The 72,089-nt window shown below is 34.9% G+C and overlaps 3 protein-coding genes, 2 long non-coding RNA genes and 1 pseudogene across 5 annotated transcripts; 2 read left to right on the top strand and 4 right to left on the bottom strand.

The window, feature by feature from the left end:
• Positions 1 to 4,867: 4,867 nt before the first annotated feature.
• LOC115227184 lies at positions 4,868 to 6,827 on the bottom strand (annotated as a pseudogene).
• Positions 6,828 to 21,477: 14,650 nt separating this feature from the next.
• LOC118760936 (centrosomal protein of 78 kDa-like) lies at positions 21,478 to 22,305 on the top strand. Its single transcript, XM_036498564.1, has 2 exons — positions 21,478 to 21,890; positions 21,929 to 22,305. The coding sequence occupies exons 1-2, from the start codon at positions 21,720 to 21,722 to the stop codon at positions 22,244 to 22,246; spliced, it is 489 nt and encodes a 162-aa protein (XP_036354457.1). The 5' UTR covers positions 21,478 to 21,719; the 3' UTR covers positions 22,247 to 22,305.
• A 5,998-nt stretch (positions 22,306 to 28,303) lies between these two features.
• LOC118760934 lies at positions 28,304 to 29,025 on the bottom strand. Its single transcript, XM_036498561.1, has 2 exons — positions 28,649 to 29,025; positions 28,304 to 28,617 (listed from the first exon to the last, which is right to left on the bottom strand). The coding sequence occupies exons 1-2, from the start codon at positions 28,988 to 28,990 to the stop codon at positions 28,327 to 28,329; spliced, it is 633 nt and encodes a 210-aa protein (XP_036354454.1). The 5' UTR covers positions 28,991 to 29,025; the 3' UTR covers positions 28,304 to 28,326.
• Positions 29,026 to 38,997: 9,972 nt separating this feature from the next.
• On the bottom strand, positions 38,998 to 39,437 carry LOC115227204. Its single transcript, XR_003883082.1, has 3 exons — positions 39,332 to 39,437; positions 39,164 to 39,301; positions 38,998 to 39,133 (listed from the first exon to the last, which is right to left on the bottom strand). It is a non-coding gene; the product is annotated as an uncharacterized LOC115227204 (long non-coding RNA).
• Positions 39,438 to 39,479: 42 nt separating this feature from the next.
• On the bottom strand, positions 39,480 to 40,082 carry LOC118760937. The gene is made up of 3 exons (XR_004997045.1): positions 39,948 to 40,082; positions 39,857 to 39,911; positions 39,480 to 39,823 (listed from the first exon to the last, which is right to left on the bottom strand). It is a non-coding gene; the product is annotated as an uncharacterized LOC118760937 (long non-coding RNA).
• A 30,272-nt stretch (positions 40,083 to 70,354) lies between these two features.
• On the top strand, positions 70,355 to 71,088 carry LOC115227185 (charged multivesicular body protein 2a-like). Its single transcript, XM_029798096.2, has 2 exons — positions 70,355 to 70,526; positions 70,585 to 71,088. The coding sequence occupies exons 1-2, from the start codon at positions 70,365 to 70,367 to the stop codon at positions 70,981 to 70,983; spliced, it is 561 nt and encodes a 186-aa protein (XP_029653956.1). The 5' UTR covers positions 70,355 to 70,364; the 3' UTR covers positions 70,984 to 71,088.
• The last annotated feature ends 1,001 nt before the right edge of the window (positions 71,089 to 72,089 follow it).

Raw genomic sequence — 72,089 nt, forward strand, 5'->3', positions numbered from 1 at the left:
TAGATTAAAATTATGATAATTAATTTTTAGCATCTTTTTTAAATAATTTCTATGAACAAAACTAATCAACCCAATTTATGCAGCTAATGTATACGTTTGAATATTGTTATTTCGTTTTAGGTTATCCTAATGAATTTTTTAGATAAAATTTATGGTTAATTTTTAATAAAAACTTATTTTTATTCTAGATTTTAAAGAATTGACTAATTTTAGTTAATCGAGAAATATGAATTCCATGCAACCCCTCCCAGTCCTTTTTATCGATAAAATAAAGATCATTTGTTCGTTCGACAATATACTTATTAACATCAAGTCCATCGTACAGTGGATACTGCCAAACATTGGCATCGTTGTACTGTTTATAAATTAATTTGACGTTGAGACATTAAAAGCACAACATTTACATTTTCTTCGTCGCATTTCCATTTTCTGTTTTAAACATTTTTTCCCCTGCAATAATTAAATTTTATAATCCAATATCTTAACCATCTTGTATCACAATGTAAAGATAGACATAGATTGCATCGACTTATTGAATTAATAATTTTCCCTCGCAGTGATGCAATTGTTGTAGATCTGGACGAATTGATGAAGTCTTTCAAAATTTTATGTTGTGACAAAAAATATCTTTTTAATTGTTCAACTTTCTCTTTTCGTATTAAGGAATTTAAGAAAAGTCTTGGTTGAACTCTGGATGTAATGAATTAAAATACCGACAAAGATTTCCTCTTTTAGGTAATGAAATAATTTTATTCCATATCATACGTGTGCATTTTTTCATGTTTATCGTAAAAATATAGTCTTCTTCCCATTTGGCATTAAATTTATATGATTTGGACGACTTTTTGTTACACCTCATTATCTTTTGCTCAAAATAAATTATCTTTTACGACCATAAAAAATTTATTCCGTCATGCTCAATGAATAAAATGTGAAACAGTCACAATCAATAGTGAATTTAAGAAGTACAAATATAATTATGAAGAAATAAATAAGAAATTTTTAAATTAACGATCTAATATCTTATAGTGAATTTGGTGATTAGGGATATACTGAAAATAAAGAACTATAGAATCATTGTATATAAAAGGAAAAGAAGATTATAAAAATATCAAATCACTAATTATTGTACATGTCAACTAAATTATCTAATAATTAGATTCTAATTAAAAGTCCTGATCGTCACTGATTTCCCTCTTTCGCTTGGAAAAAGAATTTGCCACAAAATTCATCTCTTTTTTCATTTCTACGGTAATTTTTTTTCAGCTGAGTGTCCTCTTCGATTTATATTTCAAGTTCATGTTTCAATTTTAAAATATTATTTTGACTGGTCTAAAAATTGGCGGATTAGAGAGGTTTTAATGCACTGGAATAACTAATGATTAAAAGATGAAAAATGCTTTTATAAATTAAAAATAAAATATTTCGTAGTCATAGTTCCCACAATGACAGAATTGATTTGTCCAGAGCAACTGGAGGACACAGACCTGCTTATCATTGAAAATCCTCATCTTTCAACCGATTCCGTGGACAATTCTATTTCTAAGAAAATAGAATGCAAGTACGATTACTTCGAAGCAACCACCGATCCTCTGGAAAACCAAAAGTATTTCCCAAACTAACAAATTTAGACTCTTAGAAGTCAAAAGATGGCCTACAAAACTTACAATTCAGAAGAACAAGAACTTTTGAATTTTGTCTCCAACCTTCAGTCTCAGTACGTCAACTTGTACCCTCAGGCGAGTCCACTCTTCCTTCTTCCCTTCAACGAATGCAATATAAAAGTAATTATGACTCTAAATAAAGAAATTTGTGTCACTGACAATCATCCCGACTCTTCTAAAATACTCCGACCTTTTTATGTGGGAAGACTGCAGTCGATTTGTGAGCGACTTTCTTAGTTTAGAACTCCTTCCATGTCCTTATAAGTTGGTAAGTGCAACCTACGATTGTAAGCCAAGGACTTTGTTCTCTCCAAACACAGTTTTAGCCCGACAATGTGGCAACTGTTTTGAGTACAGTTCTGTCCTCTGTTCCCTCCTCCTTGGGGCGGGATATGACGCATATGTCTTCAGTGGATATGCTTCCAGAGAAGTATGTCAAATGATTGAGAAACACGTGGAATATGACCACAATGATCCTTCAGAGGAGGTCGAGGTATATTTCGTGGATATCAAACCAAGGGGTCCAGCAAAGTGACAGCCAAATCTCCACGTACCTTAAGCAGTCAATATGTCAAGTCAGAGATTTAAAAGGCTAAAGCCAAGAGGGCCAAAGAGGCCGAGAAACTGAGAGAACATGAAAGAAACTGTCAAAAGGAGCGGGAAATGCCAGAATTTGATTCACTTTTTGGACGTCGAATTCATTCTTGGGTGTTGATTTTGCCTGGAAAACGGGAGGTGGTGGAACCCTTCTTTATCGAGCCTTTGACGGGGTCGGGAAAGTCAGTGAAGGACCCGGACTTTGTAGGGATCGAATCAATTTGGAATGACCAGAACTACTGGATGTGTACACACAAACGCCGAGGACAGGAATACTCCTTGTCCTGTCTAAATTATGATTTGGAGAACACGGAAGTGTGGGAGAAAATGTTCCCTTCTGAGGAGACCACTGAGGGTCCCCACTGTGAAGACTTGGGGGAAGACCTTGAAGACTTGATTGAGGAGGACAAACCTATATTTCGACCAGTCAAACTACCCAAATCGTGGTGTCTTCCAATTCGGGTCAATTTAAAAGGTGCAAATTCGAGTCGTAAAAATCAGATTATAAAACTCACAATAAAAACTCAAAACGAATTTTTTACTACAACCGACAGCCAATCGAGACCTTTACTCCATACTCAATGCCCGATGGGGTCATTCGGAGGGTCACAACCTTCTCAGACTACGACCGTTGACCGTAGTAATTCACGTGATAGAAAACTGCAAACTCTCGGTCGACGAATTCTACAAAAACAGAGTCGATAAACTTGAAAAAAGAACGATTAATCAACAAACCAACACTTTTTGTGAATTCTTCGAGTCTGGACGGCCTAGATATCTGAAGGGTGGTTTAAACACATGTCCCAAGTTGGTAGAACACGAATATGGTCCTGCAGAAACGAAAAGAATAATGCGATTCAACCACAGGGGACGTCTGGACTGTCTGACCTCCCGCGAAATGACCGCGAACAAAGTCGTGGAGTACTACGAAGGGAGGGATGACTTCATGCTTTCCAGAATCTATTTAAAATATTCAGTCTTCAGTCACATAATGGTGCAATCATGAATAAGATAGCTAAAATCAGAGTTGTCGCATTTATAAAAACAAAATTTTTTTGGAACATTATAGGCCTGGTTTGTTTATTTTCAACAAGATAAGGAATCAAATTTTTATCATGGAAGAGTGAAAATCGTATCCACTGTATTAACACGAGATGACTCAAAATTTCAAAAATATGCACAATCGGTAATAATCAATGAGACGACACGTATATTCTTATAAGAACAAAGTAGAACCAAGGACAGCAGTCTCGAATTGTACAAGAAAATAAAAGATATTTATAACAAATTAAAATTAACTACAATATTCCCATTGCCTTTCACCACTTTTCAAGAAGAAAGGCAGGTTTGCATACCTGAGAAACAATCATATTAGAGGAAATAATCGTCAGATATTAGTTAATAAAATACTTAATTAAACTTAAAAAATCGACTGATTTTATTAACAAAAATATTGCAAAAAAACTCAGACAGCCTCATCTATAGAGAATCACCTAAAAACCGCACAAACTCATTAACGAGGTGAAGAATACTTGGAATCTTCAAATCTATAACCCCTAACAGGATGATAACTTGGTCTATAAGGTAATATCAAAATAGAAAAACCCTCGATAACTACTTCTAGGACGAATACTAGCCCTAACGATTCTTTCCACTGCTGGATACGAATGACCTCGTTCCTGTGGCCTCAAATTCAACGTCGGTTTAGGAAAACTAAACAAATAATCAATCCTGTTCAAACCAAACTCCAGGAAGCAAACAAGTTGGAAAAATAGTAGAATCGGGATATTTCAAGCATTCGTATTTAGTACTAACATATAATTACAAAAATATATCAACCAAACAACTGAATTGGACACAATCCTCTCTGAAAATTCAGATTCCGAGATATCACTATACGTGGAACTAAAAGAAATACCGATCCAGAGAATGAGCGTAACGACTCAGCGAAACATATCCCGACATTCCATCAAAATAGGCAGGGTCAATAGTCAATTTCTTAAAAAGTACACTTCAGATAATTACTTGATCAGGATTGCTTTCCAAATTGGTATAAATGCTCTTAAGAAAAGAAAACGCCTTGTTTTCACAACCCACAAACATCTCTGCATATCCAAGCTCGTTACGTGACTCTATTTTAGAGTAAATCAGAAAATATACTCCACGTATCGTCGAGGTTTTTGCTGACAGTCTTTACAGTCTGGAGAAGTCTATTCTCGTCTATGAAAGGAAGTAGTGCGACTCCTTGCCACGCAAATCTCTTTCCGTTCAAATCAACTTCAAAATCTGAAGGATAGAAATCCAAAATGGGCGAATCCTAAGAATCCACATTATTCCACAACTCACCTCGTCTGTCATCAACGAGGACAATGATTGAGGTATCAACGAACCACTTCTTGGAGGTAAAACAGCCATGAGTTGTTCTAATGGTCGATACTTTAGAAAATTAGGCAGAAAACTCACCGGTTGACTATGTGCATCAAAATTGACTTTCAATTTCCCAAGACTCTTAAAATCAGACGCAAATGGGGAGTAGTGATAAGGATAGTACCATGACCAAGAAGGACAGCCCTATAAATGATATTGACATACATACAACCTGGTAGTAATATAACATTACCCAACATAACCCAATCGCATACTCATCCGCAACTTTATGACGGAAGTCACTATCTCCTTCGACATTAAACTTGGTTTGGTAGTATCGAGGCTTCCAACCATCCTCCCAGAGACGAACATTGTCATTCTCGGCCGATACTTCACCGGCTGAGGGTATTTTGGCAGACGGAGTTTGGATTGTGTTCTACTCTCAGCAATTTCATACAAACCTCAGAACGACGTTTATGTGGTTCTTCTTCCACAGACGAATCACCCGACTTGTGTCTCCAGTCTCTGTTCATCGCAGCAGAAAGATTTTCTTGCTTCCGGCGATAAAACAGCTTTAAACTGATGTTAACAAATGATACATCTTTGTTACGCCTGTTCTTAAAAATTTCGTCTTCGGCATGTCCAAGCGCTAAACTAATGAACAAATAAAGACCTGTAAGCATTTTTTGTACTCCTTCTAGATTGACGTAACCACTTTTTGTTAGATATCCCTACCGTTAAGTTTAATTTAATACCTTTATTTTATAGACCACATTTTTGTATATTTCAACAAGTCGAGGAATCGCCTCTTCTCTAAAAATTAATTATATTTTAATTGAACTAATAGTTCATTACACAATGTATAAACATAATATTTCTAGTTATTTGAATCAAAATAAATAATTAACACCAACCGGATATCAAGAGAAGGCAAATGTGGGAGGAAATCATTGCCAACAAAAAAGCAAATAAAAACCCAATCATCAAGCACTCTCTAAAAATAAGTAATGAATATACTTCAAAGTCATATTTAAAGGGAGGGTTGACAAGTCTTAATTGATTTGACAAATATTCTCGAAGAATGTTGAGAGGAATAAAAATGAAACGCACAATATTGGCGTACAGAGATAGTCCTGGATCGACATCAGACGCCGCAGTCCCACGACATTCCTCAGTCACATGTCCTTTAATAAATTAACCAAATCAAACCAAACTGCCCACAAATATCACACGGCTTTGGCTTATTTGGAATAAACTCTTCCCGAAGGATAGTGAAATGTGGCTCGTGAGTAGCCAAGCCCACAATGAGTCATAAAAGGGACATACCAAGCATAATGAGATCGGCTAAAAATAATAAAATCAGCAAAATACCGTCTGCTCCAAATATGCAGTGTTTTGTGTTCGGATCGTGTTGTGGTTGTCCTGTAAATAGCAAACACCAAAGATACCCCTCTGTTTGCGGATATAGTCCATAATTTTATGTTCCCCCTCTCCTGGAACTGACGATGTGGATAAAATGACTCGAATCCGCTGCCAGGCTGGGACCTGATTACACCGGGAATAAACATAGGCTCTTAAAGCACAAGACAGGATATCCATAAATTCAGTCCCCTTTAAATAAACATAAGAAATGACCGGAGTGATGCAATTGCTATCAAATTCAAGTTGTTTTGGAATATCATTGAGATCGAATCCTTGTTCTAGCAATTTGGCTTTGATTTCTGAAATGCTTTCAGCTTTGATGCTGAAATAAAGATTTTTTAACTGACTTTAATTCCTTGGCAGAACGGAACCGTCGAGATCTCTGTTGGTTCATTTTTGCTCGCGGAGCCTAAGAATATAAGAAAAGACATACCACTCCGTCCACAGCCATGTATATAAGCTTAGAAGGTCTGACCATACTGAATATTCTGTCTACGTATTCAAAGATGGCTAGCATCATTTCTACTATGTTGGAAGGGGGTTTTCTATCAGGTTAGTCTTCGGAATACTTGTCTTCTGGGTGACTACATGGGTGAATTATAGCATTCATGTCAAGGTAGAGGTTGTCGAACTCAATATTATTTGGGTTGGGTTTAGACAAGTCTGCGTCTGAGTCCTTTGAATTTTAATTATTAAAAATACATTTTTTTCAATTCCGTAAACTACTATACCCGGATAATTAATAGTCAGCCATTTGAACAACGAGGGGACACCCATAGTAGAAAATAATATTTAAATTATTATTTTGGTAATTGTGATAGAATATGTTATAATATTAATAAAAATAAAAAAACAAAGATAAGAACGTTAAAGAAAACATTACCAAAAGCAGACGATCTAACTTTCCTTCACAAAAATCACATTTTGATTAGATTAGATTTTTTTGGATATTTAGTTACGATTTTCATAAAAAATTTAATTTTTTTAAATAAATAAAAAATATTTTTTTAATTAATTATTAACGTGCTTATTTTAATTTTGTTGTTTGTGTATGCAGATAATTGTAAAAGGAGTTGAAAAATCATTTGTGGTTAATTTAGATCAACAAGGTACTATTCATGATCTAAAGGTCTGATTTAAAATTATACAATAATTTTAGAAATACCTTTCTTCCCATTATAAGCTCAATGGGTCTGATCAGGTGTTGTTCTCTAACAGTCATGTGTATCTTGATAATGACAAACTCGTGGATATTACTAACAAATCGGTTAACCTCCTCCTAAAATGCCCCGGAGGTCGTCAGCACGGATCACTCATGCACGTTGGGAAAGTGCGGAATCGAACTCCTAAGGTGGACGGAAATGTTTCTTAAGGTTTTAGATTCCGAAGACAGAGAAGAGACGCAAAAAAACTGGTCGTTGTCACAGGAGAGAACAGTACAATAAACGAGTTAAGTGCGTCAAGATTTCTACCATGAGAAGGGTGGGACCCAATTCTAATGCTAATAAGAAATAATTTGTCTCGTTGATTTTATTTCTTGATTCTTTTTTTTCTTTATTAATTTGATTTATTTACTTTGAACATATTCTTAAAGTTTAAATATACAGTGCAATTCCTTATTGGGGCGACCCCGGACGTGGGGCACCCTCGGGTTTTGGGGCAATTTGAATTTCTATTAGGAGTTTTTCTGTTTATTCTTTATAAGATAAACCCCGTTATGGGGCATTTAATATTATATATATTTTTTAGTTATAATTTTTGAATTTTATTTTATAATAACTAATAATAACGTGTTTCTGTTGTTATGCCGAAGAGAATTTCTGTCAAAGACAAATTAGAGATTGCAAAGGCTTTAAAAACGAAAAATATGTCTGAAAGACAAGTTTTAAACAAATTCAAGACAAGCAAATGGACTATTTCTAGAATCAAACGAGAAATATGTAATTTTGATGGATGTGAAGGTTCTGAGGGCTTCAGAGAGAACCCGATAATAGTGATAAACATTCATTTCTCGACAAGGTCGTTTTTACTTCATTTCAAAAATAATAATTAAGTATGCATAAATTTCTATAGATTAAGAAATGATAATTTAGTAGTTTCCGAACCATTATTACAATCTACTGCCAAGAAAGCAGCTCAAATTTTTAATTTATCAGAATTTAAAGCTTTCAATGGATGGCTTGATCGTTTTAAGAAACGGCATCAACTTTTTTTAAAACAATTTCTGGTGAAAAAAGTCATGCGACACATCCATGCTGAAAAGCTTCTTTAAAACTTATGATAATCACATGGAAGCATATTCCAGCAAGGATATCTTCAACTGCGATGAGTCTGGATTATTTGTCAAAAAATCCGACTGTAGATCCTTCGTAGAGTTAACGGACACTTGTAGTGGTGTCAAAAAAATAAAGAAAGAGTTACCGTTCTTTTATGTACAAATTCAATTGGTGAGAAAATGAAACCTTTGGTAATCGGAAAATACAAGTCTCCTCGTTGTTTGAAAAATTTTAATATTGAACAGCATAATGTATTATATATGTCTTCAAAAAATGCTTGGATGACAAGTTATATTTTTAATGCATGGTTATGTATGTGATAAATGAACAAATGAAGGAGAATAACAGACATATTTTATTAATTTTGGATAATGCAGGATGTCATAAAGCAGATGATTATTCCAATATAAATTTTTTATATTTGCCTAAAAATACTACTTCGCTGCTTCAACCGCTTGACATGGGAATAATTCGCTCATTCAAAACATGTTACTCACATGAACTGGTTAAATTCATATGTTTTTTTGAATGCAAAGAATTAATATTAAATGGTATTCACTGTATATAAATAAATCTTTTAGGCCTATCAAATATAAATATGAGAAATGTTTTGCTAGCAATTGAAGATGCTTGGATGAATGTTACTAAAGAAACGATTACAAATTGTTGGAATAAAATTAATGAGCAACGTACACATGATGTGAAAAAATCGAAGAAACTGTCAAGGAAGTTATATCAGTAGAAATCTCTGGTATAGAAAATGACAACGCATTATATGACGGAGTTATAAAATGTCAATCTATCAAGGAACTAATTTTTTCAATTAATGCAATGGAAGATAACATTTTTCAGCATGCTCCAGAGATATTAAATGAATTTTATAATTTTAAGAAGTTGACAATGGATCGATTAATTCAAAAGTACAAATTCGGAGCGAAAATAACGGATCATTTCCCGACAAGTAAAGACTAAAATTGTTAAATGAAATTAAGAATAAACATCTTTTGGTTTTAAATTAACAAAACGTTAGTTTTTTTCGTTAATATTAGAAAACCCCTCTATCTGGGGAAACCCAAAAAGAGGTTAGACTGTATTTACGAGGTTGTAACCAATGAATAAGTCCTCAATAACATATCCGTATTTGCATTGTTTGGGGAATATAGTCAGAGCCAAAGTCCGCCTCAAATCTCGTTATATAACATAAGGGACTAATTGACACCGAGCATAGAAAGAGACCCAAACGATCATCCCGACCTCTGTCGGCATAATGATTAAGTTCTTTCGAAGTAAAGACAGAAAAGCCCAGACTACTGGCTAAGTATTAAAGGGCAGCTCCATCCATGTTCGTTGTTTCACATCCATAGCTCACATTTCAAGATCTCCGGCTAGGATTGCCAAGGAATTTTCTTCAAAGAACGTCTCAATGACAATTGAATAACGCCTTAGAGACTGAGTACATTCCATCAATGGTCAGCCAACCAGTAGTCGTGTGCAATTCAAGCACAATAAGTTCACAGAGAGTCACCTCCACAAGTCTGATGTTCCTCATCTTCAGGTCGCTCTGTAATAGACTGAGGTTCCTGTTCCCGCCACTGAGTTTGTTTTCCATGGTATATTAATAGAAATGTAGTCTTTAAATTCCATTTTCATTCTTTCAGCTAAGTCTCATTAATGACCAAGATGTCAGACTTCTCTGAGGATAGGAGAATCCTTCCGTTGTCGGCGACTAACCTCCCGTGAAAGTGCCGCCACCTTGGCTAAAGGAAACGTATCAATAGTTGGCTTTTCAGACATTTCGAAGGCTTGCCCCTCTATCAAGTCCAGAATTTCACTTTGGCTTCCTTCTGGTTGTTAAGGGGCCCGTTTTAAATTGCTTACTTTCTGTGGAACACAGATCGGATCTTTTTGAATGCCAAATTCGACAGTCATCGCAATCCACTGTTTCGAGAGACTCAGCGTCCGTCTGTACACCAGCATCAGAGAACAGTCCGTTTCTTAACGATTTCTTTCGGAATTTTTCCTCCAAAAGTTTTTCATTCGAAACTTTTATATTAGGTGCATTCCTTTTGGGAAATTGTTTATTAGAGATGTCCTTAGAATCCTTCAAAGAGTTTTCAACTTTAACTTTCCAATTAAAAATCGTGCTCTAGCTGTCAGATGGTGTCACAGAGGTTCCCGAAGTAATTTTTGATTGTCGCATTACTCCGATTCTTCTCTCCAGTGACTGTTTAGCGACTGGGCAACTTCCCCAATTGGCTCTGTGCGTCGACAGGCCACAATTAATATAGAAAATACCCCCAAATAGAAAGCGGCGCAGAGACTCCTTGTAGAAAGATGCAATATGACCGAAATTTTTACAGCGAAAACATCGCACTTAAGGTCGTTTAAATGATTCAAATCTCAGTGGAGTGAAACCAATTTTCAATCCCAGAGTTATCAGAGACTGTGCTTCGACTTTGTCGGTTACGATGAGTTTCTCGAGAGTTAGAGGCTCCCCATTTTTATAGAATCTTTCTAATAAAAACCCCTTGGAGATTACTCTCGACAAAAGCTTTTCGAGATCACAGTCTCGAACCAAATATAAAATTTTTCATATTATGAGTTCGGACTTGATAAGAGTAGCCATCTCAATCGAATGGCCACGCATTCCTAAAGGATGATTCTGGTCCAAATCGATCTGAAAAGAGCGAAAGTCCTCTTTCCTTTTAAATAGTAGCTCATATGAGCTCATATTTCCATTGTTTTTACACAAATTGATTTGCTCAATCAAAGGTACAAGAACCAAGCACTTGTTTATGTATATCTTCTATAAAATAAATTAAAAAGTTTTTTTAAGTCAAAATGATATTTTCTTGGGTTATGATAAATTTCATTTAATGGAACGCAAACTTGTGGAGATTGAAAAGATCGCTAAGTGCTAAAGATTTATTTTAGTCTCTCTTGTTTTTAAAATAATCCTAAAAATGAGACACTTATAATTTTCTCTTAGTCCTAATCATGAACTATTTCTATTTTAAATGTCAATGTAAATAGGTCAATCAAATAATTTTATTGTCAGCTAGGTCATCATAATTTGAATTTTTATTGATTTAATTCAAAGAAAAACTGAATTTTAATAAAAACCAGTCCCAAAATTAGTGACAGATATGGATTTTAACTTCAGGGGTTAAATGGAGGATAGTAGATCTCATCACATGGATAATTCACGAGTTTAAAATCACTGTCATAATAAAAATAAACTTGGTTAATGACATTCTGATGGTTGGTAAAAACCTTCACAGTAACCCCATACGACTTAAAAATTGCTTCTTCAAAACGGATACGCTAAATCTTAAGGATTGCAATCAAACCGAATAACTTTCTTCTTTTGACGGAATAATTCCGAAATCAGAAAGTTTTCTAGAATATATTAGACGATAACTTAACTCGTCTAAATTAATTTCCTTGCGCAATTCCAACACTTTACTGAAATATTTCAGTTCTCCATCAAGAATTCCTTTAAAATGCCGTCCATGTTTATTCCATTCATGTTCCCTGAGTTTAATTTAACTTAATAATTACCAAAACATTTCATTCGAATGATTTTTTAGGTCGCTAGAAAAATATTTCTCTAGTTCTTTTTTTATTGGCTAAAAATTGATTTATTGAAACAGTACATTTAATTTAACAATAGAAAATGGACATGTCCCTTCAGTACTGAGATTTTTAAAGAACCAGAGGCCGTGAATAGTCCACGTTGATGATTCCGATTTTATGTAATCTTTATTCTTATTGATTATAACATATTAAGTAAACTTCAGCATAACCAGGCTGCCACTGTAAGGCATAGAGATATGCTACAGAATTCATTCTAAATTAAAATTATGATAATTAATTTTTAGCGTCTTTTATAAATAATTTCTATGAACAAAACTAACCAGACCCAATTTATCAGCTAATGTATACGTTTGAATATTTTTATTTCGTTTTAGGTTATCCTAATAAATTCTTTAGATAAAATTTATCGCTAATTTTTAATAAAAACTTATTTTTTATTCTAGATTTTAAAAAATTGACTAATTTTAGTCAATCGAAAAATATGAATTCCATGTTACCACTCCCAGCATTTGTTCACTCGACAACAATATACTTGGCCCCTTTGGCTGAAGACTAAGCTATGAATAATGAATCTGGACAGTCGTGAGTTCGATTCCGAAGGAAGCTCGTTTTCATCCAGGGGTCAATTCTCGTTATCGTTCCCCTGCCCGTGAGGCAACGAGTACTGCTGGCACGACACAGTTGGAAATGGGGATCTCTTACCTTCCTTCCGGTCTTAGCGTGGCGTTATGGGGTCCACCATGTCAGTTGGAACTTCCAATCGGATATGGCAACGCTCAGGAGGCACTTAATGCCTACCGAAAAAAGGACTCTTAGAACTCTGACCCTGGGACATCGTCGTCTCAGGCCGTTCATGTGGGCAGGATCGAACCTTTCAGTAGGATCTCCCTCGCTTGAATCGGGAATCACGGGGATTATAATAATTAACTGGCTTGCCCGTGTTTGGTCTTTAAATAAATAAAAAAAAATAAACAATATACTTATTAACATCAAGTCCATCGTACAGTGGATACTGCCGAACATTAGCATCGTTGTCCTGTTTATAAATTAATTTGACGTTGAGACTTTAAAAGCACAGTCGTTCCAACATTTAAATTTTCTTTGTCGCATCTCCATTTTCTGTTTTAAACATTTTTTCGCCTGCAATAATTAAATTTTATAATGCAATATCTTGTGCCTCTGATAATTCCGTCAAATCGAAAGCTAAAAGTTGCTTCATTCTGTCAAATGGGTCTGATCAGGTGAAGCATTTAATATTTGGCTCTAAATTTTGAATTTTATTTTGTGATAGAAGAGAATTTCTGTTAAAGGCAAATTTGAGATTGCGAAGGCTTTAAAAGCTAAAAGTATGGATCGATTAATTGGATCGATTAACTTTAAAAAGTTAACAATAAATCGATTAATTCATCGAGTATTTTAATATTTTATTTTCTGATTGGAATAAACGCCTTCAAAGTTAACTATAGTGGTCTTAATCAGTCGTGGTATAAATTTAATAATTTCTGTCCTATTTTTTACAAATATTTTGTATTGTCATTAATTTTATCATCTTGGTACAAAAATGAAAATCTTAAAATGAGTGGAACCGTTTTGTAGAAATTTTTATTCTAATTTGTTTAGAATAATACATTTTACTGTAAAATCGGAATGTTTAAATTTGATCCAAGTCTTTTATTATATGCGGTAAATTTTGTATTTAAATAATTTTATTGGGTGTGGGAATTGGATTGAAATGAACCTACCATCTTTTTTGGTGGAAAAAGCACGTGTTACAAATTTAATGATCATTAAAGACTATGTATCACTTCGGTTCTAAAAACGGAAAATAAACCTTAATTTTTAAAATTCATCTTCCGAAGCACGACCGACTGGATATATACCTTTGTTCCTTTTTGTATTCCAACGCAGTCTGAGTGGTTTTTGTAGTACTTAGAAAAAATGCCGTACGACAGGGATCATTTTAACTTTTGCTTTGTGAATAATTCCCAGTTCGCTTGCTAACAAGCCGTATTTCTACATTTTCTTCTCTTGAACTTATTTCAAGCGACATTAGAACTTTATTTCGACCTCGATTAGAGTAATCGATCTTGCCGTAGACAAAAGATCGGGTCTGTTGTTTCCCCAGCAGTATCGGTTCTGATTGTTGTATCTATCCTTATTTTGGCAAACTCATTAGCCATGCCATATTGAACTGAATAGGCCTTGAGCCTCTTGGTTTTCCCGAGTGAAATTTTTTTACAAATGAAGATGTAAACACTTCATGACTCCATTATGTCTTCTGAAGTAGGAGCTGTTGAGTATTTTTTCACATCTCGTAGCGAGGTGCTCAACTCTTTTTTTTGTAGAATCACAGTGGTTATAGCTATTTTTACCATACCAAAAAACAGGCTGCGGTATAACATCCCTTCATTTAGTGAAAAGTTGTTTCAGTTTATTAGCCACCCTGCTGATTCGACGAGTTGATTCGACGACTTATATAAAATTAAGTGCAAATATTTTTTCTAAATTTTCTCTAGGAGATCTACCAGTTAAATTTCTTTCAGTTCCTTAGGTTTCAATTCCTTTGCAGTGCCAATATTATAGTTTCGAAAACAAAACCACAATTGTGGCCGTATGCGTTTTTTGTATGACTTTTAGAATTTCGGGCCTTCTCAAACAGTGATTGGCTTTGTGCTCAAAATCTTCAAGAAACTTTTGAAGTATTCTTTCAGAATTAATTTTTATAGACTCGAAACCCCGCCTCAGTTTATCTTTTGATAAATATAGTTTTTCTTTGTCTGATTGTCGAAAATGTATCTAATTGTCCGTTAGGATTTGGCAAATTTTGTCGATGCATTCGAATTTTAGAGGCGCGATATCAATAAACCCAATATAATATTTTTACAAGGATACATAAAAGTACGTCTGTAAAGTGCTTTCATCCTGCCTATCTTACTGTAAAACTCAGGAACGCGGGGGAATGAATCAGAAATGTGTTGAAAATCTCATTGCTTTTCACAGGAAACAACTCAGGTCAAACCTTAAAATACACTATCCGATGAAGATCAAGAACTAAGACTTATACTACGTTTCCAAAGCAGAACACTTTCATTAATTTTTAATAGAATTGACTCCATAACTTTTTGTTTAAGCTCCAGTTGTGATCTTAATTAATTAACAATTTGGGGAATTTTGAATAAATATTCCAGTGAGAGGATCCGTGACAATAAAGAACAATTGTATGGATAATAAATCACTTTGTAGGATCTCACAATCATTTTTTTGATCAATTGGGAGGCTCACAGTCCATCTCTTAACAATACTTTTTAAAAAGTGGTTATTCACAAAGAAATTCCTAAGAACTTGACCACATGGAATAAAAAGTTACGGTCGAAATGGCTTTTTGACATCGATTCATAGTGAGTAGAAATTGTTTTGATACTCCTTATTGATAAACTGATTAATGAGGGCTTGTTATTTTGCACCTTGGCATTACTTTTTTGTCCAAACTGATTATCGGTAATTAAACAAAATAAATTTATAAAATCAGAGAGTTTTGAGTTTACGCATTTAGTTATATTTTGTATAGATATGCATTTGTAGTAATTTTTAGAACAAAAATATGTCTGAAAATTATGGACAAAATGTAAAATACTATGACAACTATGATCATATTTGTTAAATTACATCACTTTGACAGGCAGTATTGACAAAATATAACTTTTTGAAAGTTCTATGTAATTTTGATCGCTAATTTAGAAGAGTAGATTGATTAAAGTACTATTATATAACAAATTCTAGACATATTGTTAATCAATTGCCGTTCGTATGAGATGGTGATGGTTGGTAAACTTCCGAAAGAACGTCTAGAATGGAAAGGAGACCGTCATTTCCTCCAAAATTCTCAATTATTTGTCGCAATCTAAAAAAATGATAAACCCAAAAATCTTAACTGGCATTCCAAGTCAATAAGCGTCCTTCTAGTGTGCTCGTAGCTGCCAAGTTCATCAATTTTAGCAAGACATTCCAATTTCTCTTCATCGTTGTCCACCCGGCGTTTAAGGGTTCGTTTAAGTTAAGAAAAATAAACTAAAATTTAAAATTTGACAATTTTAAAGGATATTCATGACATCTCCTTCTGGCCCTTCTTCAAGAATAGCGTGGGTAATGACATACGAAAACTTTCCTTCAGTCAAATCACTAGCTAGTCCTTTCATTCGAAAATACTGCCAAAATAAAAATTATGAAAACATTTGAAGAATAAAGATCGGCAAAATCGTCCCTAATTTGGAAATAGACACCAAAAACATCACAAAACTCTGAATAATCTCTACAATCATCACAGTCAAACCTCTACCTTGTATCACAAAGGCTAAACAGCTGACACAAACTCACCACAAGACTAAAAAGTCCTCCAGTTTCTAAAATTTTAATGACATGTTTTACTATATTTTGCTATTTGATAATATTGTGCGATTGTAGGGCAAATGAAAGAATCCCTGAAATAAATTTCCATTCCTTGACCTTCGTGAAGTCGCATCATATGATCTAAAAAATATTGAGATGTCTATAAACCACAAAAGATGTGAGAGGCCTCAGGTTTTCCCAAAGCAAGAATTCGCGAAAATGCCAAAAAATATACATAATTCGCGGAATTTAGTGTCATTGGAATCCCGTAAATAATATGTGAGGCTAGAATAACAAAAATCAACAAACAACCTTTGACACCTCGGCGAAGTTTTGCGGAGTCTTCAATATCGTCAATTCTACAAAAAATGCCAAAATAGGAAATACAAAAGACTGGCGTTGTGAAGAAGACCGCAGATTTCAGTGATTGCGCAAAGTTTGTCTACCGGTATTTTTAGCCAGGTGTTGAATGCCTTAAAATTGAGATTTTTAGTTCTACTTGTGCAAACGATTTTCGAAAATTTTTTCCGGGGATTTTTTCAATGTATCTGAAAGGCGCAAGTACAAACTAAAAATTTTGGTAAAATTAGCTGACCTTTTCTCCACATAATTCGTCCATATTAATTAATCTTTTTAAAACATACACATTAATTTGAAATATAAAATTATAATATATTATTTCTTCATTGTGATGCTTCGATCATTACTCATTAATTTGTTAAAATTTGTATTTTTATTTTAGAACATTAGCTCGCCGTATAAGCTTGAATTCTCAATACATCATAAATGAAGGCTACAAAAGCTTTGTGATTCACAAAAGAAAACAAGACAGCCTACGATTTGAAAGTGGGCTTGTTTTTAGAAATACTTAGCTAATGAGGAATATCTTGACTATTGTGCACAGGAATGGGAAAAGATGCCTCAATATCGTAAAAATGTAAGATTTTTTTAATATTTCTGATATATATTGCAAATTCTGCCTATAACCAGACAAAAAATATCCCAATCAAACGAAACCAGTCCGCTAAGACTGCCATTTCTGAATTTTATAGTAATTAAAAGATCTTAATTCCAAGAAATGCAGGCAGTCAAGTTCGGGATGCCAGTTCCCCCCAAAAAGCTGAATCTCCATTTCATCGAATCATACAGAAAAGCAGAATTAGATAAAAAAGAATACAATTTTAAGCAATTAATGGCCAAAACATCAATGAGTCTCCGTCGTCGTGTCTGGACAACTCCTGAAGTACAAAAATATCAATTTTTGTTGTATCTTAGTGGAGAAATGCAACTTTTGATAGAAAAATATTCCGAAGCTTTTAATTTATGGGCTCAGAAGGCAATGAAACGTGGACAATATAACCTTGGTTTTTTCCCTTCATAATTCTTGACAGTTCCGGCGGAGTTTCTCCCAGAAAATGAAATGGACAAACAAAAATTAATTGATCGAGATTTACTTAACATTGTTTTGCCCAAAGTACTCAGAGCGACCTCGTTCTTGCTGTTTGTACACGAAAAAACTAATTTAACGACAGTTTCTGAGGTCGGTTTGATTGGATTGTAATGTTTTTAGGCTCTCCTGAAGGATATGGTGAGTGAGTGGAGAAAATTGCCAGGGCAAGTGAGAAAGGTGGTTTAACAAAGCTTATTTTTTAGGAGTACAAATCTAAATCTGAAAAACTTAGAGCACTTCCATTTGAAATTGAGATTGATTCGTGACTTTTTTTTATGTCTTTGGTTCTATTAGATTATTTGTAATACTTTTGAGCAGATTAGTCTTATTATTTCATAGCCAAGCAAAATTATCAAGAAATGATATTCAAGAGAATGATAGTTTTCACGAAATTGGACATATGAAACTTGCTGCTAAAGGTTGAGATAATTATTGGCCATTTTCTACGATGTTTGCTTTTAAACTTGATATAAGCAGTTCGAAATATTTCAGACGCCCACTGAACTTGGTCATTTTATTTTACTTGATCAAAGATTAATTTTAAGGAAAAAGATCCGCTCTGCTAAGTCGTTTTTAAAAAGAAAACTAATTCTTTAAATTGGCTTGTCTTGGATTAAACTCGATACAATTTAATCGTTTATTATTAAGAATTTTCTAATTGACATACCAATTACAGTAGACTATCCATTTAACGAAAAAAAATTTAACGAAAATATTTATTTTACGAAAGTAAAATATTTTTTTACGTTTTTCCTTAGATAAATTCAAAAATAAAATTTTTTTTTCTTTGTATTAGTGAATATTTAAATATATTTAACGAATATTTAAATAACGAAAATTAAAATTTTTGATAAAATTTTAAAATAATTTTTCCTCGCTATTTCTTTGTAGTAAACCATGTGTGCAAGGGTGAACAATATGAAGAAAAAAAGAAAAACTTATCAAATTCAACAAAAACTGGAAGTTATTGATTTTAGGAATAATCCTGCTGTTACTCAAGAAAATTTGGCTCAGTGGTTTAATATGCCTATTGGAGTGATCAATTCAACGTTGAAGAAATATTTTTTGCAAGAATCTGGTGAACATATTCACCTAATTACAAATTTGAGAAATATATTGGCAAAAATTAAAAAGAAGGAACCTAAAATTACCGATTACATGACACATTTTAATTAAACAATTTTTTTCGTTAAATTCATTAACGAATGCTCAATTTTCATTTTCGTTAAATGAATAGTCTACTGTAGTATGCCTGAAGAAAAAAATTGAGATCAGCAGAAAATTAAAAGAGATAAGAAAGTTTTTTTTAACAAGGGGTAGCAATTTACATACCTCCTTTCTCTCTTCTTTCTCTTCTCTAATGTCATCTAATGACTGAATCGCTAAACATCTACGGATCGACCTTCATGTGAAATTATGGTAACTCATGCTCTCGCACTCAATCACTTAAACTTGTGGAAACATTATATGTATAAAATGTATTTTTAAATGTCATTAGACAAATCAATCTACTATATAGGTTCTTATAAAATACAAGTAAATATGTCAAATTAATTAGAATATGTATGAATAAATCATCAAATCAATTTGATATCTCCTTCCATTCGCGGTTGAGACTTCCGGTTCCTTGGGCAGTAAGGCAATCAGCTTCGTTCAGGAGATCGGGTCCCGCATGTTTGCCATCACAGGCGACGCCCGCGAATCGAGATGGTTTTTCGAGCGGATATCCCTTGCGATAGTGCGCTCTAACTCTTTCTCGATCGCGTCGGCTTCCCGCCCAGGAAGCTTTTAATTAATTAACTTATTGTTAAATTAATGCAGAAATGTTTTTTAAAAAAAAAAAAATTTGATATCTCTAATCAGCATAGAGGCAAATACATGATGTTTTGGATTTCCTGTCATTAATAAAGAAATGCAAGTCTTTAGTGGAATTGAGAATCTGCATCTAGGACCTTTTGATATCATTTTCTCGATGATACGATTCGTGATTCCAAAGTAATAACGACTACATAAATGCTTTTTTATGACGCAGAGATACAATCAACCTCATTTCTGGCTCATTTGCCTGAACAATGACGAGTTTGTCATGTTCATTTTCAGTTTTTAGGTAACCCAATTTGTTAATGAAACAATAGTTCGAGTGTTAATTAAGTGAATTTATGATGTTAATTCTTTGATTGAGAGGACGCGCGAATAGATAGGCAGTTTCCGCGCAATATCGCTAGCGAAATGCGCTGAAAAAGCCAGCTAGACTCATGTCTTTCGTGATTTTTCCTCGAGATCATCAAACCGATTTCTGAAAGGAACTCCAGGGCTTTCGGGCCGATTATCCCACTCGTCTCGAAAGCCAGGGGGACGAAAAGGCAGGTGTTCTCCAATGAAACGTACTTTGCGAATGAGGCGTACTTTGCGTTTTTTTAGGTATAGTTTATCGTTTTTAATTTTAAACTTTTTCGATTTTTTTATGATGTGTACAACAATTCAGTCATAATACTATTTATATAAAAGCCCCGTTATATTTCCCGAGTTCATAAACTTGCAAAACCAAATTTCGAAGGAGTCGACATGCTTATTGTCAACATTTAGAAAACACAAACTTTTAAGAAAACATAAAACACAATTTTTATAAACTAAAATAAACAAACATATCAACTTTTTGAGGATTGTTTGATATTCATTAAAAACGGACACACAAATACAGAAAAATGTGAACTAAAATCAAGAAAAGCATATTAAAGAAAAGAATAAAAGTTGATAGTATTAATCCAGACGGTTTTTTCTTCGTTGTTTTTCCTTCTGTCGCATCCTGAGAGTTCCGAACTGCTTCTTTTTCTGGTTTTTCTTCTTCTTCCGATCCTTACATGCACCACGTTTTACTTTACTCTTAAGTCCGAACTTAAGACTCAGTAAATGCATTCAAACTTTATTGAGACGGTGAATAGGCTCTACTTTTAGTACATCCTGAGGAGTGTTATAGATTAGGGCAAATCCAGTCGTCTTTGTGTTCCCAAATTGAGTTTTAAGGCCGTGGCAAATTACTCGATCGAGAGTGACATTGTGCATTTTTGCCAAATATTCCCTCACTGCTTGGCGGGTAGGAGTGCCAGTGGTGGTGTGGCGAATAGTAAACATCATCTGTCTCCTATCCAAGAGAGGGTTCTTCATAGATTTTTGTGTTGATATAGTTATGGATTTGTCAGTCTAATATTTTATTAAAAATTTGAAACACACCAGAACACCCATGAAAAGCACGACAAAATATTTTATTCGAATTTATGTTAATTAAAAATAACTAATTCTAATTATAAATTTTCTTTATTTTCATTTAAAATTGACGCACGTTTGACATAAAAAATACTAGATCTCCTCTTTAAATTTCATAGGAAAATTGTTGCGGAAATTATTAAAGCCCAATAAACTACTTTTTACTAATATATTAAATATTAAAAATATTTAATATTAATTTTGTTAGCAAATAAAATATATTGATAATATGTGTATCCAATACACAATTCTGTCTACTGTGGGGAGACTATGAGCCAGAAGGACTTTGACAGTGTCTACCTTAAGCAATGTGTTTTGGAGAATTGCACCCCTTCCACAAAAATCAGAAATAACGCCAAATCCAAATTAGTGAACATTGAGGCAGATAAGTTGGAGTAAGTAACATTGATTACCCCTCTCAGCAAGTCTGACTGGAATGCTCTCCTCAACACACTCAGCATGAACAGAGACATGGAGCGAGTAGTCATCCGCAACTCCCGAATGATAAAGGGGAATGCTTCCAATCACAAGCCTCCAATTGAAGATAACACCCTACTAAGAAAACTAGTCCAATCAATCAGTGGATTGGTCTCCTCAGACAAATGGCTGACCACACTCCACTTGGAAGGTCTCCTTTTGACCAAAGGACACATTTCCTGTATATTTAAAGTAACTGTTTGTTGACTAATTCAGTTTATGAGGACATCGGGGACTAAATTAAAGTCTTTTTCCTTGGCTTACTGCAATATTGGAGATGAGGGAGTGAAAGTTGTGTCTGAGGGACTTCTCGAGTCGGTGACTCAACTTAACCTGAGTGGATGTGGGTTGTCTAATGAGGGCGTGTCTATGCTCTCTCAAGTCATTCGAGTAAGGCAAATACTCATTTGTAGTCCCAAGCACTGAAGAGACACGAAGAGGCCTGGAAGGACACTCTCCGATACCAACTTCCCAACTTTGATAGAATGAGTTGTCTCCGACGTCTCACTCTTAACGACAATCCTCTTATCGATGATGAGGGAGTGGGGATAATGGCCAATACACTCGAGAGTAATGTCTGGGTTAAGGGTGGGTCACTGTCCTCATTTCTAGCCCTCGATCTTCAGCGTTGTGGCATAACTGTCCGGGGAGCTCAGAGTATTCTTGACATGCTCAGACTAAACACTTCTCTTTTAGTGGTTGACATACGTGGCAATTCAATTAGTATATTTCTACTTATTTTTTAGATTCTTCAATCCTCCAAGCCATTCAAGAACAGTTGCAGATCAATTGTGGTAATGGAGAGACTTCGGTAGGGCTATTTTGTCATGTGGCAGTACAAGTGGATGGAAATGCCTGTCCCCACCACCAAGACGTGTCCTGTTCAAAGTCAACTCAGTCAGCTGAATCTTGAACTAGCCAAAGTCAGTGAGGAAAAGAAGGAGTTGTGTGACCAAATAGCCTTGGTTGGCTACTTATTTGACTTTATAGTTACGCAATGAAAATACTCGTCTGAGGAATGAACTGTCCAAACATTCCCTCGTCGCCAACAATGAGTTTCTCAGTTATATTGAAGACACTTTTCAGCAGTTTAACGATTTTTTTGCATCTCTCGGGTAACGTGTGTGGTAATTGTTTAGCATACAGTCACAGACTCAATCAATAGTCCAGCAGTATTTGGCAGGTGCACACGTGTCCAGTAAAGTGGAGTCCTCCAACTATGAAAATGCTAGTTCTAATGACTTATTTCCTCATTCAATCTAGTTTTATTATTTTAAATGAATTATATGTTCTTTTTGTTACTTGTTTTTACCACCAGTCATGAGTCGAATGCCTAGGTTAGAAACGTTGTACATGGAGATTTACCTCTCCTTGTGCGTGCAGTACATTAATGTCATTGTGGCTGTTCTTGTATGTGCCATCATATAGGATCATTATATTGAAAGTAAAAGTGACTTGTTCGTCTTGACACCCATTTTCGTGGAAACAAAAGCAAATACATCTGCGAAAATACAGCAAGATTAGAACAATGAATGGAAGAAAGTAACTTGCCTGTGTCTGCCGGGCAGGAAAAGAAATATAAACAATTATTTGTCTGACTTTAATTTTTTGGCTGATTATGGCTATATTTGTTAAAAAACAGTTATTTAGTCAAATAATCATTTTTTAATAAAAATAGATACAATAACTATACCATTTCGAAACCGCAAGCTCAAAAAATATTTTTATGTTAATCCAATTGATAAACGGAGTTGCAAAAAACTCATACAAATCAACTTGTATGAGTCTGTTCAGCAGAAGCCTGACCAGTATTTCTGGAACAAATGCCCTGGAAGTAACAGATCCAAAAATTCTACAATTATTACTTGCCGAAAAAACCAGACAACATGAAACTCTTAATCTAATTGCTTCTGAAGTGCTTCATTCTAATTAACATTAGAATTTTTCTAGCTGTGCAGTTGCAGAGACAAACGCCTCGTGTCTAAACAGTAAGATGACTGAAGGATATCCTGGAGCTCGGTGACAGTGGTAAAAATATGTTAGATACTATGGGGGATCGTACATTCTTGATAAAATTGAACGACTTTGTCAGTCAAGAGCACTCTCGTTATTTGGATTAAAGGACACTGAGTGGGCAGTCAACGTCCAATCTTTGTCTGGCAGTCCTGCAAACCTCCAAGCTTACAGTGCTCTTATCAAACCGAATGAGCGAATTATGGCCCTTGAACGTCTACACGGAGGACAGTAAGTTACTTGATTAACCACAGTTTCTCGCATGGGTTTACCACCTCAATATCATCCCAACTCTTTCAGTTTATGCCTTACAGACTAAATGCAATATTTAATCTTTTATTCGCCAGAGAGACAGCCTCCTTATCGACTACGAGGAATTGGCTGATACAGCCAGATTATTCAAACCTAGAATAATTGTTGCTGGCACTTCTTGCTATTCCCGTCTCATTGATTACGCTCGATTTAAAGAGGTTGGTGAATGTTATTCATCAGATTTGTGATGACGTGGGGGCATATCTGATGGTGGACATGGCACATATTTCTGGACTAGTTGCTGCGGGAGTAATTCCTAGTCCATTCCCCTACGCCGATATTGTAACTTCCACCACTCATAAAACTCTTCGCGGTCCTCGGTTTGGACATTTTGTCAGTAAACTAGATCTGGAATCATTTTTGTACGAAAAAGTGAAAATGAACCAAACTTGGTTTCTGCTCTGGATTTTTCAGTTTTTCCAAGTTTTCAAGGGGCCCCTCATCTGCACACGATAGGAGCCCTAGCTGTAGCTCTAAAAGAAGTGTTTTTTACCATAATTGTACCTAAGGCTGCATCCCCGGAATTTAGGAAATATCAATCACAAGTCGTAACAAATGCAAAAGAGTTATCCAAATGTCTACAATCTCTAGGGTATCAAATTGTGACAGGTAGAAATTGGTTTTTATTGAAAGGGGGAACTGATAATCATCTTATGCTAATTGATCTCCGTTCTATTGGTCTGAACGGAATATGGGCTCAGCATATGTGCGATTATGTGGGCATTTCACTGAACAAAGGCACCTGTCCTTATGACGACAATCAAACTGTCCCCGGAGGGATCAGAATTGGTGTTGCATTTATGGATAATATATTTATAGGAACTGCTGCTATTACATCGAGAGGATTGCAAACCAGTGATATGCAACAGGTAGCAACACTTTTGAGCAAGGCATTGGAAATTGGCAAAAAAGTGGCACATAATACAAGTTCTTAATGTTTTTTACACAAAAAGAAGAGTTGAATGACTTCATCCACCAAATTCAAAATGAAGAAGAATCAAATATATTACAAAAACAAATTAAAGAATTCGTTAGCCAATTTCAAGCTCCGGGGCATTCCATAATTTAGATATCTTTCATGGAACATTAATATATTTAATTAAATTTGATTCTTTCTAAAATTTTTTGGCTCTCATTTTCAATTTTTAGTCGATCCATCGTCATTATTCTTCCAAACTTGTACTTTTGAATTAGTCAATTCATTGTTAACTTTTTAAAGTTATGAAATGCACTTATTATATCTCTGGAGCAAGCTGAAAAATGCTATCTTCCATCGCATTGATTGTAGAAACTCGTTCCTTAGTAGATTGTCATTGTACAACTCCTTCATACAATGCGTCGTCATTTTTTATACCAGAAATTTCCCTAATTTTCCATATTCGTGGGATAGTATTATTGTTACAGGATTCTTTAGTATCGATGTGAGATATTGTAATTTATTATCACCCAGCCCTTGAAATGAAAACTGTTAATGTTGTCATGTTCAGTTGCATGGGATTGCTTGAGCTTTTCGCTGCTTTTGAGATAATATAATTGAAGGATTGGTATATGATAGTGGGTTGATTGCCTTCCATGTGTTATTTGATACTAGGTTTGGAGAGCAGAAGGAGATATCCGGGGAGGTAGTGTTGTGGTTTGACTGGTATGGTTGGTGGGTATATTTTTAGGGGATTATTGAGAATGTGTAGACTGTCTAATTGATCATATATTTAATTGTCGCAGGGATTGCCAGGGTTCGATTTGTACTAGGATGTGCGATGTGAATTGAAGTCCCATACGAGAAGAAGATTATTTTTGTTGTTAAAGGTTTCAAGATGTGGATTATATGAGCACGGAATGGCAGTTGAGGTTAAGGGAATGTAGATGTTAATTACATTGAGATTGGTTTTAATTTTATATTTTATTTTAATAGATTGTAGCTCTTTTTTCTCACCGACTTTATATCTGAATCTGAAGTTTTCAGATATCTATATCTGAAGTCGTTTGATGTTTCGATGTATGAGATATTTTTACTGCTAAACGTAATTAGGCCACCATTGGAGGAAAGTCTATCAAGTCGAATAATGGAATAAACTGAAATTTTTGGCGTTTTTTGTATTTCATTTAATTTACTTTCTTGTATTAAGTCAATATCGAGGTTGTTTGAGATAATATGTCGCGAGCGCTGCGAGCGACCGAGCGCAGCGAGCGATCACTCAATTTCTAGATGCGATCAATCAACAAATTCATAAATTGACAAATAGCCGGGCTGGTATTTGGGTTTAAATATATTCGATTACAAAAATTAAAATCGATGCCAAAGCAGAATGTGCTTTAAAACCGATTTCATAAATAAAAATAAAATTTTAAAATTTATAATTGATATTTTAGAATAATGAGAAAAAATCTAAATGCTTCATAATTTATTAAAATGTCAAAACAAGAATCTTCTGAAGGAGCAAGCCTGTCTGCACAGTTCATTTGTGATTAGAAGACCTAATTTTAGAGATTGAAACGAGAAATAGCAATGAGATCTGTCAAATTATTACCCCCTCACAACCTAAACCAAATTAGCGTTCAGTATTCATTGATTTTACTTTTTATATTAAGGTCTACTTATAAATTATTTTATGGGATTCAATGGAAAACTTAAGTTATTTCAATTTTAATTTTAAATCATGTTAAAATTTTAAATAATTTAATAAATATCTTTGTTGATGACAGGCTTGTTAGGCGTCAAAGTCGCTCTCAGCGCTCGGTCGCTCGCAGCGCTCGCGACATAATAAAGTATTTGAGCTCCATGAATTTGTTTTGGATTCCTTCATGTTCAATTGGAGACGCATTTATTTAAAATTTGTCGACTTTAAATCTCGAAATTGCGTAAATTTTAATTCTTAGTAGACTATATAATCGGTCGCGTCCAAAGTGGATAAATTTATGTTCATACTACCGTCGATTATTGTTATTTTCAGTTCTATCTCTTTAATAGTAAAAACGGAGTTTAACATTATCTGGGATGAAATAACAAATTTCATTTTCAAATGTTAACATTTTTGCAAAAAATTTGATTTTTCATCATTTTTTGGCGTAATTTCGCTCTGCATTATATCTTCCGATTGAAATTTCTTAATTTTGCTCTGCATTCTGATGATATACTGCGCGTTAATTTACCGAGTCGTTATGGGAGCATCGGCACCCGCTCTTGCTGGGATTTATCCATCCCATGTTACCTATCATCGTTGTCAGCTTCCATTAATTCCGTCAACTCTGTTCTTTTTCCATCTTCTGAACAGTGCGAGTTGTTGGAATATGCAGCTGGTGTCAACGAATGGGTTTCCAGGGGGTTTAAAATCCCGGACATTCCATCTGTTCAAAGGAACTGGAATAACATGTATTGCTCGCACGCGGGGACGGAAAACGTCCTGATGGGTCGACTTAATTCCCGTTCAGGGAGTCACTGGCCCTTGTGTGGGATGTTGCCTGCGTAGACTCATTTTCCTCATCATCGCTAATCGACCCTGCTTCCCGTCCTGGATCTGAATTTGCCCTTGTCGAATCTAGGAAAACTGCAAAATATGCCTCGGTGACGGATACCTGGTGCTTCATCCCCTTGGCTTTCGAGAACAGTTGGATAATTGTACCCAAAGCGCTCAAACTACTCTCAGAGATTGGTTTAAGCATCTCTAGAAGGAGTCACGACGGTCGTGAAACAAGCTGGCTTTTTCAACGGATATCATTTGTGATATTACGTAGGAATTGGCTGTCCATTCCCTCGGTGACTATTTTATATTAGCGAACAGTTCTTTCATGTTTTTCTTTACAAAAAAATTAATTTCCTTTCTCCTCTTCTTTAGTTTTTGGAATAAAAATGCTCTCTTGAATATTATAAATTCTAATTCTGAGTTCTTTACGATCCAAAGCATTGACAAATCTTCTTTATTTCCTGTATAATTTTTGTTTTTCTTTTTTAAATTTGCAAGTCTCTTCATTTTGAACGTTTCTGTTATTTGAACCTTTTTAAGGATAACTTTTGGCGAATACGTGTACTCTTGAAAAATATTTCCTTTGGAAACAGAAATATAGTAACATAATCCCATCTAAACAAAATTCTTGACAAATGAATAAAAAATCAGTGGATTTAAAAGACTTTTATTGATATCACTGACAATTTTAATAAGATTCTTAAAAACACTTTAAAGTTGAAGAGGAATTGTCATAACAAGAGACTGACAATGCGACATGCAGTGAAAATATCACACATTTTTATCGAAAGATTGTCCCTTATCTCAGAAAACAGTTGTATCCATACATTGCTGCTACTTCATCTGTGATACATGCACTAATATTTTTCCGCTAATGGATACGCGCACCCTGCTTTGATAAACACTGGTATAAAGAGTCTTCTTCCACACAGATATAAAAGAAACAGATTTTGTTTAAGCTCCATATAGAAAAATAAAAAGTAGAGAAATATATCAAATAAGCTCCACGTAATTTAATGCCTTGTCTGTGAGAATTACTTTCAAGACCAATTCTGTTCCAGTTCTGATATCTTGAGTTGTGCTCTCCTTATTACTAAACAATCCACACAACACGGCCTGGGTAAAACTATCAAAATTACCTGAAAGGGAAGTTCACATAAGTCTTTACTAAGAGGTTTCAAAGAATTAACAGAACACACAATCGGACTGCCACTGTCTAACGACACCAATCCGCAGTCGTTTTGACGAACCCAAAGTATTTTGCAACGATCAGAGTCCATAATTACGTAATCTCCTTCATTGAACTGTACAGATAGGGCTGTGGCGTGTTCCTAATTCGTTAGTTAAGCCTTTCCGTCATACTTTGAGCTGTTGTTTCATCATAATCAGATCTTGACTGTAAAAAACAGAATTAACATAAAAATGGGAATTGCTTACAAAATGAGACACGACGACCTGAAAATATAAGAATAAATAAACTTGATGATTAAATCGACGGTCTAATCTAACAAAATATTTTGAAGAAAATATATCTGAAGTCAAATCTGGGCATTTGTCAGAGCCACAATCTTCTACCACAGGTAAAGTGGGCTCGTCGAAAATAACAGAATCAAACTTCAAATTAACAAGATCATTGCTCTGGTTTTCAGAAAACTGAGTTTCTTTAAAGTTTCCGCGTTCGACTTGATTTTGACAAATTCCCATATCATCAAACGAAATCAAGTCTTTGGACTCAACGATGCCGTTAAAACATAGCAGATCATTGGATATTTTCTCAATCTGAGACTCATTCGGAACAACCTTTTCTTCCACAGGAAAGTCAAAATCAATTAAATTTGTCGAACAGTCTGGGGAAAACTCGATTAGTGCCGGGTTTCCTGCATTATTAGAAAGCTCAATATTGAGAGTGTCATTAAAATCATTTCCAGTTTCAAAAGAATTTGAGTTAGTTTTTATTTCCGAATCAGTGGGATTGAGATCGTTTGAGTCTTGATCATAGAATTTTGTGTATTTTTTAGGCTCTTCATTTTTTGTCACTTCAGATTCCTGTATATTTATGTTTGGAACTGTTTTTCGTTCGCGGGAATAGGAAACATGAATGTTTTGTCCACAAATAGAGTATCCGTCAAACTCAATGATTATTCTTTCGGCTTGTTTTTGATTTCTGACATTGACAAAACCAAATTTTCTTGCATTATCTCTCGATATTATTCGAATATCCAGGACCTCAGAAACTTGTTGGAATAGATTTTTGATGATATGTTCGTTTACTTTTTGTGGAATATGATTTACAAACAATAAAGACTCGTGAAATTTATAATCAGAGTCGTTGTGGACAATTGGTTTTGAGAAAGTTTTTTGACTAAGTTTAGAATCATTATTCCTAAGTTGTTTATAAAGTGATTGAGAAAATAAATTGTCCTTGTTTGGATCAATCATCACGTGAACAATATTTAAGTCGATTTTATATAAATATTATTTTAATAGATAACAACAATTTAATTAAATTAAAAATATTCTTTTCTGAAAAAAACTAGAGTGATTTTATGGAAAACCTAATTTTTGTTCATATTAACTAGGCAAAGAGAAAAGTTCAATTTAGATTAGTCGCCGAGCGGATGAACATACAATTTCCACGTAATCTCGTGAGGGATACCTTTTAAAATTGCAGCTCGTTTCACGACTGTCATGATTTTTCGTTGAGATGATTAAACCAATTTTTGACATGAATTTGAGAACTTTTGGCCAATTACCCCGCTGGCTTCGAAAGCCAGCTGGATGAAGCAACAAGTGTCAACCAAGGAAGCATAATTTGTGATTTTCTTAGTTTCAGAAAGAGCGGAGCCTGATCCAGGGGAAAAAGCAGAGTCTATGAGTTATGATAAGGAAAACGAGTCAAAACGAGTTACATCCCATACGAGGGCAAGTTCGATCTTAAAAAAATGATCATATAGTGCATATCGTCTACTTTTTAGATTTGCATTTTCATCTTGTCGAAGAAGTACATAGTCCCCACGTTCATCGTACTTCCATTTTCAACGTTCTTGCATTTTGAAGCCTGCGCATTGTAGCATGACATAGACTTGCTTCTTCTAGTTCGTCAAAATTATATGCGAGCAGAGATTGTAGATGTTCATCAGGCAAGCCGTTCAATCGATTAACATCCAAGAAAAGATAAAAGGGTACTACTTTCATGGTTCCATGTATCATAGGAATATATGATTCGTTGGATATTTTGGTATTTACTAAATACACCATTAACTGCTGAAGCAGAAGAAAGTCATCTTTTAATAGATTGGTTAAATCTATAATTTTAATATATCCTCTCAGAATGAACCTGAATCCACAGAGCTCGGGGCCTTCCAAAAATATGTTTCAGTCAATATTCTTGACATAGACACCATCAAAAAATTAATTGGCCCCTGTATGTACACAAAACTTTGCTAAATAAATTTGATATTTCGCCAGTGGTTTTCAAATGTGTTAGTTCGACAATCCAAAATCTTAAAAATGAGTCAATCACAACGAAAATCTTAATAAACATCATTCGTTCGATTACCCATGAATTATTTTCGTTTTTTCCAGCATATCGTTGTACATTGATCAGATCAGCCATATAGCGATCTCGAAGTTGTCTAGCAAAATGGGTGTAAAGTGGACGCATTTATTCACAATTTTGCCGACCTCAAGTCTCAATAACTTCTGCCGGGTATTTTGGGGTAATTACCGGACTTAAAAATGTTGTTTTCAATATTTATATACTTAGGGAAAATTCGCTGTGAGCATAAATCAGAAAGATGAGCTTTTAAAACAGCTTCCTGGAATTATTTGTGAGTTTTTTATTTCAATATAAAATTTCAATATATTATTACAATTTATTCTCACCAGGGATAAAAAGAAACAATTTGCATCGTTTTTGGTCAGAGATGTCCTTGAAAGTTCTTCCACATATGAAGAGACTGTAAATCGACTCAAATCAACGCCCATTATATCACCATGCTACTTCATTGTAGGTTCAGTTGACGAATCAGATGTTTTGTAAAATTAATGACTTTGAAAGAGGACTGTGATTACACGTACCTCTACCGCATACAATCTTTAGAATATGACCGACAACAGCAACATTGGGAATCCATGGTTTATTCTGCAGACAAATTATGATAATTATTAAATACACGTCAACAAGGATACCAATATATGATAGAAGCCACTATAAATGTACTAATTCTACCATTAATGATTATTAGTCCATGGAAAATGATGGATTGATCAATGTACTGAGTAAAATTCCTCTGCTAAACAAGGTCGTTTTGTTTTGCTTTAGAATTAGTTGACTGTATATTCTGTCGTATTTGACATTAAACGGTCTGAACTTTTGCTTTAGATGCAGTACTGTACTCAGCCCAAATGTCCTCTTTTTTAGCTTAATATCACCAATCTCCTATATCAGGGTTTCTTAACCGGGGGTACATGCGCCTAGGGGGTACGCGAAACAATTTTTGTGATTATTCAGATATGTTTCGATTCTTGCACACTTGTGGAATTTTGGAGTAAAGTATTCGTTATTGATTATGGCTAGCATGCAATATTTAATTCCTTATCCAACAACATACTTATGCGAAACTGCGATGTCTTGTTTATCATTTATTAAAAATAAATCTCGTAATCGATTGAAAGTTGGAGATGATATGCGAATCGCTCTTAGCAACATGGATCCGAATATTAGAAAACTTGTTGCAGAAAAGCAACAACAAATATCTCACTAGAATTAAAACTTTACACTTTTTCGACATATATTTATTTACTTCCTTCTGAGTGAGTTCAAACGTTCCGCTTTCGAACAAGCAATTGCAAACCTTCAGGATGAGCAGGCATACTCAACCGTCGGGGCAATAACTTGTTGATAGACCTTGCTGACACAATCTTTCAGGGGGAAGGGACTCTTCTTTAACAGAGCTTTCAAGACGTTCCACTTCCGAAGACCTTAAATAGAACTTCCTTCACGCTACTTGAGAACGTCTTAAGGAGTCGAAAATTACGCCAAGGCTTCTAGGAACGCGAAGAGGGAATAGGCTTGTCTCCAATGAATAGTTCCAGTCCATTCTTGAATCTTCTATCAGTAGTGAAGAGGATGAATTGGGATTAGATGCAGACACACACACATGTTTGCAGGAGCTAATCACATACACGGTTGAGGTGTGACTGGACCATTGCAACAGCCAAGAAGGAGATTTTTCTTGCAGCGATAATCAGGTCGTCCGCATAGGATAAGAACATAATGTCTGGGTCATTAGTAATGGGTAGGTCATGTAGAAATAGGTTAAAGAGGAGGGGAGATAAAGGGGAGCCTTGTGGGACACCATTGGGCAGTAGTCTTGGTCTTGAAGTAGTATTGTCAATACGGACCCTTCCGCGTCGGCCAGTTAAGAAATTTTCCAACCACAGTTTTATGTTCGGATGTAAGTTCGAATCGAATATCTTTCGCGTTAGAAGTTTCCTCGGGACAGAATCAAAGGCTTTTGTATATCGATGGATACTAAGACCGTCCGTATGTGTGTTCCCATGTGAAACTGTCAGTAATAAACTGGGAGACAGAACACAAATGTGTCGTTGTGGAACGATCTGGTCTAAAACCGTGCTGAAATTCTGGCAATTGTTGAACAGGAGAGATTCGCGTTAATACAAGCTTTTCCAATACTTTCGATAAAATACAAGTTATTGAGATCGGTTGGTATGAAGAGGGAACATCCTTTGGTTTCCCAGGCTTTAGAATTGGCGTAATTAGGGAGTTTTTCCATATATTAGGTATCGTACGTAAGTTGATAGAGTCGTTATATAGTATTGATAGTACGATCCGTGCCCAGGGTCCCAGGTGTTTGAGGTGAATAGCACAAATCTCGTCGGGGCCACAAGCACGGGTGGGACGTAGAGATTTAATAGCCTTGTCAACATCATCCGGTGTGAAGAAGGTGGAATACCGTTCTGGTCGCGGTTCAATATGTGGAGTGCGGAAGAAGTCTTTATGGCTGATCGATACGTAGTACTTCATAATCTTGTTTGCAGGTTTGCGAGCGAGTTCCGAGGAATTGTTGGCAACGACCTTAGTTCCTTCGTCCTCTTCGCCGATAAGGCAATTGATCCTTCTTAGCGTTTCCCAGAAGGTGGCGCAGGAATTTTTGTGACATAATCGTCCAACGAGACGACTCCACTTGAGTCCGTTATTAGTCCGGAACAGTTCAGAAATTTTAATATTCAACGAACGTACAGTATGATATGAATCATTGGACTTGTTTTTCTTCAGGGCATCCCGTTCTTTGATAAGTGGTAGGATTTGTGATGATAATCTTGGATTAAACTTCTTTTATGAAGCGACAGGTATAAATAATTTATCGGCTTTCAAAATAATAGTAGACAGGATCTTGTCCGTCCTTTCCACCGTGCAATTTTCCATAGTGAGATCGAGCAGGCAGTCGTCCACATACGACCCGAAACCATGCCAGTTAGCCTTCGAGTAATTTTTGAACTTGTAGAACAGCGCATTGGGCAGAAAGGCCTTCTAAGTCTCAGTACAATTGGGTTATGGTCGCTTGAGAAACCATAACAAACATTCCACAAGATATATCCAGCCAAGGATGGAGTGCAGAGAGACAGGTCCGGGGATGTTGGGCTGTCTCTTCTGCGGGTTGGTGTCCTTGTATGAGCGTATGGGTTGTTTAGGATAGTCAACGGAAAGAATGTGCTCGCCTCGAATGTCGGCCGGTTGAGACCGGAGCCAGAGCGGATGCTTGGCATTTAGGTCGCCGCATAGCAGCAAGTCCTTTAGTCCGCAAAGTTTCAATAAGTTGGGCGTATACTTTGGAATAAAGGAAGTCGTAGAACTCTGAGGTGGGACATATAGATTGCACAATGTATAATGTCTTGAGGGTGAAAAAGGAACTTCGCGCAATAACGAAGTGGTCAAATGTTTGCATTTTCATTTATATAGCCAATGTGAGACAAAAAGACGTAAAATTAAAACTCATTCGGTTCAATTGTGAAAATCCGAGTTGGCGCAAACTTTCTCACGGATATCACTATCTCGATAACAAACTTGTTATTTGTGTCCACGATAAATCGAGAAATACAACTACTCTTTTCGGCGTGAAAATCACTTCACAAAATTTCCACAACCAGGTAAAAGTAAAAAAGATCCACAAATATGACATTTTGGCAAATGAACTGGGGGCAATCCACTGGTCGAAAGCGAAAATCACTAAAATTCTTTAAGACCCATTTGGATGGCTCGACATATCCAGAGAATGTTATTGTTAAACCATAAAGATCATGCAAGCTGAGATAAGACATGAGTTATTGATCCGTTTTGAGGAAATAGCTCCTAAATCTGAACTGCGCGTCAACATTGATTTGACCATCCAAGTAGTGAACGTGAAACTTAAGAGGGAGTGGTTTATATAGCAAAATACAGTTATTATTTTATTATTACGAAGAAAATCACTAACAACTTTCGCTCTTAAAAGACTGAAAAATTTATGGCTAGGAGGTAAACAAATTGCTGCTTTTTTAAAAATCAAATTATACAATATTTTTGTATAACCAGTCTTATTAAGAAACTCTTTTACATACGCACTCGCAATGCATGAAATTGAAATTCTGAAATCCTTTTATAGAATGCAGCTCAGATGCATTTTAAGAATATTCCGGCCAAAGCACATCTAAAACAACTACCTTTACTCCTTTTACAATACACACCTCCCAGACAAAGAGATAAAAAGTAACAGATGGGGCTTATTCGGTCACATCTTAAAAATGAACAGGAACACGCTAATCTCACAATGGAACACCACTACACTCCTCATCCGAGATCGACCATCAGAGGAAGACCATATATTCGCTCCCAACCTTTCTACATCAATACCTAACCTTGATTGGAAATTGTCTAGAAGAACTCAAATTCCAAATTAGGAAAGTTCAGTCAGAGAGACTTTCGAAAGCCAACTCCAAAGATGCAGCAAAGGATGGTAAATACTGATATCCTGGCTGGATTAAACTCTGCAATTTATCATATTACAAAAGATGATCCGCCCCAAGATATTAATCAAATTACCGATATTCTTTATGCTACACAGTGTGCTTATTTGGCCTTAACAACAAGAGCCAGACCACAGAGCACATGGTTAGAAAACACGGAAAGAAAAATCTCTAAATTAGCAGATGAAATTGACACAGTTCGTTCCTTCTCCAAACAAACCTTGCCTCAGGCAGAAAAGCAAAAGGCAATGGATGTTCTCTGCCGCTACGGATATAAGAAGTCTAAGAAGGGAGAGCTAACCAGAATTGAAACTCCATTGAATGATCTAATTAGAATAAAAGAGAAACAGATATCTATTCATTCCTTGAGGAAGGATTTCCAAAAAGACAATGCGTGTTTTGAATTAAACCGCAGAAGATTTTATCGAAATTTATCTTCGAGCAATGAAGCCACCCTATATGGGTTTGGTGATGGTGAGTGCTTGTCATTTTGGGAAGATTTCTGGAGCAAGAAAAATATGGGGCCCGTAGTTTATGATTTTGTGGGTGTGAGGTGTACTGGCGGTGAAATCATGCGACCTCAACTCACAAGTGATTTTATTATGGATATGCTCAAATACGCATCTGACTGGAAGGCATGCGGATGTGACGGAACGTATAACTTTTTCTTAAAGAAGATGGATTGTTTGCATGGGTTTTTGTGTGGCTTGCAAGACCGTTTAAGCAAGTTGAAGTGGAGAAATTTCACAAATACGACCTCCTTGCAAACGAACTGTCGGTTCTCTATGAAGCAAAAGTGAAGATTATTCCAATTGTCTTGACATGGGATGGAGTTGTCTCAAATTTCTTTAAAAGTCATATGGACAAGTTATCCATTGAAGAAGGAACGAGGACATACATCCAGTCTGTTGTGCTGAAGAGGACTCTAGAGAGTATGCTTATCGAGCACAGACATGGGATGAAGGTAGACAACGAGGAGTACGCCTCTGCCGCCAATCAACTTGCGGAGCTGGCATGTCGTGAGGACACTCAGCTAAACAATTACTTTGACGCAGAAATGAAAAATGATGAGAATTTTGTTACAAACTCTTCTTCCAAGCGAAATTATTTTATTTTTGTAGGACTTAAAAAAGAAAGACATTTTGCAGTAGTTGACCTCATTTTTCAGTAATCTTTCTAGACTGTTTTTCAGTGACCAGGGCGGTTATTTTGAAGAAGAATATTTCGTGAATACTGTGTTCGCAACATCGCAGACCCCACATCCTGCAAATCCAAACTGCACCATCTCTTTTTTCAGAATGTTTTGCAAGCAATTCGTTCAGGGCACTAAAACTGAGAATATAAATTTAAGATCTTACGATGAGTAGGACCAATGATGTGATATTCTACAACTCTAGCCTGCCTGGGGAATCATTTTTGGCAATAAGGGGGACCAGGTTAACGCGGAAGGAGAGGGCAATACTATTCAGATCAAAGATACTAAGTTGACTACAGTTAATAAGTTTTTGGTAGACAGAGAAATCAAATAAAAACAGCGGTGGTTTGTTTAATTTCCTATTTCCTGGGATTCAGAATTAGACTCGGTTTTGCCTGTAACCACTTGGCATATTAACTGTCTGTGTAATTGACAATCTTCGTGTGTGAATACTTACTTATTGCCCAAGTCCACAGTCTTTTCAACGTTAAGATTCAGCGTGATTCCCGACTCACAAAGCCCTGATCAATTTCATGTATCTTGAGTCGCATGACAAATGTGAAATTTTAATTAAGTTTTTTGATTCCGGGAGAATTGCATTAATAATAATAATGTGTCTCTTTAGGTCTCAGGCTTAGGGCATCTAATTTCTTAATTTACCGCAATTAAGTTAGTTAAAGAAGGAATTCTTGACTGTAAAGCACCAGGAGGCACCTAAAAGGAGATTTGATACGATAACTAATAAATCATTATTTCAGTTAAAAGCCAGATGTCATCAAACAAGTTTCTTCATTGTTAAAACACAAGTTTCTCAGGAATTTAATTTTTATGTAAGACGTATCTATAGCCGTAGGATATTAAACACTCTTAGGAAATTGATAATTTCCTGAAAATTGAGGCATTTTTATGCGCAAAGAATCGATACTTTTTTAACTCAAAAAGTAGAATAGACTAGTAAAACTCGAAAAATTGAAAAATCAAAACCGTAATGATTAAGAAGCCCCTTCCAAACCATTCAAAAGACCCTCCTTCTTCTCCTTATTCATAGCCTTTCGCTGAGTCAATGAGAGCTTGGGAGCCTTTTTGACAGTCCTGACAATTGACAACACCAAAAGAACATTTGGGCTGGACACCTCTTCTTCCCTACATCCACACGCATGGGATTCTCCCTTATCCTTTGATGACACCTCAAATATGTCTCCTCCATATCCTCAGGCTTCACAGCCGAACTCAACTTAGAGAATTGTTTAGCATATTTCTCGCTATCATATTCACGCAAATTCATTGCATATGAACTCACGTGCTTACCCAAAATACGATCCCTCAAATTTTCTGGGAATTTTTTGGTCCTATCAGATTTTTAGCCATCAAACACACCCATGTGGAATATCAAGTCCACCATCCAAGGCCCCTTTCATAGCGGCAAACACCTTGGCTCCCCGAGAGGAAGAAGCCAGACCAATGTCCATGATGACTTTCAATGGTTTGCTTTGTCCTTCGGCATGTTCAATTTGATAATCCTCTCCGATTTTACTCTCGTCGGTGTTTCCTGCATATATTCCGGCCAACCCATATTTCGTCAAAACCTAAAATATAGCCACATATCACATACTCTTCGAGCAAGTAAAAGACCTGTGCAGTAAGCGGCTGAATAATTGCTCAATCCAAAGTTAACTCCATAATTTGGGAGTTCGTGGGAATAAGCAGCACAAACCACGTGATCTCCGTTAAGTTTCCAGACTACGATTTGGCAAATGACATTTTTGTTCGTTATTCTGACCACTAAACGATGTTTAGGAGATGCGTATTTATTCTTGTATTGGACCACAAGTTTTCTACGACGAGCATAGTTAGTGAGACACTCTGGAATAATTATTTAACTAATATTACGTCGTCGGCGTCTGAACTTTACTTGAAATCGGCTGAAATATGATTTATTTTTGACAACTTTGACTAATGCCTAAATTTTTAATATCTAGGAACATAACCAACCATCTAAGAAAGTAAAACGTTGCACGTTTTTTTGTATTAATTTATTTTTGAATTAAATAATTAAATGATTAAATTGAAATACAAATTTTTTAAAGAAAACATTCATTTATATACTGGTATTAATTTAAAGACATTTTGAGAAGGCATGTGACATTTCAGACTAGCGACCCTTAACGAAAAAGCAATGCATCATTTTGCCTGAAAATTTTTTGTAGCGTCTTTGAGTTTCTGCATTAAATATTCCGAGAAAGCCCCTGGACCTTTTGAATATTTTTTTAATCGAAACGTGTTCAAAAGAGTGGAGCATTTTTCACTCATCGGCTGGAGATTAAGAAAGTCAAAATTATAGCTATTTAATTGATTGATTTCTATAAATACTGAGATTTATTGATATAATGAAGAAATATCCGAGTCCCTCTAATATAAAAACCTTTTAGGATTAAAATAAGTAAAAGTTGATAAATTTATTAAACGAAAAAAGATTTTTGGTAAATAACCAGACTAAACACGAAAATGATTTCGTTGTTGTTTATTGCGACCACTTTGAGTACGTAAAGTAGAAGCAGTTGATGAAACATCAGACATGGATCTCCGAGATCGTACACTTGCAGTGGAAGACATTGACAGTCGTGCTAATTTCATATTAGTAATATATGTCAAACCGTATTTATTTTGATCTTTAATTATTATGTCGAGAGTTTTTTGCATCGAATCTACATCTTCTGGTGTAAATTTATTTCCGTCTCCAGAATCAGGTGTTATCAACGTCATCCCAAAATTTTCCTGAGCTACTTTAAGTCCTGGAAATGATCAATCTCACATCTCATAACCTCCGGAAAGCACAATCAAGTTTGTGTAGCCACGTTCGACCAAAGTAGTGGCTGCTTGATGAATGTTTTTTTCATCCCAATCGTAAACAATAATCAATTTGTTTTCTTTGGTTTTCTTTAAATTTTTATCCTCATTTCATACATAAGCTAGCATTTCTTTGGTCTCGTAGTTGTGCATTCGAGAGAGCATTGTCATTGGATATGAAAGTGCTATATTTATGTGATTCACAAAACCAGTTTTTATGTGGCCTTTCATGTACAGGTCTTTATCCCTTAAATCCAATAGCAGATATGGAGACAGGGAATCTTCCGGAGTTAGACATTGATCAGTTTTTTTAACAGGTTCCTTTAAATAGGGCTCCATATTTTCATCCAGTTCTCCAGATCCGGATATAAGCCTATTATATTAGCATAGAGAATACGTCAATAATGTCGGACGGGAATGTGATTTTGAGTTATTCCCATTGATATTAGTAGATGATGAAACCTCTTCTAAAACAAGTTCAAAAAACTTGCTAAAAGAACCATTTTTTGTTACATTTTTGGACAAAGCTAAGTCGACGTGTTCAATTTGTAAAATCTATGTGAATCTGCATCAAATTATATTTTTATAAACCATTTGAATGAATGTTGTCAGTTTTATTCGTTTGAATATTTCGTTAGACCGAATTCGGAAATCTATATAAAAAGTATTCCAAGTACTTGTTCTGACATATTCCATATCTTGTGAATATTTGGCGCTGCTGCAGCCTATTAAATATTGTCACTCTTGGTAATAAATACCAGTATCAACCACGCTTGATACATGGTCATATTTTGGATTTTTTTTGATTTTTATTTCCAGGATCTTAATTTGGTAATCAACATATACTACACTCAGCGGTTTTGTGTTTCTTTTAGCATTATATGACATTTAAATCAGTGCAATCCACAACCTATTAAATAAGTATTGTAATTGGTCCCATGGAAACGTTATTTTTATTTGCACTATCATAGAAACATAATGTAACGAAAAACTAATTCCACATATGCCACACATGAGACTGTTGTCTTAAATATATTTTTCAAAGATGCGCGGTTGCGTGTTATACTCCTGAGAGTATCAAGGTCGTCTTCATGAGAAAACAGTAGATAGGGTTATTTATGGATGTTCTTGGAACGCCGATTTGTTGTCTTTGTAATATGATTTTATTGCCTCAAAGAAAGCTGGAACACTCCTAGGAGATAGCGAAGACATTATAAGGAGAAAGATGCTGTTGACTGTTTTAATTAACGATTTGCGGACCATATGGCTACGAAACCGCAAGGTTGGAACATCCTTGCGTCCCAAGTTATACAATGATTTTGTTAAACCTATATTTTGGACATCTGAGTCTGAACTAAAATTCCTCAATACGTCCCACAAAAGACAGTTGAGACTTCTTACTGGCATCAACTAATCGAAGAACATTAAGAACTCCACTCTATACCATATCTGAAACAGCAGACCAGTCGCTATGGTACATTATCGAACGTTATTAATACTTAATTTATAAAAACAATTTTTAGTTACTTTTGTTATATGTTTAGGAACTGAACTAAGAATAAAATATAACGAGTCCGATATATTTTTTACGACAAACAGATAATTTAATATGGTTCGTTAAACGGTGTCACGTCAATAAATGATCTAAAATTTGTAGAAATAAAAAACTGCAGAAATATGACATTCTAGTCAGTAAATTACAGTTAAATTGTAAAGCTTAAATGAAGATCGACGAAGGGATGGGATTACTAATTTATTTAACAAATAATACATTAAATTATCATGAATTATTATTATATAGCACTGTCGGAAAATCATAAATTTAATTAAGTTTTCCTTGTGCCACAGCCAGTATCCTCACACACATCCGTTTCCATGCCCCCTGTTTTTTGCTATAGTCCGTAATGAATCAAGATCGTCCCAACTTTTCAGTCTTTTGTTTACTCCTGTCAAGTCTTCGTTTAACGCGGTAGGTAGAGTGACTCTAGGTCTTCCACGGAAAGCTCCTTTGGATTGGGCAAAATAGTTTTCCATGGCGATGTTCGGCGGAGCGAGGTTGTCCAGTCTCAATATGTGCCCAAAAAGTCTCCATCTGGATTCCAGGATGTCCATGGAGATCAGTCTCGAGTTAGATCTGTTGTATAAGGCCGAGTTAGATATTTTTCTTGGGAATTGTATGTTCATAATTCTTCTCAGTTGATTTTGATGAAATTGGTTCAAACTGTTATATCAGCTTTGGTGATTCATGTAGATCCATTATACATCAAGACAGGAACAATAAACGTATTATATATCTTTAGTTTTGTCTTTGTACTCAGTTTCCTTAATCTCCAAATGTTCAAAATTTTGTTATACGCAGCGATCGATAATATCTTTCTATGGGTGATATCTTCAGAGTCACCCAGGAGTGATCCGACTTTTTTTTGCTTTCTCCAGGGCTCATCATGGGTGGGTTCAACGTGAACAATTTTCGTGTATTCCGTTTTATTATGATTGACTGTTAGAAACCATTTGGAAAATATATGTGGTAATGTTTCAATAATATACTGAAGGGTTTCAGCGTCTTCAGAAACGAAGTCGACATCTTCGGCATATATTATTTCATTGTATTTGCTATCAATTCTGAGAATCTCAGTACACCGTTTATATTTTTGACATAAAGCAGCGGTCCATCTGTGCGTCCAGATAACATCAGCAGTGAACCTTCCAGTTCTGAATCCCCGTGTACTAGCCCGTTTTCACACCTGGTATCTACTAGCCCGTTTTCTATCATGAATGGTGTTTCTATTATTAAATAAAAGCAATTTATTCTTGAATAAAGAGCATTTTTAATTATTTTTAATATATTCTCAATCAAATTAATTTAAAAAAATCATAAATATATTATTATGAATAATGTTGTCATTTATCACTTACAAAATAGCAAAAGAATGAAATCGGAAAATCTTATGAGATTTCAAACAAAGATGAACTTCTTGCAATATTTTCTCACACAGATGCAATTATGGAGACCACCGTTTTCAGAAACATCCCCAACTTTATAAAAGCAGGAGGGACACCCACAGAAACCGTAGATCTGCTAAAAAACAGTTATGTTGGGTATCCTAGATTAAATAATTTACTAATGGAATGGCTACTTGAATTGGGTTATTTTTCCATAAGTTTATTCACAGGAGACGACAAGGCTTCAGTCGAATCTACAATTCGTGAGACCTTTGCTGGAATTCTCAAAGAAAAAGTACAATTTAAAGATTTTGATCATCTGACACCTTCTATTGACAACCCTCCGACATGGCTTAAAAATTTCATGTTTTACCCGGAATGGCGGGAACTTGTTTATTGTCAGTTTAAGGAAAATCCTTCTAGTAAAGTTCTTGGTTGTGCAATAAAAGTATTTTTATTATTTTTTTATTTTTCTAAGTATGTCTCGACCACGAATTTTCGGTATGAACTTGATTCGGTAGCACATCTCGTAACTGAAGATATTGAAATATTTTTTTCTATTTTATCTGACCTACTACGACGGTTTATTGACGCTTCGAATCTTGGAGAAGCTTTCAAAGCTCGGAAGTCTCTTGTGGTACACTGTTGCTGTTATTCTTACTAGAAACTAGCCAGTTCTAGTTTTCATTCACTTTTGACAGTTCAGTTAGTACTTAGCTCGTTGGCTCATACAAATGGGCGGATTCGTGACTGCATAACAGACCTGTCTCACTATGTTTACAAAAATGTGTCAAAACAGTATTTTGTGAATTTATTTCTTAGATTAAATGTATTTTGTGTTCAAAATATTATTGAACGAGTAAATTTAACTGATTCGGATTTGATGGAAATGACGGTCCAAATGAACGCTGTTATTGACCGAGGGAGTTTTGCGGATCTTGATATCAGCAAAGTGGGCATTTCTATTTGTGTACTAAGAAATAGTTTTGCGATATATGCAAAAATAAATCATGAATTTTATTGTATATTTTGATAGATTGGAATAACAGAGGGTTCAGTGGATGGTCATTGGTCTTGTTCTGTCAAACCTTTTATGGGTTTGGTTAATTTTGTGTTAATGTAGAAATTCTGGTTGAAGCTATATTCGTTGAGAGATTTTCTTTTCCAGAAAATTCATTTCAATCTTTAATTCAATTTGCTTACAATTTAGACGAGTCAAATGTTATAGATAGTATTTAAATTGACCAGGGGACTATGTCAGTCTCAAGTTTCCATGAACTTGTGACGGAGACTGTTGATGTCATGTACAAATCTGAAAAATCTGGTGAACTAAAGACAGCATTGTGTTTTTTGAAAGAAAAAAGTCTTGAAACTCCTTTTACGGCATTGGGAATCCTCAGGTGGATTTTTTCCGTCACACGAAAACCAAGTTACTTTATGATTGAGTCGGAAAAGCCTTTGCATTTATTTTTTATCGACGAAATTGTGGATGCCCACCCATCGCTGCATTATCAAGTCTATTCGGTGCTAATCGAACTATTCGAAATTCACTATGATGCCATTGACGTCGGGAACTCTCAGGTATAAACTCAAATGCACATTATTTATTTTTGATAGATCAAACACAGAAAAATAATAATCGACAGATTAGTCCATTTGTTGTTTAATGGATTTATTTTTAAAATTTTGTATTATTTTACTGGGAGGATTGCTTCAAAGGACGTTGATTTTTCACTCGTTCGTTATTTTGTTAATTCGGTTTTTTGTTGAGTATTAATTGGTAGGTTTTGAAAAATATTAGTCCTCCATATAGTCCAGAGTTCCACCAAGTGTTATGTGATATTATCAAATTGTTGGAGCCTTCGGAAAGATCTAATTTTTGTTATAAAACATTTAAGGGTTTGTTCAAATTGAACCATTTTTGTAGACTGGACATCTGATACTGCTAATTAATTTTGACGTTTTTACTGATGTTTTTAATTAAAATAATTCTTTTTAAGCTAAAATATGTTGGTTTCGGAAGATGGATTGGTACAGTAGTTTTGGCAAAGTTGCTCTCCTCTACGGGAAGAGCAAGACTTAAAAATATAGATTAAACATGAATATGTAAAATTCGAGTTATCGATTTGTTAATTATGAGAATATATCAATAGTTATCTAAAGAAAAAAATAAGTCGATTAAAAGTTAATAATATTGAGGTATTTAGTGATTCAAAGATAAAAAATCTGGGATATATTCCTGCAGATTAATATAAAAGACAAACCTCGGCACTATTTTCCTCATTTAAGTGATAGTTGGATTCGTCATTTAGAGAAATTTTCTAAATTTATCAAAAATAAATTAATAACCTTATATTTTCCTATATAGAACCAAAGAAAAGAGTGAATCTTCAAAAAACGACCCAAAATAAAAAACACTGAGAGAATAGAGGTGAGAAAAGATACAATCGTCAAATGATATAAGATACCAAACATTAAAATAATTACAAACCTTCTCGAACATACAAATAAAATGTTATGTTGAACTGAAGAAACACGGTGGCCAACAAAGAACAGTTTATTGACAGGCGACAGACACTTCTACTTACCGTCGCTTTCTTGTATGCGTAGATTAAGTTATATTTGTCGATTTCCCGTTTGATAATAAAATAGAGCAGCCCTAGAAGTGTTTTGTATGGTTTTACTAACCAAATGGAGTAATGATAGGACAGGAAAGACTGTAAGATACGACAATAACAAAAATACACAACTGCCAAGCATAATTAATGCCGAATTGATATTCGTATGTTAATTTCTAAATCAGGCCAAAAACTATACGTTTTGTAAATTTTTGAGTTCATTAGTTGATCGGAGACACATGAATCTGAGGAAAAACATGAACAATTCTCCAATTCTAAGTAACTCGGCTATATTCCCCAAAAAGGCAGCAGTAATTACATAATTGACGAAAAAAACCCCATTTGACGACAGATAAACACATCTGGCAAAATAAGTAATGTAAATCACTAACTCCCACGTGATAGAATCAAAGTCAAATAAATAAGCAACAAGAGAAAATGCACTAAACATAAGAAAATATGAGAACCTGGTAAGTCCAAGAGAGGGGAGAATAAATACCATCAAGAGAAGGAAACTGAAGCATTTCAAAACAACGGCCTTATGTTCGGCAGTCCTTGAAATGCAAGGAATAATGAAACCTAGTAAAATGTTGAACCCACTGTTCGGAAATGTACAGAATATTTGGTAAAAGAGAGGAAAGAAGCACTAACAAAAATGGAGGCAACAAATCCACAAAAATTCGGAACTTTAGACTTGTTATTTTAAAAATACTTTAAAGCTTTTGATAGTGGTGGTCAGTTTCAGTTGTTCCAAAGAAGCCAACATTATGGTTGGAGTTGTCAAAAAGAAGAGAGTTATTAACAGCACTAAGTTTATTAGCCAAGTACGTATAGTCCACCACCACTTTCCGTAAAGTGGAAGTGTCTCCCTATAAATGCTTATATAGATACAACCAATATATTGTGCTGGAAGTCGGGGCTCTGATAACTTTCCATTTTGGGACATTTAGTAATATAGAAACGGAAGATGATTTAAAGTTATCCTCCTTTGGTGGCAATAGAGGATTAAAGTTTCCTAATACTCTTTGAACGTTTAAACTAAAAATTACTCTACGGAGTCGTTATTAGACTGAAACGTCACAAACGCAATTCCAAGTTTTTTTAGTGAATTTTGTTCTTGTTCAATTTTGGATTCAACATCAACAAGTGTTTTTTCGTAATATTCAATTGCGTCGGTCTAAAATGATTAGTGAATTTAACTTGTTGACAACAACAGCACATAATCCCACATTTCATGGCAGACATGAGAGGGCGAGAATCTGTATTTTGAAATTTCCTCAGTACAATACATAACGCACTTTTCAGCATTTCCCTGTACATAGAAAGCATTAAACTTGCCTTTCCTCCATCAGTATCTTTAATTTCCGAATGTCTCTGGCAATTTCAACATGGGTGACCAATGAATACGCTTCTCTGTTAATATTATAATTTTTTAGAGAACTCAAAATGTCTTTTAATCAAATCCTCCGACAATTCCTTAGAAATACGACTTATCATCAAAGTTTTTGAAGACTAAATAGACGTTATTAGACTTACTTTAGAGGTTTCAGAACTAGGCAACACATTTACAAATTTGAACAACATTATTATGACAAGCACAATATGATATAGGAGAGCAAGCAATATATGTGTCCAAATATATGGTGATCTGAAAGTTATATCAGAAATTCAACTTTGGATCAATATTGCTTAAGATTGTAAGAGAAAATGAATCGGTTCCTTTATCTAGAATTGATAATTTGTAAAAATCTTTACATATGTTTCCTTGGGAATTTATGGGAGCAACCACAAATAGTGAAAGTAGACAAATAAAAGCAATATATGCAATTAGATATCTTTGAAAACGAATATACTGAAGGGCGTCGTTTCCACATCGGTCGGCTAGTTCTCCCTCGCTTAAAATTAGTCATTTTCGTTAACCTCAACATAAAAAACTTAAAAAAAGATATTTTTTCGTTTCCAAAATCATCAAATGATTCCTGTACTTTGTAATATGAAAGAATTGTGTTTGAGTGACTAGAAGTTTATTTTTTTCGTCTTAAAACCACTGCTTTGGGATAAGGGATGCACTAGGTCCTGTCAACCGTTTACTCATTTTTCTAAGAATATAAAACACGATGAGAAGGCTCTAAGGAATTATATTTAAGAAAGCTAACCGCAAATCCGAAAACATTGAAAGCGATATTTTCAGGAATTCCATCAAATTTGGACTTGAAGGTTGTGTTTCGATTACAATTCTGAACATTCATGTTACAGAACTATATAAAACAGAATGTATTTATAAACTTCATTATTAAAGAAATTAAATAATTAATTAAATGAATTTAAATTTATTAAAATTGAGACTCAGATGGTTAAAAATTATCCATCTAAGAAAACTCAGATAAAAATTAGCTCTAAGACACTTGGGATTTAATTAAGTTCGATCTTAATTAAATTTGGTCAAAATACGTCAATAAAAAATTATACTGTTATGAAGTCAGATAAATAAAGAATTCCTTTAATTTCCGTTTAATTCTTCAATATAATTTACAACAAAATGCCTTATTTGGCTATTGTGTTAATTGCCTAATTAGGGTTTTCAAAGTTAAATATTATAAATCAGTCTTAATTGGAATTACACTTATGTTTCAAAGTGCATTCAATAGCATAGTAATAAACAACAATTATGTTTTTGGTTAGCCACATAAGGTAGCATAGATTATTCTAACTTAATCAATTGATTAGTATAAAATCAATTCATTACTTAAAAATAATATATCGCGAGCGCAGAAAGCAACCAGTCAATGTCGAAGTTTTGTTGGGGTCACCATTATTGTCCAAATCAGCTTTGGAAGTGTCCAACGCAATAAATAAAATAAAATTAATGTTTGGAAAATCTTTAATTCCTCAAATGAACAATAGGAAGGAATTTTTCAACGAAAGGATTTCCCGATTATGTCAAGAGTACAGGATAAAGCACGTGAGAGTACGTGCAAGGAGCCCCTGGGTGCAGGGGCAGGTAGAAAAACTAAACCAATCCTTGAAATATATGTTTTCCTTCACCTGTTTGTCTGAAAACCTCAATTATAAATGGATTTTATAATAGACCGGATATCCAGTTCATATAATTCAACGAAATCTGAAGATGGCTCTGCTGTTTGAAAAAATAGCAGAGACTTGGTCAGTTTATGAACCAATTGTTTTTTTAAATAAATTTTGTTTAATATTTTGGCTTTCTGATCTTTCAGTTTTTACTCATTAAGATTCCCCATTGTCACCTGAAGTTTCAAATATCAGAAAAGATGGTCACAGTAGATATGGATTGTAATTTTGACCCACGAAAATCTCCCTTTAGTAAGTATCTCAACTCACGTGAGACCATCTGTTGACGTACCGTTGACGCCTTGTTTAAGAAATTTCAAATAATAGATTTTAAATTTCTTGAAATTTCAAGTGAGAGGCAAGCATAATGTTTTGATTAGACATTTTTGAAGTGCATTCTACTAAAAATTTTAACAATTCAAATTATATAATGATTAATTTTTTTTCAAATAATTGAGTCAAATAACAAGGTCAGGAACAGAGCGGCCAAGTTCGATCTGCGAACACGAATCTGCGAGCATTGTTAATTAATTAATTATTTGTCGTTCTTTAAGCAAGTCTACCAAATAAATACATTTGGTTTTTTCAATTATTTATGGCTAGCTTAGACAAATCGCCCTGTTTTTTTCTTTCCAAAGGACAGTAAGTACGGTGTATTAAGTTTGGATACTTAATGACTCGGTTGCATATCGTTAACTTTCGGCGTTATGGCAAGCGGCCCAAACCGATTTCGCGCGATTGTTTTTAGCCTGCTATCACACAGAACCGGTGACAATTAAAACCAAAGATAGTCAGCAACCCAGGTTCCGCCAGTGTTCAGGCTGAGGAGTCAAAGAGGACAAAATATGCTTGTATTTTAGACGCTCTCGAGTTTGCCACCCTCGCCTTCGAAACCTATGGAATCGTCGGCAAAGCTGCGACTCAACTTCTTTTTGACATTGGTTGGAAAATTTCGACACAAACTAACGACTGGGGGGAGACTAGCTGTTTTTTCCAGCGAATCTCAGTCCCTGTTTTCCACGAAAACTGCCACTCAATACTCAACGCGGCGTCGTTCTTCAATAAAATTTGACTTAGTCATAGTCACTAAATTAAAGTACTGTCATGTAAAAAAACAGTAGATAGATTATTCTTGATGTTATTCACATATATTATTATTTATTTTATCACTTCATAAGGAGAGATTATAATTGTCTTGGAAGAAGTTAGGACGGCCAGTAAAATTATTTTCAAATGACGTTTTCTTACAATGAGAAAATTTAAGAAAAATATTAAATGAATAGTTTTTAATTTCAAATATCTTTGAGGTTAGTGCTGATCTATATTTTGAAATTGTGATATTTTTTTAACTATTGATTAAATTAGTCTTCCGCTATGGAAATCAAAGCAAAATTGGAACTTATAAATAACTTAATATCCTCTGTCTGGAATAATTCTGGTCTTAAGTCTCCTTTTCCTCGGCTTGTCTGCGTAACTAAGAAAAAACCGGTTGAGAGTGTTATCGCTGCTTATCAATGTGGCCAAAGGAACTTTGGAGAAAATTATGTAATATATAACAAGGAGATGTTTCTAGATTTCTGAATTACTGGAAAAATCCAAAAATTCCGACGTTTATTAAAAAATGTATATTTTAGATAATTAATCATTGTCCTGAGATAAAATGGCACGTCATTGGACACATCCAGTCAAATAAAATCTCGAAATTATCTGGTTTTTTGATTATATAATTTAGAAATACAAAATTTATTTATGGTCGAAACAGTGCATTCCAGAGAATTTGCCGCCAAATTAAACCATGTTTGGCAGTCACTACAAAGACCTTCTTTAAATGTGATGATTCAAGTCAATACAAGCCAAGAAACTCGTAGTTTCATCAATTTAGTTTTCTAGAAAAAAGCGGATGCGATGTTGACTCTGTTCCTGAAATCGCCGAATTCATAGTCCGTGACTGTCCTTGTTTAAATTTTGTTGGATTAATGACGATTGGCATGCAACTTGATTCAAAATTAAACTTTAGTGTTGGAATTTCGGATAAGCAAGTTTTTAGGTTTTGTTGGAATGTCGTAACGAAGTTTCGCGTCGTTTAGGAATTCCGACAGATGGAATTGACCTGAGTATGGGAATGTCGAATGATTTTGAAACTGCAATTTCCATGGGAAGTTCAAGCGTTCGTATCGGAAGTAAAATATTTGGTTCAAGAACCCCGCAATAATTCTTGCTATTCTGACACTAATTTTTTTCATTTAAACGTTAAAAATATTGTTTTAGTTATTTAAGTTTGAGTTTCATTCCCATTTTTTGAAAAATATGAATTTTTTAAACAAGGAAATTGTATAAGAATATATTCAAACAGATTTACACAAAGATTAAAGACCACATTTTTTCAAAAAATAATCTTGATTTAAAAAAGGAAATCAACTAGAATATTTTGTATATGAGACTTAACAGATTTCATGGGAAGCTATAATTCAGTGTTTATTATTTTTAATGTTTTTTCTGTTATGAATTTAAATATTTTTTATATATAATTTATTAATTTATAATTTATTGTTTTAAAATAATTTTTAAACAAGTTATATATATATAAGGAAATAGGAAATAAATCTCATTTTTGTTTTTCTGATGGCGAAAGGTAAATCTAAAATTAAAATTGAATACATTTCTGACAACATTAAACGAAGACAAACGTTAAGCAAAAGAAAACAAGGATTGATCAAGAAAGCTGAAGAATTAGGGGTTTTAACTGGATCTGAAGTTCTTGTTATTATCTACAGTCCCACCAAAAATATGTATGTGTACAACACTGAAAGATTTAAACCTTTTGTCGACGGCAAAGATGCCATTTCTACAATTGCACAATGCCTTAACGATAAAAACTTTTCCATGGTTTATTAAGTTAACTTTACTATTTTATATAGAATATATCCGACAAAGAAATGACTGGAAACTACGACTCCTACGGATATTTAGATAATCTTAATCAAAATTCAAATTATAGTTGTTATTCGAATCATAACTACAACGATTCTTATGTTCCTGATGCTCAAGACTTGTGCCCTTCGATGTCATCGTGTTATGAACGAGGGTATAATCAAAACTTATAGAGTATTCATTTGATTCAGTGTTAAATAAATCGAATTTTAATTTATTAATCCAAATTTGTCAATAGTTTAGTTATTGTGGCGAGAACAAATTTTCGGAACTTTTTGACAGAAATTCTATCTTTTCGGAACTATCTCAATCATCATGTAGACACAGTTCCAGCATTTTATTCAGAAGTATGGAGTAGAAATAAAATCCCTAAACATTCATAATTATACAAATACATTTAAGATAGAAACCTCATTTTGATAGTAAATTTGTTTTGTTTATGAGGTTGATAAAGTTTTAACAAAATATTTTGTAAAACATACATAGATTTAATATTATTTAATTGATATTAATCCGACCGTTGTCCGCTGGAGGTTAATCTCCTCTTTTTAGATGATGAAGTAACCAACACCACTCCTTGATCCTCTGTCTCCAAGTTAGTTACGACTCTTTTTCCCTCATTCTCCATATTATCTTCGTACGAATGACTTGCTTCAATTAAGAGGCTGCTGGCTCAATTTATCTCCTCGTCAGTGATTCTTAACGATTTTAACTGTGTTCTGTGTAAAGAATCAAGACGGTCCATATCGTGTTTAGAGATTCCCCATGTGCCAGAGTTATATTCTCAGCCTGGTATTTAATCCTATTTTTTGTGATTCCATATAGCCGATATTTTTTCAATGCAGCCATAGCAAGAATCTTCCTGTGTGTAACATCTTCTGAGTCTCCTAGATACGAGCCCAGTTTCTTTTGCTTTCTCCAAGAGTCGTCGGATTCACGATCAGTACGTGTGAGCATTGTAAATTCCGTTTTATCAGATTTACGGATAAAAACCATTTCGAGAATACGTGTGGAATTTTGTTAAGAATGTGGTGTAGTGTTTGAATATCCTCGGAAACAAAGTCCAGATCGTCTGCATAAATCATCTCCTCAGAATTGTTTCCAACGAGAGCTCTGAACTCTCTTAGTGCTGCTTCAAGGTATACAACGAAGAGGACCGGAGAAAGCGAATCCCCCTGTGGGACTCCACGAGAAGTCCGAAAAAACTTTGAACAGCGTTTGCTAAGTTTGACAGAGAGATGAGTGTTCTGCATGAGCAGGTGTATTATTTTAACGTCGTCAGGGTGAAGAAAACTCTTCAGAACTTCAATAAGTTTTCCCCTGTGTATAGAATCAAACGCCCGAGAGATATCAATTCCAAGTATTGCGATAGATTTTTTGTATTTTTGGCATAGAGCGCAGTACCATCTGTGCCCCCAAACAATATCAGCAGTAGACCTGCCTGTACGAAAACCACTTTGGCCAGGGGATAGGAATTTGTTAACTTTGTTTTTTATCCGGTGTAATGCGATGAGGGATAATGTTTTGCGTATGGAAGTTGGTAGAATTATCGGTCTAAAGTTGCAAACGGGGCCTTTAGCTTTCCTGGGTTTATGTAATGGGATTAGCCATTCTTTTCCAAGATCCAACGGATTGTCTTCCTGAAGAAACCGATTGAAAACATCAGTAATAATTTTAGCTAGCTCCACTGGTGCGTGTTTTATAAGTTCTGCCGGGATATTGTCTGGCCCTGCGGATCTTCCGGTGTTCAACTTTTTAATGGCTTGCAGAGTTTCAGGGAGACTTATTGGGTTTGTTAATGTGGATTTATCAGGTTTTAAAGGTTTCAGGGTCTGATCAGTTTCAGTATACATATTGAATAAGGAATCAAAGTGCGAAGCTAGAATACTAGCTTTTTCGGCGTCCTCGGCAACAGTACGATCGAGATTATCGTGGAAAATGATAGGGGGCGTGCACTTCCCTCTGTTGAGGAGGCGAATAGCTTTAAACATCATTGGCCCATGTTTGTATTTCATTATTTCGGAAACTTGTTTTTCTGCTTCACTTTTGGCAAGAAATTTTTGTAGTTGTTTCATCTTTGTTAATAATCTTCCTCTCTGCGTACGGAGTTCTTTGATTTTCTCAGGTGAGCTTGTATTTTCCGATTGTAGTCTAAGTTCTTTTTGTATTAGAGAATTAGAAAACCGCGGTATTCCGTATTGCGGTAACTGTTTCCTCCCAGATCTTGTTAGCTGGTTGATTTTGGTCGATACAGTCGATGCTGTTTTTCAGGTCGTACAATATCGAAGCTTGGTGGACTCTTCGTATCCAAGCCTCTCCATATCGTATCGTACTGGGGCAGTGCCTTTGAGCTTTCCACGTATTCCATGGATTCTGTACAGCATTAACTGAGCCACAACAAGTTTATAATCGTTGCTGGTTTCAAGTTCACCGTATGACCTCGAGTTTTTCAGAAGGGCCTTTTGATGCTGCCTGCAAAGAATATAGTCTATCTGGTTATAAATCGGAATGGTATTTCCAAGTTTATCTTTTCTAAACCCAGTCCAGGTGGTTTTATGCCTTGCCGGGTGCTTGAAGCAAGTATTGCATAAGAGTAAGTTGTACGCCGTGCAAAATTGTATCATGGATTCTCCGGGGAGGTTGCGGCGGTTTCTTCCATGAGCTCCAATGCATGTTTCCCCAGGTTTGGCAGTTCCAGCCCTAGCGTTCCAGTCTCCGGCAACAAACAGTAGGTAAGAAGCGGAAAGCGAGCTGTATACACTCGTGAGGGTCGAATAGAAGTTGTCCAGCTCTTTGTATTTGTTGAGACTCGCACCCCAGTAGGAGCATATAAATTTATAATCTAAATGAGGATCTTTCGACAGTTGGTCTGCGACTGAAGTCGGCGGATGACCTGGACAAACTCAAAGATATCGCGCGCAGCAGAAAATCCTGGTCGAGACTTAGGGAGAGAATGTACAGAACACGGCACAAGGGAGACTTAATTAACTTTATGTTTTCTCGAAAGTGCTCTTAATAATAATCAGTGATTCTGATCCCATGCCTCTGTTTAACAATCATACTCTCCAGTATTTTCTTCAACACAACTGACTGTATATAAGAATGAGTTACGTCTTCGATAGCCAACTTTTCAATGTAGTTCTTAAAAAACTTGGAAACGAGCCCGTCCCAAATCAAAACCAGTGGAATTATTTTTACTTGAGCGTCGTAAAGAATGGACAACTCCCCTGCCAATAGATCGTATTTATGGCATTTCTCGACCTCGACCTGTCATGAAGTTTTTACATCATTAAGAGCCACTAATAATTATTCAGAAATATTCTACAAATTGACACTAGTTCATCAAATGGTAAAATTTACGAATACTTCATAGGATGATTTTTTAAAGTAAACTAGGCATATTTCAAAGGATTAGGAAGTGGTCATTACTTCCATGTTTAAGAAATCTAAAATTCAAAAGAAAGAAGTTGATTGGTATTATCCACTGGTAGGAAAGATGTGTGTTTAGTCTACTTCTAGAAGACTGAAAGTATTTTATTACAATTCAGCTTTCATTGCCTAACGTTAGGTACAGTCCGACCCCAGTTTGGCCAGACATAAACAGATCAAACCAACTGAAGATTCCAATGAGGGAATTGTAATGGAAAAGTTGCTAAATTTCACAAACTTGTTATCCAGACTCCGCAAGATTATTGAGACAAAACAACCTTGAAACTAATTAGAAGGAATGTCGCTCTGTCCGCCGTCAATCCTGGGCACGCTTCGAGGCAGGCCGAGGACCGAAAGATTCTCAAGTACGGCCATCTCTCCAACTCGCTGTTCTTTACTCCAATCGCCGTGGAGTCCTCCAGGATCTTCGGCCCCAAGACACTCCGCTTCCTACGAATTTCAAGGACAAGCTACGATCCAAGAGAGTATTCTTGGCTCCTGAAACGTCTGTCGATTGCTGTGATTCGAGAAAACGGCTTCGCCATTCGCGAGGCTGGCCGGGTGTCTCGTGAGGCCATTAATTAGCTTAGCTATCTTTTTACTTTTATAAGCCGAGAAAGACGTTAAAGCAAAAAAAAATTAGAAGGAGAACTTGAGCTATCTCGACGTAGACAAACTGCAGTTGGAGGCTGCCCTGTTTGGGGTCATCAAGTCAAGGCAGTAGAAAAATTGGCAGAGAGAAGGGTCGATGCTGGATCCATATGCCACACTCACATGACCTGACTCTACAATCCCCACGTGTATAAATACTCGAATCGAGGTCGTAAAAATACTTGAGGGGGAACAGTGACTTTACAATCTCGAAATCCCCGAATGGAATGACGACTTGGTCTACCAGAGGACACAATAGTCAACTCAAATATGTCCCCGTGAGTTCTACCCCTCACAACAGTCCCCAAAACCGACAATTATTACAAACAATAAGAGACACGGAATAGTCCCGGAGAGCAGTCCTCATTTTTTCAAACTCGAAAACCACAAAAGAGAGTGCTGAATGATGTCTCCCCACTGTCAAAACTACTCCTCACTCACACAATCCACCATTCAGGCTCCACTCCCTTCATAAACCCCAGAATATTGTCGTCTCTAAAAATGGAGGAGTCTGGCAAGGCTTAGAAGGAGACCCCCTCCAGACTGATCCGACAGAGGGTTATGATCCCTTCTTGTTGCCGACGGTGAATCCCCACTCGCTCAATGTACTGGGAGAAATTCTTTTGCTTCACTGTGGCAATTCATCTATTTTATCGACTTGAATGATACACAACACTCACTCAACATGCTTTCCGCCATTTCTTGCAGTTGTTTGTCCAGAATTACTGATTTCTACACCTTTTCCACAAACTCATCACTCAATAACTGCAATATGACTGACTCTCCTACTCTGAACTTGCTCAATATCCTGTTCTTGAATGGGTCGTCCTCGAACACCACAGAAAAGTGCTGGGACTAATAAGGACTCGGACATTTATGCTGATTTTCAAATCACTAATCAATGTCGGGGCTGCATCGAAGACATTTCTAAACTTTTTGTGCACAATCCTCATTATTTTAAAGGCGTCCTTCAACTGGGGCACTTACAATAATAACTACCGCCACAAAACAGGAATCAAAGTTGTAATTAAATGGAAACACCACGTGAAATGACCCGAACGTGTAATTACTGACCATTTAGTATTACTGGTCCTTCACTTCAGTCTATCCACCACTGGTTTAAGATCAGTGAGGACATCATAGATTGTGTGAAACACGACAGAATATGTCCACTCACTCTTACTTAACTTGACTGTGATCAGCTTAGTCTCCGCGCACATGTGTCCAACCAGTGGACTGTTAATGTCATCCACGTTTCTTATCACGGGACGGAGGACCCACACCTCTCCACTCACATTCAACGACAGCTTGGATTTAAGGCTGGAAATAAGTGCCATTGCCAATTTGGAGTCCACACATAAGCACACACCTGCAATCTTGACTTTGCAAAATGAAATGGTCGGTGTTCTCATTGTGAGGACATCACCTGGGAGGTATCTGATGGATGACAGTCCTCTGGTTAGCAGTCCTCCAACTGGACATGGACTGGGGGTATTTAAGGAGGAGAGTGTCCTACTGAGGAGTGTCCATAGCAGTCCACATAAATCGACGAGTCTGTCCCATCACTCAACAATAAAACAAGGACACATGGAGATAAAATCAGTTGGAGAAGTAAAGAATAAATAAATTTATATCCAGTTAATAAAATCCATAAAACTCCAGACTAAAGTTAGATCCAAAATCCTCAAGAAACGACAAATTCATGATCAAGATCATACTTGTCTCCCTTGGCCGTAAGCTTAGCTTTAATTTGTTCAAAAACGGGAATTTCCTAAAATAGACATTTAATAAAATACTTTGACATCTCCTTCAGAATCGATTACGTTGATAGCCACAGCACTGTGCTTGGAGAAGTAAAAACTAGTCAAAGCATGGTGAGTGTCACTAATCTCCACAACAACACTGTCCGACTTGTCCACGTTTACAGATGGGCACTGTCCGAGAATCTACCATGACAGTCCAAAAGACCTTAATTTTGACATCCTGCGAATTGCCAATGTCAACCATTCCGACAACACTGTCAATCACAATCACACATTTTTTCAAACTGTCTAATAATTTATGGACAAATTCGGTTTAACCCAGCGAGATGGTGTTTACTTTGGTTGTCACATTCAGCGTAGATCCAACACAATTACAAAACAACACAACATGCTTGATGGCACCATCTTTAATCACAATGTCATTAGCATTCACTTGATACATCTTCCCAGGTTATCGCCACCAAATATACCACAGTCCACTTATTCCCATCAAATGAAAAAACAGGGTCTTTGACTTTCTGGGTCACTTTAGCTGCCGGAACGTATTTCCGAGAACCGGAAGCTTTATCGGAAGTATCTTGCATGTTCACATTTCCTCTCAAATCAGGATTCTTGTGAGTTTTCATATCATCAGTCACTTTTTTGAGACCTTACTGATATTAATTTAGTACTACCGCTGGTTATTCCCAGACCACATTCGAGGTCTGACTTCAAAGCACTGAACGGATTTGAAGTGGTTGTCGGAGCCTGAGATTTTTGAGTAATTAAACCAGCCTAATAAATAATTTTTTGAGTACTACTTGAGAAACTGACTTAAATCCTTTAGGGTAGTTGGCTCTTATAAAAGTCATCATTTTTTTGGAAATGGCTGACATGGAATTGCACCAGGAAATTTGATTTCCATCACTAAAGTCGATTCCCATTAAATTAACCTTGATTTGTACTGAACTCGGATTTTATTGAGGAAAAAAACAGTTGCATCTTCGATTGTCGAGCAAAAACTAGGAGGATCGTAATCAGTCTAGGAATATCAGTCCTACCACCCACAACCATGAAGGGCCAGGCATAGAAAGAACAGAATTCTGAAACTGCTTTCAGATTATTGGGAAATTTCGACTTGAAATTATCTTTTTCGAATTTCTTTGGCTATGATAAATAATGGAAACCTGGATTTTAGTGATTATTGAATTAATCACATCATTATTCTATAATAAATTAATATTTTAATTCACTTCTTCCGGGTTGCCCTGTGATAAAATATTCAAATGCGAGTTTAATCCATCAACCAGTAATTGAGTCTAATTTAACGATTTAAAATTAATTATTACTATTTCCTGAACTTCAGGACTGATTTTGCCAGCTATAGTAATCAGTTCTTTTCCATCAGCATTTAGAACGCTTATTAGATCGTTAAGGCCTAAAATTTTAAATTTCGATATAACAACAAGACATTCCAAAGAATTAAATATCAATTAGAATATAAATTTTATTTTTATTTTTTCTAAGTAATAAATATATAGTAATTTATTATTAAAATTAAAACAAAAAATTAGAGAACTCTTAGTAATAACATTTAATGTTAGATAAATTACTTCCTCCCTGAAAATAACACAGGTAACTGTGGATTTTAGTCGTTATGGAGTATCTATAGCTTGCCTCCAAAAAACAAAAGTAAAAAAAAGACATGCAGACTCTATGGAGGAGGATGAACTATTCATCAGGTAAGAAATCAAAAATTTATTTGGAACTCATAGTAGAGGCAAGAAAAATTCAAATTGAACTAACAGGCTTTTTTTGTAAATTTGACCTTTTTCTGTGCAACATAGATGGGACAAAAAAAATCAGAACGAAGAGAGACAGTTCAATCTTATGGAAGCATTCGGGTATTGAGTGATTGTAAAGCAGTCGTCCCTCGTTTTAAAATAGGAAAAAGCCATTGAGTAATCAAGAAAAAGCCAAACAAACACAACACTAAAAGATTAGATTTGGAAAATCTGGACACAAATAGCATCACCCACAAGAGATTTACTGATAAATTTGACGTTTATGTTTTAACATAAGACCTACCAAATCAGCGTTAGGCTAAAAAAACTAAAGGAATTGGGAATATTTCCAGGTAAAAAACACGTCTATAGGATAAACAAAGCTGAATGAACCTGTGTAAAATCTTAGACCAAATATCTTTATAACGATTCTAAGAAAACTACTGTCCTTGATTGTCCAGAATATGATTTCTTGTACAGTGGACAAATTTGAATCGTTAAGCGACAATTTGTCTACGAAGAAAAATATTTTAAGGGTAAATAAAATAAAATTTTAAAACAATCACTTTTTATTCTGAACTTTTAAAGCAAATCAAACCATCAATTAGCTTAAAATAGCAATCTACTTCAAATTCATGAAAATTTTCACATGCTCAGTTCAAGTTCCTTTTTGCAGTCTGTCGCAGACACTTCAAGATACCTTCCTGACTTAATTTGTGTCATTTTCACAAAAAGTCTTTGTTTTTCCCTGGCCAAAATATTGACAAAAGCTGCCAAATTTGGATGCGCTCTGTTAAAAGAACTGTTCAACAGCTTAATGCCAACCTTCCAATGAATTGGTTGTCCTAGGCATTGACTTTAATACTCGATGAAAACAACTCCAAAAACTGACGTCATAAGATGGGTCAGCAATAAATTGTTTTTTAAAATAAATCAAAAAATTCATTATTTGTTGGTTGTTTTCTTTTCCTGGCGCATCAAGAGAAAATTTTCCAAATTCCAATAAAACATTTTCCACAGGGATGAAAGCTAAATGGTAGCATTTCCTCAATAATTTTTGTTCCCACCACAATGAAACGTCTTTGTAGGCTCCCACAAGACCAAGACATTGTATTTTCCACCATATGATTTGGCCGAAATGGGAATTGTAGCCAAATACATTAGACGACGAAAAAACTGATTTTGTGGAGTTAATTAACCCCTTTTCAAAATCAATTAAAATACTTGCTGGTGAAGTAGCAAAAAGTGTCTTTATTTCTTCAAATAATGCACAGTAGGCATTTTCTGTTTTGTTGAGCAAAAGAGCGTGCGCAAGAGGCCAGAATTTACCTAAGTATTTTCTTTTATTGTAATCATTTGTTCGAATGCTTCTTCAGAACACTCAATTAGCAACCAACGTAAAAAGTGTCAAACTATTTTACACATCACGGGGCATACCACAAGGCGATCGCTGTCCCCAGTTCTCTTATCGTCTACCTAGAGGCAGCACTCAGAGACTTTCGGCCTTTGTGGACAACACTAAATACAACGAAATAATATATGCTGATGATGTCGACTTCGTATCTGATGATGCTGAAACCCTTCGATTTATTATCGAAACATTACCAGATATTTCCAAATGGTTCTAACAATCAACCACAATAAAACTGAACATACGAAATTTATTCGATTGAACGAACTCATGATGAGCCCTGGAGAAGACAAAAAAAGTCGGATCTCTCTTAGGGGACTCTGAAGACATTATGCACAGAAAAATACTATCAATTGCCACATACAATAGTTTATGAACATCTGGCGCTAAAGAAGCTAAATTCAAAGACAAAACTTAAAATATACAACACATGTGTTGTCCCAGTCCTAATGTACAAGGATCGACGTGGGGAATCAGTAAGACCGATATGAACAATTTGGACCGATTTCATCGGAACAAACTGAGAAGAGTGATAAACATGCAATTCTCAAGGAAAATAGCAAATTCCACCCTATACAAAAGATGCAATTCGAGACCGATCTCTATGGACATCCTGGAGTCCAGATGGCGACTCTTTGGACACAATTAAGACTTGACAGCCTCACTCCGCCGAATATCGCGATGGAAAACTACTTTGCCATTCCAAAGGAGACTTCCGTGGAACCAGGGTCACTATGGCTACCACGCTAAATGAAGATCTAGCTGGAATTAATAAAAAACTGAAAAATGGCGATGATCTCGACTCACTCAGGACGATCGCAACTGACCGAGAGCCTGGAGACGCATGACCGGGAGAATTTCAATGGTGGCACAAGGAAAGCTAATAACTTATGACTTTTCCGAAAGTGTTTATATAATAAATAATTTGTTCGAATTGATTAGGCACGTTTTTAAAGGTACCATCAATAACCCAGACATCTGATTTTCTCAAAATGTCAACCTGATAATCCGAACAAAAAATGACGTAACGATTTGCATCATTAATTCCAGAATCCTTGCGGTAAAAAATTTCGCCCCGATCATTATACCACAAACTTTCAGGAATTTCAGGAATGGTCAGAACAAAATTTGGTATCAGTGTTTCTCTTTCCCGTTGAACAAGACGAGTCAATGAACGTTTTTTTGGCAGGATTTTAATGACGTCAACATTGGCTCCAATGAGGCTTCTTAACACCACATTTATAGTTCTGTCTTTTGACGCCTTTGCGGCATCTTTCATGTCAAAAACTAATTTCATGCTTTTTATCTCATGATCCCCAAAGGGTCCATGATTATGAGCATTTTTGTGCTCAACTTGTTTTTAGCATTCACCATGCACCTCGTCCTGCATTCTCGATTTCTTGCATTCGGTTTTCAAAAGATTAAAATCTTAAAACTTAGGAACGTCGAGTTTGAATGAACCATGGGATGGATCTTGCTGCTCCTAACAGCATGGAATCGTATTTCCAAACCTACGAGTTTTTCGAGACAAATCAAATAGAACTATGCCAGTATCAATAGAAAATTACTTAAAAATACCAGAATGCGATCAGAAACATCAGAAACGGTATCCAAACGTATTACATCAACAACGTTAGTATTGTCCATGTTCACCATGTTCATGGTTAGAAGCCATTCCCCGAGTTTTCCCGGTGCAATCTCCAATAGTTTGAGGAGCGCAGATTTGTCAGTCGACACAAAGTCGACGTCATCAGGGTAAATTACTTTGGTGATTGACACTTTATATAGGCTTCTCTGCTCTTGCAAAGTAGCCTCGAAGTAGATCATAAATAGTAGAGGCGAGAAAGTCACCCTGAAGAAATCCCACGTTTATCGAAAAAAATCTGGACGATGTTGTCCCAAGGGAAACAGTGAGATCCATTTTTTTCAGTCATTTGTGGTAGCATCTTCGTCTAGGAAACTTCTTAGGACCTTCATGAGCAAATTTCGATTAATGAAATTGAAAGCTCTTGATATTCGAATATTCAAAATTTTTGTGGCACTTTTGTATCTATAGTGGGTTGCGCACTGCCATCGGTGACTTCACGGAACGTCCTTCTCTGAATCCGCTATCATTCGGAGACAGAAAATTGTTGACTCTGTCCTTGATAAGATCTAGCACAATCAATGAGAGAATCTTTCACAGGGAATTTAGCAAAATGACTGGGCAGAGGTTTTTTACTAAGCCGACATGTTTTCTTTGACTTTTGGATTGGAAATCAAGCAGGAGTAGGTCCTTCGTTGCAAACATATTGTTGATGATGTTCTTAATGTTGCGTAAAAGAAGCCCGAGTCCATATTTCAAAAGCTCCACACTAATGTAGTCCGGTCCCGCTGCACAGTGGTTTTTGAACCTGCTGACTGCCTTTGTAACGTCTTCCAGATTGATTACATTCCTCAGGATAGAGATTGGATCACTGTTTGTGTAAAATCGTTGTTCAAATAAGTCCGCTATAAAGCTCACTTGTTATACTGGATCAGAAATTTCAATCCCTTTGTTGGTTTGGAGCTGCTCTTATTTCTCTTAAACAGCCATAATGCCATAAACATTTGTGCATTAGCTTTGAAAGTTTCCGATTCTTTGAGACGAGAAGTCAGAATATCTCGTCCGTATTTAGATTTAGCTTGTCGGCCTTTTATGCACGTTTGGTATTTGTATTTTTAGTGTTCTCAATCATCAACTCATGCTCGTTTTGTTCAACCAATAAAACAAAAACATTTAGATTGCATAGTCCATTAGAGTGCTTGTTCTGCAACTGTTTTCCACATATTTATCTGCGGCCAGGTGGATGCTGATAGCTTTCCAAGCGTCGGAAGGCATTTTTCCAGTCTCCATGTTTTTAAGCGATTCTTCAATAGATGATTTATACAGATTAATCCAAATAATTTGTACAGATTGAATCGGCCGATGACCACTTTGTGATTGCTTTTAAAGAGTGACCCCCATATGAAAGAGAAAGAATTTTAATTATTAGATTAAGTTAATTTATCTGTATAAATTAAATTATTTAATTTAGTTGTTGTGTACTACATAGATTACAAATGACATTGCTAAAAAACTCAAATTTAATATTGAAAAACTATTTATTACGTAATAATTCACTACATGCATCCATTTGCCGAAATCGTGGAGTTTATAAGCGTACATATCCATGCCTTTTAGTATTTCTTGACGGTTCGACTACTTATATAAGATATCACGAACCTCGAAAAATAATCCGGGTATTATAATCATTTTTAATGAAAAAGCTACCTTTTAATATTGGAAATATGTCAGAAAATGAGAAACGCATTCATGTAAATAAATCCCGTGAGAAAGAAAAAGTTGAAGTTAAATTGGAAGAAGATGTCGAGTTCGACTCTGAAAAATATGACTTTTTGTTTGATAAAATTTAATATATAAGTAAAAAAAATTTGTTTTTCTTGGTAACCCTTCTCTGTTTGGTTTACAAATTTATCACAATTATTCAAAACAAATTATTGAAAAATGTTAAAAATATCTTAAGCCACTAAATTTGCACTTTTTATTATTTTAAAAATAAACCATTTCTTTTAATTTACAAAATTTTAATACAACGGAAACTTGAAATATTTGACAAAAATATAAGAAGATCAAAAATGCAGATTTTAAAAAAAATTATTAAAAAATTTTTTCGAGTTAAACACGCGCTTTTTACAACAGTTAAGCAACAGCATTTTAGCCTGAGTTATAGTCTAAACTTTTGTGAATCAGGCATAAAACTAACGATTTGACTTATCCGATAATATGACTGTCTGATGTGGATTTTATAAAAATCATCTGTTTATGGGTAGGGATGGTAAAATATTGTATTTTAATCCTTTATGTTAATAATATTAATGAAAACCTAATTATTTATTTCAAATTATTTACAATAGATAAATTTTAAAATCACTACAGTCATGGTGGACAAGTATTGTAAATGATATCTAATCTTAGCATACTTGGAAATAAAGGAATAAAAAATGAAAATATTATCACATTTATCAAAAATAAATCATCTTCATTTGTAATTTAATTTTAATCATTAACAGGGCTTGGACGTGGTAAAAACAGCTAATTTAGTTATCTCTTATTTCAAAAGACATCTTAACATTGACGTGACTGCTTCATCTGTAAGTTTTGAGTACCTCATATTAGCTATCATTTAATCCCTCCCCAGAATACGACCGACAGTTTGTGTTATTTCTGTCTACAGAGAGAACTGTAGCATTGCACGTGCTCTCCCAAATGGTTTGAAATTTATTTTATTTAAAATCATTTTAGATGACTGGAAATAACAACAATTTTAACGAAATTATTGAAAAAGTTTTTTCTCAATAATTTTCTAGATTATTTCAAATTTTTCAAATGACAGTTTCTTGAATGGAATATATTCGTGTCCTTATGAGACTGTATTTATTTTTATTTAAATATATAAACATATATATAATAATGTATCACAGAGACATCAATTGTGGCTCCAATTGCTCACAGAAAAGGTATTTATTATTATTTTTTGTTAAGAGGATTTCCCTTGAAATAATTTTGATTTATCTTTCAAAAAACGTCTCCACGGAAAACTATTTTTTCAAATTTTTTCCAATATTAAACAAAGTACTAATACTATCTTATAATCCAGACTAGTATGTTCTCGGATGATGATTTATGTCTTCCTGCTAGCATTTCAACGTAATTCTTATTTCATATTTCAGTACTCTCACCGACCTGGTCTTGACTGTCATGTTTGTAAGATTACTGAATTTGGATTCTATTATTGCAAAAATAAAAAAGGCTGGGAATTATTGCCCAATTTCTGAATTGGTGATGCTCAAATGGTTTTTTGACGACTCGGAGACCACTGAAGGAGATCTTGTCGATATTTATTTTTATAAACTGTTCCGAATACTAAAAAATAGTGGAATGAGTCAAATGGTTAGTTTTCTTCATTTAAAATATTAAAAATAAGTCAAATTTTACTTTAAAAAATGATGAAATGATGTTTATTTTGGTAGTGTTTGACTGAAAAGGACATATTTGAAAGATCCCTAAAAATAGTCATCCTCGAATTACTCGAAGCTGTTCTTTCTACAAATAGACTACGTCATGTCCCGACTGAGGTATTCAAATTTTAATTTTTTAAAGATTTTTATCGACATTTTGTCTCTTTGTCCTTATAAAGATGGTAATTACGTATCCATTTGTGCATTTATATATCGCCTGCAAAGACTGATCCCAGTTTGTATGGATTATGCCAAATTATTGACATGTCAGACTCAAGTTCTGGTACTTTTATCTATGATCATGATAGATCCCATCATGTGCCTTGCTCTACGAAAAAACGTGTGATTTATATGTCGACGATGCTCATGTCGTAATGGAAGGAGCCAATTGGAACAGCAGAAATTCGATATTTGGGGGTTTTTGATAATTCTATTTATTCAATCACTTAATTTAATTGTTTTTAGAAATAATTGACATTCCAATTGGAACTGTGGGGAATTTTTCGAGCGATTTTGACGAGAGTAAAATATTTGATTACATTCCTAGACCTTGATTTGGTGATTTGGGAGTACCCCTGTAACCTGGTACACCTCAGTGCTTCGTTGCTTCTACTTTTTCAAGGTATTTTGCAATTGGGTGACTCGAGACACGGATTTTGAGACTTTCGATGAGCGTATGGTATCTTCGCTGTGCTGTGTTCTCAAAATGATTGCTGGTGGCTCGTCCAGTCAATACATCCTCTCTATGTCTGAGGCTGAACTAACACTGGAGTCTCTTGCAGTCTCAATAATGTCTAGGTTTGTCTTTTAAGAAATTTTGTGAATAATTTCATTTTGTAACTTTCATTAGTTTTATCCAATTTGGCTCTGACTTTCAGGGATGTGAACAGCTAATGCCCTTAGTATTGAGACTTTTTACTAAATCATTGATCGAGGGAAACTCGGTAATGTTATTATTTAGTATTTTTGCTTAGAGCATAGAATTTGTTATTAAACGAGGATTTTTTGCAGATTTTCTGAAAATGAAGGAAATATTTGACTATGATATTCGTTTTGAACAAAACGATTTTATTAGTGCGTTATTTAATCTTTTGTATGTTTATATCCACGTATGTGACTGTATTAATGTGCAGAATAGTCAATCTGTTGACCAAATTTGGCTGACAGAAATGGTCAATTTTATTTTCAGCTCAATTTGCTCAATGGCAGGTAATTACGATTGTTGGGAGGAAAATGCAGCCTATATTGAATTGAGTTATGTTTCCTTTTTTATTTTAGTTTCCATATTTGCTACATTTAGTCAGGAAATATGTGAAATTTATCCAGAATTTATTGGACAAGCAGTGACTGGATTTTTTAGATCAAATTTCTATTTTTCGGAGAGCAATTCGGGTGTGACGAATTTGTTTGATTTGATGATTTTAAATGAATCTACGCTTCATTTGAACTTGTTTTTATTGGCTTATATTACTTGAAGTTTGTGCGACTGTCCTCAGCGTAGGCTGTTTGATCGACTCATTAAACTATTTTGTACATGTTTTATAAACACCAATTTGGAAGAGAATGCGTCACTTGGATTTTTGCTCAGAATTCTCCCACATTTGATTGTTTCATGTGACGAAGTTAACTGCGATAGTCTTAATATGTATTTTACAGCACTTAAAATAATTATAAATGTATTAATTTCTATCTTATTTATAGTTTTTTGATGAAGTTGAGAGTGAACGTTTTAATATTCACCTATTTATGTCTCGATGTTCAGCAATTTTGAAAGTATTTTCCTATTTTCTGATAGAAGTCGACTAATTTCAGTTTACAGGTTTCTGTTCTCGGTTTTTGGAATGCTCTTTACTGCAATTCTCCAAAAATTTTTCGAGCTTAAATGAGGTTTCCATTTAATCAACATTTTAGAATTTCATTGTCCAAAATTCAATAAATTCAGTGTTTAAAAATATAGTATTTTTTATAAAAATTGTTTATTCTAGCACAAACATAACATTGAGAATATTCCATTATTAGAATCAGTAATCAGATTATACAAAAGTGTTTTAATTCAAGAATGTGACAGTCAGCTTAAGCACGATTTGTATTAATTATATCTAAACTTTTTTAGCAAACATTCTTGTAAGGAATTGATAATCATTTTGTCAAATCGTCTTGAAAATGTTATTTTTTGTATATTTAGTATTAGAACTGTGAAGATGCCGATATTTTGTTTTTATGTGATTTATTTGGTATAATTTTTTCCCTTCCTCCCCCTTTGGATGAACATTCAACACGCAGTCTATTTTATTCGATAGAAAAAGCATTTGAGTATATAAATCAGGCTGTTTATATTTCAAATGAGATTGAACTGAACAAATATCACATTTTCTTTACAGCTTTTGAACAATTCATAACTTCCAGTCCATCTAATTGTGTAATCTGTGATCATCTGGGAGAGCTGATCAGTAATTTAACGACCTCGACTCTTCTTTCTAAAGATTTGTACTCCAAGAGCTCGATTGATTGTGTTTCTTGTGCCTTTTCTGCGTTTGTTTCATTCGTAGTCAGGTATGATATATTAAGTTAGGCATTTAGTAAATTCGAGATTCAAAATATCGATTGTTTGGATGTCTGTTTAAAGTCAATATTGAATATTGCTGCGAAACTGACACCAAGCAATGGAATGCTTCAATGTGGACCAATAACTCAAATACTTTGCTCATTCATGTCAATATGGAAAATTTATTCTGAGATCTCCCGGATTTGCAAGTTTGAATTGAGGCCAGTAGTCGTTCTCTGTCTTAATTTGCTGTCAAATTTGCCCGTTTTGAATGAATTAATGCCTACATTTGAGTTCCACTCGTTATTGGAGATTGTTCTCTTCGTATTGGCTTGTTTCCTGAACGATGATGTGCACTCAGCGTTGATAGAGTATCAAACATTCGAGCATTTGGTGACTATTATAGTTGGGACTGTATATTGATGTTTTTAGTCTGATGTGTCAATGTTCTCGGTCCATTGGACAGGTGTAATTGCAATAATCTCCCAGGCTTCTAAATGGCCCAAGGTTTAAGTTTGCTAAATAAAAATGTTAGATTTCCTCCATTTTGTTGAAATCTCGCGTATTTGACTCTTTTTCGGTCAATTTTATGGTTTTAGTTAGTTTGTGATGTTCAAGCAAGAGAAATGGGTGGAAATGGGGAGATTGTTGCTGCTTGTTGCATACAATTGTGGAAACAGTGCTATTCCAGTATTAGCAAACTTTGTTGGAGTGACAGATAAAGAATTTTTCTCTGTTTTTTATTTTCTTTAAATTGGTCAGAAAATAGAAAACGTGGTTGCCATGCCAGTCAAAGGAGGAGAAGAAATGTCCCCTGAGGATGTTTTGGCTTGTAACATTTTTATTGAATTAACTGCAAATTCGAAATATTGGCGGCAATCTGGTATCGTCGGAGGAGTTTATCACAGAATTATGGTTTTTTATTCGAATAATTAAATTAGCAATTCATGATCGACCAAGTCACAATCTTTGCCAATAACTTAAAAGTATGTATGCCAAGTGTTCTCAAACGCAGGGTAACTACATGTTTGATATTCCTAGTTTGTCGATACCACTATAACTGCTCTCTATCCATCTATCATGTCTAGTCCGAGTGCTCATATATTTAACAGGTAATAATTATATATTCGATATTAAGATATCTCAAAGGAGGGGTCCTTATTCTCCATGGTTTGTCGATGTGTTCGTCTTTTTCTGTATTTATGCGATTACATTTCAAGTTATCTGATGTCTCAACATTCCCATCTTCTCATTGTGTTGTACTGACTGAAAACTTTTTCTTAAACACAGATTTTCAAGAATCACTTGTACTGATTCTGCAATACAGCCATCGAATTAGGAAATTGGTGAGCAGTTTGGATTAATTGGCAGATTGTCGAAGGTTTATTAGACTCAGAAAATGAGTATTGCGATTTTCTTTCTATTTGTGGGTATATTAAATTTGTTGATGTTAAGTGAAAATTTAATGTTATTGATGGAGAAGTCTACTGCTCTAATGTTTGGAGAGATTTTATATTCAGAAAATATTGGAAGAGACTCGAATGTTACACGTTTGCTGGTGGGATTGTCTGTGTGAGATTTAGGTGCCTCTGCTTTCTAGAATTGTCAAAAGTTTCAGATGGAAGAGTTTTAGAATATCTGAAGAGCGAACATTATCACTGAGGGATTCTAATAGCTTGTTTTCACCACGTGCTCATCGGATTTTCTACTATTCTTTGGCCGAACTCCAGAAACTGTTTCGAAACTCTCCGTTGTTTTTACAATAGACTATGTAAAAGTGTTTTCCGAATTGTTTGTTTCATAAATCGAATTATTTTTTTAGATAATACGGATTATTATTGATATATTATACTAAAATGTAGAGTTGGTTCTTAATTATCATTAAAGTGATAGTTCGGAGTGATATTATTCTAAAAAACATGAAAAAGATAATATTTTCATCATAAAATTAAGGTCTTGAATTTTTTAACAGATCATTTTATATCAGGTTGAACTTATCACATTAAAAAATTATTTTATCGACTATTAATTTCACAAAATATTTGAAAAATCTATGTAGCTTGGTCCAGCTCGTTTATATCATTAATATGTCGTCCTTACAATTTCTGCTTTAGGGTGCTGGACTGCAAACGAAACAGGTATCCATTTTAGTGTATTTGTTAATAAGAATATCTCACTCCTGGCCGTTAGTTTTATTTAAATGTAAAAATAACAAGAACGATGTTTATATAAACATAGAAAACTTGAATTAGAACAGAACGAATTATTTGATTTTATTGATAAGCTGCTTAATTTTACTAGAAATAATATTAAAATATTACTTTATCTTGTTAAAAATATGATTGACGTCTTTACGCATTGAACGTGCTAGATTTATGGCCTCAGACATATCGTTGGAGTATTTAGAAAATGTTTCGGAAGAAACTTGTTGCATCAAATCTGCCTTGGTTAGTGAAATTTCGATTTTATCAATTCTATTTATTCATCTTAAAATGGATTACATTTTATTTTGTTTTTCTATAATTTCATTAATGATAGTGTCATCTATTTTTAAAAAATTGTTCATCTGCCACAAGACATTAAACAAAATAATAAATTTTTTAAATTATAACATTTATAAAAAAAACAAAAATTTTTTTATAAGTGAGGTACTCTCATTAATTAGTGCATGATGCACAATTATGTCAAGATTTATATTAATAAGATTTCTTATGATCTGTTTAGCATTATATCATTTAAATTATTTGTTATTTTATTAAAATTTTAATTTAAAGAAAAATAAATTTAAAAAAGTAATTTCATCTGTTGTAGTACATTTTTCTTGATTTAGATGAATTTATTCTCCAGGAAAAAACCCGAAGTAGTATTAAGAGAAAATCAACGTATTTTAAACCGAACAATACGAGAGCTCGACAGAGAAAGAATAAAAATGGAACAACAAGAGCGAAAAGTCATATCCGACCTTAAACAAATGGCCAATAAAAATCAAATGGTTATCAAAATACTTTAAAAAATCAATTAATCATATTAAAAAAACAATTATCGCTTAGGATGCTGTCAAAGTAATTGCCCTCGACTTGGTTCGCACACGAAGACAAATAAAAAAATTAATAATGATGAAGATAAATATTCAGGGAGTCGCCTCAAAGTTGGTTAGTCTCAAGTCGAATGCTTCCATGGGGAATGTCATGTGTTCAGTGGCCAAAACACTTTCTGCCATGAACCGACAAATAAATCTTCCTCAAATTCAAAAAATCGCAATGGAATTTGAAAGACAGTCAGAAATGATGGAGATGAAACAAGAGGCTATGGATGACGCGATTGATGACGTTGTAGGAGATGCCGATGATGATATTGAGACAGATAAGGTCGTGGAACAAGTCTTGGATGAGTTGGGCATTAAGATGACAGCAGATTTGAATGGTATTTGTTATTTGGTCAACTTTTAGCTGTTCAAATACCTTCAGGAGTGACTTCTTCAATGATTAACAAGTTGCCAGATGTCCCTTCTGGTGATGATTTGGACGAACGTTTAAGAAATTTAAAGCGGCAGTAATTTAATCTTTATTTCTTATATAATGCTTTCTCTCGTTTTTATTCAGTCTGTTTTCATTATGGAAACTAAAACCATATTTTAACTAGTTAAGTAACAAAATTATATTTTGTTTTTAATGCACCACTTGTAGTTTTTTAATGTATATCTGCTAGAATCGAGGAATAGACTTATAACAGTGTTACTCGGGTTAAATAAATAGATTCAATTTTGTAGTTATTTACCGATTCTGACGAGTCTCTCTTTATTATTCAGTCGTACAGATGGCAAACGATAGCTTATACTATCCGTTCATTCGGTAGTGGAAATTGTTTATTCAGCAAAGAATTTAATGAAATTTGATGGAAATTTATTGGAGAATAGTGGAAAGTTGTACTGAAGGAACTATGACTGTATGAGTGTAACAATGAAGGCACACAGTCCTCTCCTCACTGTAATTCCAGAAGTCTTTGAAAAATATTCTGTCAAATTCCTTGCATATATTCATTCAAGTTATTCAGTTTTATTGGCGCATGGCGATTTTACTGAACACAACTCTGTTGCTGCTGTGTCGTCCTTTGATGTTAATTTTACCGTTTTCCAATTTATTTACATATTCCACTTGATTTAACTATTTCTCACTAGCCATAATTGGTTTGTAATAATAAGCTCCCGTGGAATTAATAAAGATGATTTTTCAGATGAGACCTGTTTTCATTAAATTATAGGAGTTATTGGGTCTTCGTTTGGGTCGGTGACCACTTTCATGCTAGTCTCATGAATAAACGATCTTTCGACGTGCAAAAGTTTGAGAAATATTTGAGTGATGCATCCTTCAGTTTTGTGAGGTTTTCTGTCATATTCTTTACGTTACTTGGAATTAAACCTCCTTCATCCTTTAAATTTGGTTTTCGACTAGTAATTTGATGTAAACACTATACCTGCCTTTGGGAAACATGGAAGAGAGCCTCAAGTAAAGGACTGAATGTACCGAGGGGCAGTCGACTTGTTCGTAGATGTCTA

The sequence above is a fragment of the Octopus sinensis genome, unplaced genomic scaffold (assembly GCF_006345805.1).
Source record: "Octopus sinensis unplaced genomic scaffold, ASM634580v1 Contig02042, whole genome shotgun sequence".
Lineage (NCBI taxonomy): Eukaryota > Metazoa > Mollusca > Cephalopoda > Octopoda > Octopodidae > Octopus > Octopus sinensis.

Bases quoted from the DNA above. Each gene is read 5' to 3' on its own strand.
- LOC118760936 (XM_036498564.1), top strand. From the start codon at position 21,720: ATGAGGACATCGGGGACTAAATTAAAGTCTTTTTCCTTGGCTTACTGC. The intron at 21,891-21,928 runs GTAAGGCAAATA...CAAGCACTGAAG, and splicing joins TGCTCTCTCAAGTCATTCGA to AGACACGAAGAGGCCTGGAA.
- LOC118760934 (XM_036498561.1), bottom strand. From the start codon at position 28,990: ATGGGAATTTGTCAAAATCAAGTCGAACGCGGAAACTTTAAAGAAACT. The intron at 28,618-28,648 runs GTATGACGGAAA...CTAACGAATTAG, and splicing joins TGATGAAACAACAGCTCAAA to GAACACGCCACAGCCCTATC.
- LOC115227185 (XM_029798096.2), top strand. From the start codon at position 70,365: ATGAATTTATTCTCCAGGAAAAAACCCGAAGTAGTATTAAGAGAAAAT. The intron at 70,527-70,584 runs GTTATCAAAATA...ATTATCGCTTAG, and splicing joins TGGCCAATAAAAATCAAATG to GATGCTGTCAAAGTAATTGC.